The following is a 72,089-nucleotide window of genomic DNA, read 5'->3' on the forward strand; positions in this document are numbered from 1 at the left end:
CTCCTCAGAGTTCACATTACTTCCAAGTTTTAATGTTATGACATCCTCCTGCTACTGTTGCTTGCTTGATGTGTTAATAAAGATCATTAACCGATCGTAAGTCAGACATAAGTTCATTTTCATCAGTGACAATTAACTGCTGGCCAATTTCAAATCTGGCATTTTAGTATATTTGGCTGCTACCATTTGAAATTACACAAACGTGTAACTAGTCTCCACAAGTGATTGCTTGCTGCAAGCTATCTTCATTCACATCTTTCTGTGCTTTCAGCACTGTAACCCCCTTCTCAGGGCTGTTCTGAAACAAATGTTGTCTATTTTCACATAGGCTGATTATCACCCTCCCTGAGTTGTTCCATTTGAATATAGAGCTTTGAAAACACAACTTAAAATATAAACTTTTATTTCATAATAGATTCGATATTGAGTCTGAATTGTATGAAATTCTAATACAGGGATTTCCTGATCTAAGTATATCTCTTCCATTCTAACATTTCTAATTCAGTTAAGTGATGCAGTTAATCCTACAAGCCTCCATGGAATAAGATGCATATAATTTGCAACACAGAAATGGATCATTCTGGCCAACAGGTCTATTTGGTGTTTGTGCTCCACACCATCCTCCTCTCATTCAGTATTGACTGTATTGGCATATATTTCATCCGTTTTCCCTCAAGTATATATCCACCTTCCCCTTCAATGCATCTATGCTATTCATAGATAGCAAGTTTCATATTCTCACCAATCTTTGAGTAAAAATCCTTTTTCCTGAATTCCATATTGGGTTAATTAGTGACTATCTAGTGACTATGGCCTCTAGTTTTGGTCACACACAAAAGTGGAAACATCTCCTCTATCCCTAACCTCTGGTGCTTCTTCATAATTTTAAAGGGCTCTATCAGACAGCCGCTCAGTCTTCTCACTAGAAAAGAGTTCCGGCCTGTTCAGGCTTTAGTCTAGTTACCCACAAAAGGATTCCATTGAATCCCTACTGTGCAGAAGGAGGTCCGTAAAGTCTGCACCGACCCACTGAAAGAACGCTCTACCTAGGTCTAATTCTGCGTCCTATCCCCGCAACCCCACCTAACCTGCACATCTTTAGATACTAAAGAGCAATTTAGCATGGCCAATCCACCTAACCTGCACATCTTTAGATACTAAGGAGCAATTTAGCATGGCCAATCCACCTAACCTGCACATCTTTGGACTTTGGACCTCAACCAGGCAATCGCATCCGTGTCCCTGGTGGTGTAACTGCTGTGCCACAAAACCACCACTCCCAGTTCTGGGATGACTTTGTAATTTTTGTTTTGCACTTTCTATACCATTTCCCACTGCTTCTATTTGTTTTTTTTACATGAAGTGTGTGGTGTGTGTTGTGTAATATGAAGTGTGTTGTGGGTGTTGTGTAATATGAAGTGTGTGGTGTGTGTTGTGTAATACTGTATGAAGTGTGTGTTGTGTAATATGAAGTGTGTGGTGCATTGTGTAATATGAAGTGTGTGGTGCGCTGTGTAATATGAAGTGTGTGGTGCGCTGTGTAATATGAAGTGTGTGGTGCGCTGTGTAATATGTGGCAGGACAAGCAAGGCAAGGGAACACATGACAAAAGGCAGGACACTGGGACGCACTGAGGATCAGAGAGAGGAACCTTGGTGTGCATGTATACCACTCCCTAAGGTAACAGAGCAAGTGGATAAAGTGATTAAGAAGGTATTTGGTATACTTGCCTTTAGTAGCCGAGGCAAAGAGTTTAAGAGCAGGAAGGTTTTCCCCTTGGTGGAGGGATCAATGACCAGGGGCCTAGAGTTAAGATAAGGGGCAGGAGGTTTAGAGGTGATGTGAGGAAAAACCTTTTCACCGGGGAGTGGGGGGGGGGGGGGGGGGGGGGGGGGGGGGAGAACTCGCTGCCTGAAAGGGTGGAGGAGGCAGAGACCCTCATAACATTTAAGGAGTATACAAAGCTGTGGGCCAAGTGCTGGAAAATGTGATTAAAATAGTTTGGTGGCTGTTCTTGTCCGGTGCTGATGCAATGGACTGAATGGCCTTTTCTGTGCTGTAGACATTTATGACTATTGCATTCACCAACACTTCCCTGCATATTTGCTTTGACCACAACACGATTTCTAAACAATCAGTCCAGAATAAAAGCAGAGTACTCCTGATGCTGGAAGCCCGGAATAAAAAGAAGTGCTGGAAAAACTTAGCAGGCCTATTAGCATCTGTGGAGAGGGAAATTGTGTTAATGTTTTGAGTCAAACATGACTCTCCATCAGAAGAAAGTGAAGAGGCAGGGTCATGCTGGACACAAAACGTTAGCTGTTTCTCTCTCCACAGATGCTACCAGAGCTGCTGAGTTTTTCCAGCACTTTTTGCTTTTACAATCAGTCTCAAATGTTCCTCGCATAGAAGTTCAGAAAAACTGAGTTTATTTAATCTCCTTGATTTGGTGTTCACAGCTTCAGTTAGTTTTTGGCTCTATTTCCAGCCCTGGCTGTCAATGTATAGGAACCAAAAGGAAGCAGAATATATTTGCCCCCAGCTGCATATAGGAATGCTGAATCTAATGTAGCTCCAGGTAAAAACCCAGTCCAAAAGGATGTTAAAACTTTTCTTCCAATCCAACCAGCATTTCAAGTTGCATATTGTTTACGTAAACTTTCAAAAATCGAGAGAAAGTAACAGAATATTCTTAAGGACGGAGTACTGTTACTTTTTGCTCTTCATTGTTGAGCATGAACCCTCTCCTGTTGGACATATCAGCATGAGGAGGACATCAAATGAAGTCCAAAACATTCTTCAGCTGACCTGAGGTCAATAGTACATTGATTTGTTTGCTCTCCAGGTTGGTGCTTTGGCAATGGCGCATTCACAACAGTTACAGCAACGTTAATATGATGACTATGTTGCTGGAGCTAACCTCAGAGGTTGGCAGTTCAAATCCTCCCATGTTGAGTGGTGAAGTTGGATTTTCTCAACCTGACCTCCCAGCTGGTCATTTTTCCAGGTGATCTGAAGGCCAGGCACAAACAATGCCCTCATTAGCTGTTTGTTAAAATAATGTACTACTTGGTTCTAGTTACAATAAATATGGTGTCAATTGAGCCTCACATTTCCATTAGACACATTCCATTCTTGTACTACTCTCTACCTCGCCTACAGCCCCTTGTACACAAGGAAAGTAAACCATATCAACTCTCTGCCTTATTTTGATATTGACGATACTAACAGGGTGATGGAGATTAGGAAAGCCTCCTGCATTGGATGTGAACTAAAATATTGGTCCTGGAATCTATAACGGACGTTTCAGGTGCATGACGGTGTGGGGGGAACAGTCCAGATGTGTGCAACAGTAAAACAATAGAACTGAATATACCCACCTGTGTAATGTTATTGATTATCGTATTCTATACAAGGGTTAGCCTCAGTAACCCGGTTCTGGACTGGGAAATATCGGACAGGTGAATAAACCATTGCATGGATAGATACAGCTCGAAAGAACCTTGATCTAGACAGAGATACATGACTTCGCAATTAGTTCACCCGTGCAGGCTGATACTGTATGGGGTTGACAGGGAGTGGGGGCGGAGTGTGTGTGTGTGTGGGGGGGGGGGGGGGGGGTGTAAAAGCTATCTTATCAATTAACGCCGTAAAATATGCAAAGTTATTTGCCTTAAATGTATAATCAGGATGGATGGTTGATTCTGCGTCACGTTCTGAACGACCTGCTTGTAATATTTGCGTTGAGTTGGTGCCTTGTCAACTAACAGCTTGCCAAACATGCTAACTCCTTCTCCCTCGCTTTCTCTCCTGACACAGAAATGACAAATGTGCCGCTTTATCCATACAATTTATTTCATTATTGTTTCCAGCACCAAGAATTATAATCAATCACAAGCAAGTCCACTTGGCAGGTGTCAATCTTGGTATATATATATATATATTTTTGGGTCTCCGTCTATATTTAATCCAATTACAAGGGTCAAGGAGTAAGTGCAAATCCCCTTGTTACAGCTCAGTTGTTATTCCCGATTTCTGGTAAAAGTTAAAAATGATCAGATGTGAGTTCGGGAGCAACAATTTGTGATGTGAACGTACAGGGAGCGGTGCCATTCATTAAACAGGTGCCCGTTACTTGTTAATGGAATATTTATGAGTGTTTATGTGTAAATGAATCATCTTGTTATTTCCTAGAGGAGAGGGAGGCTTTAATGATGGAGGCTGTGTCTCGGCTCACTGCGCTTTCCACTACAATTGTAGATCGAACTCAGCCCTTGTCACGTCGAGAAACAGTGAATCTATAACATACAGGACGTGCCTGTCGACATACAGCAAATTGCATTCAATCAGCCCCGGGGAATTCAGCTAATGCTTCAGCCCAAAAAAGCGGCATGGGGAGGGCAGGGGGAACAGATCAGAGACTGTGGGCTGGTTGAGTTTTTAAAAAAATGTGCAGACAAATAACCAGACTGCCACGTGAAACGAAGTTTGGAGATGTTAACCTTCAGAAACAACTCCCCTCCAAACAAAAAACATCTGAAGGAAAAATATAGGCATGCAGATAGTATGTGGGAATGAATCATGCGATTTCCCATATTTAAATGTGAGCGTGGGAACCTGAATGAATGTCTCAACACAAATGAACAGGACATCCTGGACATGGATGTGATTCTATTTCGCCACTTGATGTTTGTTTAGAGCGCCCTTGTCGATTGGATTGACAGATGTCAGTCATTTGGCAATAGCCTGTCAGTGTCTGGTTACTAAAGGGAATCAACTAACTCTGCAAGAGCTCATGCAGAACGGCATCAGACTGTTAGCCAGACCAGCAGCATTACGATATCGGAGGGCCGACACTTCACATCTGAACTTAGATTTGACTGAGATTGTCTAAGTGACGCAAAACAACCTTGCCTTTTGCAAATACATGTCCGAACAACGTGCACTTGATTTACGCACACGAACAGCTAGCTCAAGCGTCGGTACCTGGCGCTTGTTGTTTATTAAATGGAGAGGACACGATAAACGGCAACATTTAAATCTCACTCCAGCGCTGGTCTACTTCCATGTCCCAACTTCAAACATTTCAACAGATAATGCAAAGAGGTGGGAACTCTGCGGGGCAATTGAGAGCAGTGTTTTGTAACCGGGCACCGGGTTTTAACACCTATTAAATCTCTGCTCCTCTTCCACAGCACGTTAACTCACACACATGTCTTCAAAATCACAAGTTGCTATCAAACCAAGTATTCCCCGATTTCTGCCCCATATGCTGAAGTGGCAATAAACAAGTGTTTTATTTTGTGAAGCCACGGGAATAAATTCCAATATTCAGAATCTTTGCAAAATGACGGGGTGGGGGGGGGGGGGGGTTAGTGAGAGTGGAGAGCGGCGGTCACAAGGCGATTAACGGTGAATGCAGATCGAGCTCTTTACGGTGAAGCTTGTCCCAATTAAGCCGATATCACAAATTGGAGTGAATGGGGGGGCAGGGTCATTTCAGGATTGATTCATTCGATTCTCCCCATTTTTGCTTTCGTTACTTTTCACTGGAGGAGCGACGCGACACAGTGAGTGCAGTGATTCTCACTGTTGCTTTCTGTGGCTCTGCTGTCACTGATCAAGCCTGGCATCGCCCCTCTGTTTAAAATGCTCCACGGACAGGCAAAAGAAAGCAGGTGGACTTAAACAAACAGTTACTTTTTTTGCAGTTTCGCTTTGCAAAATCAATAAATGCGCAAAACAAAACGAGTCAGGCCCCTGTAACCACAAAATCAACTTAAACAGAGGTCCGCCCCGATCTCTTTCTCCGTTAGGTGAAGCGGGATCTTTGGGCTTTCCAGGTCCACGGAGAAATCGTGATCTTGCTCGGACACCTATTACTGTTGCTCAGGATCTACATCGAGTTAACATCACTGACTAATGCACTATCTGTGTAGCACCAAAGGGGGTTCAAGAATGCTCAAGGCAGTGTGGGAGAGTGGAGTCAAACTTAGGGACCGGGATGCCGGTCGCTTGATGTGTGTGTGTGTGTGGGGGGGGGGGGGGGGGGGGTGGCAGATACACAACACAGATCACTGTGCTGATACAGTGAAATATTATTCGCAGATTAACGGTTCTTTTATTTCGTTCCGTGTTGGCATCGATGCTGCAGTTTGCCAAGGTGCAATAACACTATATCTTAAAATGGATTTAGTCTACTTTACCTCATCCGGCGACCACTTGCTTCCAAATTTCGTTGCTCCCCAAGTCATATCTTTTGGCACAATTCCACGTTTTTTTCCCCCAGTCAATCCCAGAAAATTGAATAAAGGAACAACAATAACAAAAAAACACCTTCTGTATCTGTGTCCAACCCACTCAACACGGTTTAGCCTTTTTGTTTTTGCAATGAATTTTAGTGTGCGTGGGCCAGGTTCATGATGTTATTTAAACTGCGTGAATAGGCAGGTTAATTATTTAAATTTCTAAGGGGAGTCCTGCACCTCATGTTCAGAATGCCATCATTAAAAGAGACAGCGGTTCTTTTATTCCCCCTGACCTGAACGCAGGAATCAAGTAGATGGTCACATTCAGAAAGGGGCATATTGCAAAAGTCATTTTTCATTTTCTCGAAGTCACCCAATGAATCAGAACATTGATGACTTACTAGAGGTATTTTGCCATGTTCATTGTTTTTAACAGCAAGTGGAAATTTGCGATATTTGAATGCATAGGCTTTTTAAAATGCACTTTAAAAGAGCAACATTGAGCCACCTTGCAGACTGCAAATATAATAAAGAATCAGTTTACTTGTCAGTACAGTAGCACCAGGTAAAGGCACTTAAAACATGGAAAAGGCATCTTAAACTCGATGCCTATTTACTGCAGTATTGGGCATGTTTTGCCAGCTAAGGTGCTAACTTCTACATAATTATGTGAACCTCCACAACAAGCCCAGCGGTTACATACATAACGAACATCTTTCAAGAGATGCTATAGAATCAATGACATTTAATTGTGTCGAAATACTCCACACTTGTAATACAGTTTTGATGCTGCCATGTAAATTTCCACCCGACATAGCACACTGTTCATTGTGCCCACCGGGACTGTGAAGTGTACAATGGGGTTCTGACTTGACAAATTTTATTCCCACCGTAAAGCGACGTACAAGAATTGCATCGTTTATGGACCAAATATGTCAGAATATAATTGTTTATTTTACCGGGTAAAAGCGTTTTGTTTACTTTGTGACTCAGTATACTGTAAGGAACTTATTAAAACAATCACAGCAGCCACCAATAGCTGGGCGGTTATTTGCTATAAAGAACTTTTAATATATAAAGTAACAACAGAATTGACGCTGCAAATTCCACAGTCACAATATTTCTGCCATTTCGGTTTGGATAAAGGTCCTAATAGCATCTGAGGCAGCTAAAGATCAGGTCAGGCACGTAACTGCAGTCTCTCACTACTGTCATCTTAACTAAAAACTGACCCCGGCTGTATCTACTGCTTTCTTTCCAAGTGCAATCACATTGCAGGACTTTTGGCACACGTACATACAAAAAAACCCAGATGTAACAGCCTCATGTTTGGAACACTGCATTAGCAATCAGTTAGCATCCGCTCCCTCTGACACCTATCCACTGTTACAACAAAAAATAAACTCATCAAATGCTCATGATGCAGGCCGTTTAAACAATCTTTGCGCTCTGGCGACGGGTCTGGCGGCACAGATTGGTTCACGGATGATCTCCTTTTGGAGAGTTGCGCGGCTGGAAGAGAGCAAAGTAACACCTGGCTCTGTTTTAGCTGCGCTCGCCTTTGCTGAGAGACAGATGAGGGGCCGCGGCGACCTTTCCAGCACTTCCTTGGAGAACCCTGGCCGGTTGCACGGTTTCAGAGCGCTCAACCTATAATAGCAACGGCTTGAATCATTAGCGAAACACCTTTTCCTGACAGTTCTATTTTTTTTAAACATCCGCTCACTTCCTGCCCATACCTGCCAACATATTGTTCCACAAAACCCCACAGTGGGTGCAAACACCATTGCTCCTGTTTCCTATCTAATATTATCAACACACATTTATTTCAAACAACCATTGCCTCAGTTATGCCGAATGAAAAAATGACAAGTGTATATCCTACCTTTAATTAAAAAACGTGGGCATGCGTGGACTTCTTACAGTTGAATTTAGAACAATGAACATTCTCGCCTCACTATAGCAGAACACTGCAATTGGTTATTTGACACATATATATGTGTATTTTAAAAATCAGGAACCGAATATGCTTTCACAATAAGTTGCCAAATGGATCAGATTTGTGTTTTAGTCCTTCAACTTCCACAGTGAACCCCCGACTCGCTGGGACAGTGCAACATGCGTGAAGATCTTTTCCCTGGATTGTTTCACTATAAACTGTAAACGTGTGGCTCAGAATGGGTTGTGTGAGGGAAGATCCTACTAAATTATTTACTCTGCAAAATGTGTGTAAATAATGGTCCATCGGAAATCCAGCAACACTGTAGCTGGCACTGTTCAAACGAGCAAGCTAGTGTGCTAAATGTCCAAACAGGAATAATGATCAAACTGCACGCGTACAAAAACCTATGACTATATAGCCACCGATAGATCTCCGTGTATATATGCAATTGTGTGCAGACACACTCTGGGCACATGGGACCCGAGTATACACACAAATATCTGCCTATACTGGTATACGTTCAAACTGAGAGACCTCAGATGCTCCTTACACAATTAATAAGGTCCAAATGCACACGTTTAACTGCAGTGAAGATATAGGATGAGAAAAGTGCAGCCGTTCCCATAGCTCGCTTTCCCGGCTTCCCCAGGAATAAAGAGGGGGGGAAAACATGTCTTTATTCCCGCGCGTTACATTAGACGGGGAAATGTAGACCTTGATTTTATTTTTCTTGACAAGCATTTAAGGCAATTTTCACAGACTGTGTGTATTGCAGCGCGCGGTGTTCTTTTGAAAGATGAAGGGTCAGGTAGGACGGTTGGAGGGGTTGCACTTTCGATCTGTTTTCGCTGTGCTGAGGTTAGTTACCGTTTTAATTAAGGTATCCAGCCATAAGCAGAAAGTTGATTTTTCTACCTGACTGAACCCATTCAATAAACAGAACCGAGAACCAATGGATCAATGTTTACTTTATTGGTGACTTCGGACTAAATCACGGAGAGCCGGGGCCGCTTACTTGAGGTGAATGATAAATTATATCAAGCAATTATTAGTCCTGGCGAATGTTTTCCCACTTAATGTCAAGGCAGTGGGATTTAATTGCGTGAATAATTGTTATATGAGGTCTGGTGTCTAATACTTCACACCAGATGAACATCACTTTGCCCTGTTCTACTTGTGTATCACAGAACACCCTCAGAAATATCAAGTGGGACCAGATACTGAGAAAAGAGTCGGCTGTTGGAGAATTGCAGTAAAATGTAGAACTCTTACAGAATACAGGCAACATTCAATGCATGCTGCAATATCAGCACTGTATCATTTTGCAGAATTAGCTGTTCTCATCTCTATGATATATCAGATATAGACTTTGGAGCATATTTGCATATTCATATATTTATATAATGACGACTAAATCCATTATGCTGCCATCAACACCAATCTGAGTCAGAACTATGAAAACTTTATGGACTCATTACTTGCGATGTTGCTTTAGGATAAATGGCCATATAAGGCAAACAGGCGAGGGTCGCTCTTATTCTTAAAGGGGCATTGTAAGGTTGGCATCAAAGCAGATTCAACATTCACTGAGTGCTTCCGGCCTTTCTATATTTCACAACACGGCGTTTCTTTAACGCGAGGTGGCTGGGGGGTTTTGGGGGGAGGGACAGTTCTAAACATAAGGAAATGTTCACTGGAGAGGAGAGCGGCGCTAGGCCCGGCGTTAAGTGCAGCCCTTGTGTTTGCACAGGGTGGCGTTGCGTCACGCAGGCTGCTGGTCCAATCAGCGGCGAGCTGACATTGCTATTAAGGGGGAAAGTTTGTGTTTGAAGGAAAAGCCGTCCCATCGTCCCGGTGACATTTAAACTCTGAGCGGAGAGCCCCAATGTGAAAAATAAGGCGAGCATAAACCTCCCACCGTTCTTTGAGCCACCGGACTGGGAGAGCACAATAAAGGCGGTGCGGCTTGATTCAGGTACTGTGGTCCCTGCTTGGTCTTCACCGCTGTTGTGGCTTCTTTAGCAGCACCTTCTCTATCTGTTTACTTGGTGTGTGCATCACTTACCCGCTGACGTTCTGTCAGCTTTGATAGCCAGGCTGTGTATTTTTCTCCTCGTATCTGTATTTTCCTTTCCTCCCCCCCCCCCCCAACATTGTTTTTTGTTTGTTTTTGTTTTCTTTTACAGTTTCGATGGCTTCTCTATGTGTCTGACATAACTTCCCTTTTCAGAGAATCTACCTTCTTGCGGGTCGCTTCTTCCAATTCTTCTAACTCTCACTTGCTGCTTCTACCCCGACGGGCAGCTTGCCAATTGGAACTATATAGAAATAAGGCGCATTTAATTTCAAATGGACTGCTGCAGGAAGTCGCGACTGTTGATTTTTGTTGTGTGGTGGCTTGGGTGGGGGGGGGGGGGGGGCGGTCCGTGGGATTTCAGTAAAGTTGCTCTCAATATCTGGGTAACAGGTGGTGCGGGAAAAGACCAAACCTTCCAGTTGTCAGCTGTCTATCTGGGGGTAGGGGGAATATCTGTTGATAATTTTGCATTCGCCCTCAACCCCGTCACATTCCCCTGTGAGGTGTTTCTGAGGGTGAGAGGGAGGTGTGTGGGGCGGGTATCTCTTGTCTTTGGAAGTTTCCTTGCATTCAAGCTGACCTCTTTACAAAAAAAAAATACGTGTCAAGCCTCAAGAATGCGCTCCACGCAGTCTTGCAGCAGTTTTGAAGCAGGAACTTGTTTGATTCCTGTCGCCGTTTGAACGGGGTCTAATTAATGCTATTCATCGAGGTAACGTTTCATATTACACCCAATCCCTTGTCGCACCCTTGTGCATGTCAGGGGGCTGCATAAATCGGGGCGATTTTAGGGGAAGCTTAATCACTAAATGTACTCCTGGATAGGATTGAGCCACGCCATGAAGGCAAAACAAAAAGTGAAATTCACAAGAAACTTGTACGAAGGTGAAATTTCTACAGAAATGCTCATTGAGGATAGCTCCATTTTCACTAATCGGGATGAATTGCACCCTAGACTTCAACCCAGAGCTACCTGTTTAGGGATCAAGGTTAGAATTTAGCAACCTTTTTTAAGAATCTTGTTGAAAATATGTTTTTTTTTCGATTTGAGTAAAAACACAGCCCAACTCACCTGAAGTGGCTCCAGTCTGTTTGTGGTGTGAATTCCATTTTCCCCCTCCCCGTCTAAGCATCAGGAATCATTCAGTGGGATTGTTCTGGTTACGGTTGGAGCTGGGGGATTAGGTGAAGGTGCTACTGTACACGGCTCTCGCCGGTAGTGGACCATACCTCGGTAATAAATCAAGCGCCTTGCAATACAGACCCTCCTCCCTAATTAGAGATGTTTATCAGAGATACTGTTTATCCAGCTGTCATGTCGAAATAGGCCTATAACACAATTGTCCTCACTAGAAACCCTTTGCCCAACGCAGGGCAGTATACATTTAAACCCACTTTAGGTTACCTTAAAAATGTTTTTAAACCGATTCTCTAATTGACCTTTTGAGTCAACTCCTGATCCAGCAGCATCCTTGAGGGGTTACCAAAACCCACCTATCCTCCACGTGTGCTAAGATTAAAAGATTGATTAAACGGTGGACGGTTTTCCGCTCAGAGGTGCGTTATCTAGTTTCTGCTCTTAATGTTTCTGTCGGCGAGTATGAGTGACACTAGAATATTAACCAGTAAGGAGATACAGCAAAGACTCTCCCAGAGTGCAGACGGGGAATGAGAGATATTTATCTCAGTTTGCGTTGGTGTGATAGCTCAAAATGCATTTTGTGTTCAGTACACAGAGAGGCAGAAAGTATCCGCAAGGCACGGACGCTGGGATAAGTTGTCAGAAATCGTGCATCTCCACACTCTATCGACTGGACTAGACAAGAGGACTTTAAGTATTCTGTGGATTGTGAAAGGTACTTGGTAGTTTGGTTTGTTAATACAAGGAGACGAGGTCCGTTTCTGCACGAATAAGTGATTTAGACTTCTAGAGTAGAGGAGAATGTGCCTGTATGAGTGTGTGGGTTTTTGTTTGGGGGGGGGGGAGGTTTAAAACATTAATTTTCCAACTTATTAGCTCTTCTGAACCCGAATATCTTCGCCACGGCCTTGAGAGAGCAAGTACTCTAAAGCAAGCGACTTTACAATGTCCACCAATGATACAGAATCCGAGAGAGACGTAAACTGTGATTGTAATAAGACCTGTTCAAACGGATTGCACAGATGGTTTAATATGCTTTTCGACAAGGTAATTTTCGGGGTTTTGTATAGCATCTATGAGCTGACACAACCTCTGCCATTATGCCTGTACAAATAAACGAAGCATGTTTTATAATAATTGCTTTAATTGGGTGGTTTTTGCACATTATTTTCCAGACAGCAAGTGTTTTAATCGTACTGTACTGCACCAACCTGTGTTAACGGTAACGATTAATTTCATTAAACCTCAGGCAAGAGGTTCCTGGAGTAAAGCCATTGGTTCCTATCATCTAATTTACTTATTGATTTTTTTTAAAAATCAAAAACTAATCTCAGCTGCCACAGTTAAACAAAGTTTAGTGGATTAAATGTATAGAAAGAACGGGGACCAGTGATTTGAATCGGGACACGCACATTATTTTAGACATTATTTTATGTTACTCATGGACAATGTAAATGCAAATGTGTGCGATCGAATTTTGGGGGTTATTCTCCCGCTTGGGGAAGGGCAGGATTTTAAGACACGGTCTCATTCTTGGCAGCGGTCGAAGCAACGTTTTATTTTGCTTCTGATTAAAGAATGGAAAAAAGTTTCAAAACCCAGTATGGCCCCCCGCAATAAAAAATGCAACGCTCAGATTATTTCATTGTATGCCCATATCATCACCGTAATATTAATCATTGCACCAAGCATATTTCCATCAGACTGTTGTATTTTTTATTTGCGGGCTTGTGATCAATTACTTTTAATTTTGGGAATTGTGGATGAAGTTTTATTTATCTCTGCTTCCGGGTTTCCGTGATAGGTTTTACCGTTTTGTGCAGGGCACGATCACCTCCCTTCATTTCCCCCCTTTACCCTCTTCACTTTGTATTCTAGGAGATGGAGGTTTGAACCCCTCCGCTCACAACAACATGAGAAACTTTTGACAAGTTCATTGACCTTTTCGTCCTCCGAATTTATTTATTTCGCAAATTTAAAAGTGTAATTCGACCCTCCTACTTAAATGCAAAATCATTCCAGCAATCGCCCTTCCTCCCTTCTGTGAGTGTATGGCCGTGAAAGTTAACAGAAAACTTGGGCACCACATTCCCATTTTAATTTTTCTTTGAACCCCCCCCCCCCCCCCCCCCCCGCCACCCACCCTGTGCTTTGCACATTATTCAATCCACACTCGAATCACACTGGTACCCATCCGCTCCATGTTTTATGCCATTTTGCAAAACGCAACCCGGCCGCAGCAGAAGCCCTGTGAAGTGCAAATTGAAAGACTCTCGTTAGAACTGATTTTTTTTCTCTCTCTATGAAAAGCTGGGGAAGAGTATGTTCCAATAAAAATGGCGTCACTCCGTTCCTCTTACCAAACTCAAAGGGGGAGGGAGCTTTATGTTCCCTCATGCGGAGTGACCCCCCCCCCCCCCCCCCACCACACCTCCCCACACCCCCACAACCAACCCCCTTCTCCACCCCCCCCCCCACACACACACACACCACCACCACATCCTCCCTCTCCAAACCTCCACCACCACCATCCCCTCACCCCTGCCTCTCTTACACCCCACCCCCCAGAGGAAAAGCTGACGATAAAGTTGAGCCTTTGATAACTTTTTCCTGTAAAGTGCTTCAGAGGGTGAAAGTATTGAGAGACAGCAACATAACTATCCAGCGGACCAGGCTGCTTTGTGCGTGTATATAGAAATATACATGGACAAAGTAGGTGTGCAATCGAGTCTTAAAGTTCGATGAGGAATTCTACACCCCGAACGATTATTGTAATCATAAATCTTGGCTGCTGTGCCTCCCCATTGGCTGCTGGTTTGTATTCCTAACCGCTTGGTAAATCAATGATAGCCAATGTGTCCCGGGCTCTATCTGGCGATGGTCTTTAATAAAACCCCTTTCTCTCCGAGCATGACGTCAGTTGAATTCAGTATTTCGCTTCTATCGCATGATTGTGTGTGTGTGTGTGTGTGTGTGTGTTTAAAACTTTTTTTTTTGCGCGCGGGGCCCACAAAGAACACTTTGCCCCGGGGAGAAATAGCGACAAGATTAAGGTCTTCTGGCCCGTATTAGTGGGTGCTAATCCGAAATGCGCTAATTGAGCTTGCAACGAAAGAGAGAGAGAGAGAGAGAAAACCCATCATCGCCGCCTGCGGATTTATGAAGGCACCGATTTTACTTCTTCAAAAACTTTGTTTGTTGTGAAGAGGCGCTTTATTTTCCAACCCCCCCCCCCCAAAAAAAAACTACAGTTCAACCAGTTGCAGGAAGAATTAATCAGAAGAACCGAATATAATCGAGAACGCCCACACACACACACACACGCAGAAAAAAAGGTGGAGATTAATTTTAAATTGCCTTCTTTTTTTATATAAAAAGAAAGAGCGGCGGGGCGGATTCTCTCACCAATAATCAGGCTCTGGGAATGCACAATTGTTTCCAGTTAATTTGAAAAGCTTTCTCGCAGCCGCACCTTCCGCCTGCCAAAGAACAAGGAAACGGGTTTGTACATTTCTTTTTCAAAAATCGTGTAACGTTAATGTTGTCGCGGCTGTGGAGCTTCTGCTTGAACTGCGGTGCGAAACGTACAAGAGTTTTTGTGTGTTTCTCTCCTGGCTCGGAATAAATTAGCCACTCCACAACTTTCTGTGCGCTGCAGTGGAGGCCTGCTAACTCCAGCCCTATTCCGTGTTCACGGTTAGCGAAGGCATAGTTACTGTTTGGAATTGGGAACGTTCATTTTAATGCAAAGCCAGGCTTTGAAAAAAAAACTACTGCAGGCCCCCAATCTAGTTGCAAACATTAATATATTCCCCCGCACCTATACTTTCCATCATGTGCTTTCGTTGCTGTTGGTGGTTTAAAACCGCACTTTAGAAGGCAGTCTGCTGCAGGATGTGTAACCCAAGTGGTGATTTAAAGCAAAAATAAGTACTTCACCTGTGAGTGTGTGTGTGTTAATGTGTGTGTGAGTGTGCGTGTGATGCGTGTGAGTTTGACTGTGTGTGCAAGTGTGCGTGAGTGCATGTATGAGTGTGTGTGAGTGAATGTATATGTTTGAGTGAGTGTGAGAACCTGTATGTATGAATGTGTGTAAGTGTGAGAATGTGGCGTATGTGTGTGAGTGTGAGAATGTGTGTATAAGAGTGTGTGTGAGTGTGAGAATGCGTATGTGAGTGTGAGAATGTGTATGTATGAGTAAGCGTGTGTGTGAAAATGCGAATGTGTATGTATGTGTGTGAGGTGAGTGTGAGAATATGTATGAATGAGTGAGTGTGAGTATGTGAGTGTGAGAATGTGTGTGTATGAATGTGTGTGAGTGTGAGAATGTGTGTGTGAGAATGAGAATAAGCTTGGATGAGTGTGTGAGAATAAGTGTGTATGAGTGTGTGAGAATGTTTGTATGAGTGAATGTGTGTGAGTGTGAGAATGTGTGTGTGTGTGTGTGTGCGAGAGTGTGTGAATGTGTATGTATGAGTGTGTGAGAGAGAGAATGTGAGAATGTGTGTATGAGTGAATGTGTGTGTGAGGGTGTGAGAATGTGTGTGCATGAGTGTGTGTGAGAGAGAGTGAGAATGTGTGTATGAGTTTGTGTGTGAGAGTGTGAGAATGAGTGTGTATGAGTGTGTGTGAGAGAGAGAGAATGTGGGAATGTGTATGCATGTGTGTGCGAGAGAATGTGTATGTGACAGAGTGTGATAATGTGTGTGTATGAGTGTGTGAGAGCGAGTGTGAGAATGTGTGTGTATGAGTGAGTGTGTGAGAGCGAGTGTGAGAATGTGCGTGTATGAGTGTGTGTGAGAGCGAGTGTGACAATGTATGTGTATGAGTGAGTGTGTGAGAGCGAGTGTGAGAATGTGTGTGTGTGTGTGTGTATGAACGAGAGTGTGAGAATGTGCGTATATGAGTAAGTGTGAGAGCGAGTATGAGAATGTGTGTGTGAGTGTGTATGAGCGAGTGTGAGAATGTGCGTGTATGAGTGAGTGTGTGTGAGAGAGAGTGTGAGAAAGTGTGTCTAAGGCGAGCCATCTCTCTTCGCCATAAAAGAACGGGCGACATTCTCGATTTTAAGCAGTAAAGGCAACCCCCACCCACCATCATCTCCCTCTTTAGACTTCTGCTGTAACAGGGCCACGTTCCCAGGCAAACTCTGTACTCGGTCACAGCGTGACCTGTAACACCCCTTAAAAAAACATGCAATTCCTTTTTCATAATTCGACCGTCTCCCCCCTGCCGAATTAACCACCTCCCCAAATATATAAAGATAGAGGTTCGGGGGAAGGGGGGGTGTAATACCAGAGAAATCCGGGAATATTGACGTTGTAGATGAAGGGAAAAGAGAGAAGTGAGTTGGATCGGTATGAAGAGAGTGGCAGCTCTCGCCAGGACTCGGGATGACAGTGCATGGCGGTCTGGCCAGCTCATTATCCAGCTCCTATTGAGGCGTCCTTTTCACTCTGATGCAAAGTATTTGGCAGAGTCGTTTGTCTCCGCATTGTACTTTAGTTAGGAATGCAATGGTTGTCAGTGCTCTTATTCACTTTCAAGATACTTTATTGATGAGCTCTGACTTTTAGCACTTTTCACATGTCAAGTGAAGTCAAGTGTATGCATCCACGACTTCATTTTATGCTTTGCGCGTTTCTGTGAACACCCCCCCCCCCCCCGCCTCCCCAACCCGCCCCACCCCCGCCGCCTTTTCTTCCCTTCTGGTTCTGTTCTCTCTCTCTCTCTCTCTCTCACACACACACACATACGTTCTATTCCAATGGGATAAATAATGGAGACACCCTGAGTCGAGAATGGTGCTACCTATGTAGCTTCAAACCAGGCGCTGAGGGGTTGCTTTGGAGTTTACTGAGGTGTGCATTAATAGTTGTGCAATCAACAAATGTAGCTCTAGTGTGTGGTCAGCTGCGAGTTCATTTTCCTACTTTCCGTGTGATTTGCTGGCATCCAGTGCAATGGCACAGTCTATTGGAAATTATCAATTAAAATGAATGGAGCTCGCACTAAGCTGCTGTAAATCAGACGCACAGGCTGTTTGTGTGTGTGTGCAGGATGTGAAATGTGCTTTCCCTGCTCTCTCTCCCCCTCTCTCTCCAAAACGCCTGAGCATCTCCTTCAAAAAAAAAGTTGAGGTTTAACTTATTACTTCCACCAGGGAAAAAAAAAGCTAATAACAGACATCGGGGCAAACAAAGGGCGCGTGGGAGAGGTTTGTGAATGTTTTCTGTGCAGACACTTCAGACCGATTTACCAGAGCCTCGAATCCACAAAGTAAATGTGTATTTAATCGGCGCTGTCAATGGGAAGGGAGCTCTCCTCTTTATTTGGAACAACATTACCAGAGATAGGTCATTTGTGTTAATTCATCACCGGGCCGAATGTGTGCCCTTTTCTTTCCCCATGGAAGTTTTAAAAATGGAATATATATTCCCACTTGTCATAGCGTATTTAAAATGACTACAAAAGTCGTCTTAATGTGGAGATGAAAAAACATTTTAACTTAGGCTCATCTATCTAATATCTGTGATAATCAAAGCATGTGTTTCCTCACACTTTTAATCATTTCGTTATCTTCCAGCTCTTACAGAACCTTCTGAAAGTACTTTAAAAAGGTTCAATTCGTATACAATTGCCTTTCGAAATTTGGAAACCCTTTAGTATATGTGCATATACCCCACATGGTCACGCACATTACACTGGTGTTGTTTGACCAAATCCTGTGATAAAGTTTATTTTTTGTGTGTACACTAAGTGTGTCTATCAAACCTTCTCAAGCCGGCACGGGAGGGCGAATGAAGCAGCGAGGACTCTTCCTTGTGTGCCCGGTTGCCCGGCATGCTCGCTAACCCCTTACTTTGCATAAGGAAATATTTATTTGTGTGCATTTGCATGCGATGCCTAAAACCGTGTGGAGTGATTAGTGGGTTTGAAAGAGTGCATTTCCCGCTCTGGCGAGGCGCAGGGAGGAAGTGTTTTGCTTGCGGATGATGACAAAGGTCACCCTCTGCTAATGGGCCAGTGAAGTGAAGTGGAGGCGAGGCGAACGCACCTCCTGAATTCAGACATACATTAATACAACTAGCACCATCAGCAATCAGCTAGGTGTGCTCTCTCTCTCTCCCTCTCTCTCCCTCTCTCTCTGTCTCTCCTCTGTATTTCTCCCCCTTTCTCTTGTCTCCCCATCTCCGCGTGCTTCAACAACTCCCTCTCTTTAGTGACAGCAGATTTTATTGTCAATCTCTGTCTCCTTCGCAGGAATTTGCCCTGTCTCTCTCTCTCTGTGTGGAGAAACTATAATTCACTGACAAGTCTAAAAAGTCGCCCATCATATCCCACCCTAACTGTTTGCTGGACGTGTTGACACAGAATGCCCCATAAAGGTGAGTTTATTTGCTTTCCTTACATTTAATTTAGTGCATTTTGGGACATCTTATTTAACATTTCTTAATCGCAAGGGAAATATAAGTTTCCTTTAGCTTCCATCTATGATTTATTATCCAACTCAGATTTAGTGGAACATGATTACAGATTTTAATGAGTTTTTAAAAATCATTTGAGGGTTATTTTGCAATACTGCATTGAGCAGACGGAAAATCGAAAAGGGGCACATATATAGATGGACAGTCCTTGGGAAACGCGGTGGAAATTCAGCCAATTGTCCGTCGCTGTATTAAAAGCCATTCGCTCGTCCTAACTTGTGGATTGTTTTTTTTTGTTCCCATCAAGCGATTTAGTCTCTGTTTGACTTCTATTAATGACCACAGATTAATTTTAATCGGATTCGGTGGCCATGCATCCCTTGACTTTAACATTCAGATAAATAATTTTCTCAACGATGCACCAGAGAATTTAGTAAAATCCCTTCATTTCCCCTCCAGGCAGATGTAACTGGCGGTCCTGGGAGGCGACGCGAAATGTGTTTGAGATGCTGCAATGTGGGCTTGTCTAATGTCATTTTTTCTGCATGTTTATAAGTAGTTGATGTTTATTAATGATAAGAAAGAGTAAAATAAGTCACTTTAGGGCAAAGCTTGCTGTTTGATGAAGATGCAATGACCCGATGATGCATAGTGTCAGTTTGAATTAAGCAATCAGCCGATTCATTAGTGCCGTTTGCACTGAGTGTTTCAAACTCATGGAACTCTGCACAAGCATTGGGCTTTTAAAAATATCTAGCTATTAAAGCGCTTTAGCTCCCCGAGAACCAATGGACTCAGCGAGTTAGCACCAAACTGCATGTGCCCATGTTAAAACATAAATTAATTGAAATGGGGGCTCCTTTCTCGGCTCGGCTTACCAGTCCTTCGGTCAATATATTCCCCTCCGCTTCAATCCAGACCCTTCTGTATTACAAACTTTGTCTGTTTTAATTTTAACCCCCCCCCCCCCCACCACCCCCCAACACACACACAGATTAATGGACATTTAAAATGAGCATGACCTGACGAGGCATCCCAGTTGATATATATTTGTTGGGGAGGGGGGGGGGGGGGCATTAATACGCCCTCGTCATTTAGAGCGAAAATGTTGCACCAAATTTCTCTTCAGCCGTAAAGGAATTAATAAGATATGTAACGTTTAAGTTGTGTAACGTTTAAGAGGAGCTCCCTCTATAAGATTGAAACTGCTCGGTATTATAATAAATTATTGAGCGCTCGGCCGCCCTGTCCAGCGTCTCACCTTTTATTATAAATACACTGCTTGTTCAAACAAAAAGAAAAATCAGAGCGGATTTCTCCCGAATTGTGGCTAGGAGTGTTTCAGTTACAGGCTGCTCGCATCTTTAACAGTTAGAAAGTAGGAAAGATCGGCGCAGGTAGGAAGGAGATGCCACGTCTGTTTAATGCACATAAGTTTGCTGCGTTTGTTTTTGTAGAAATCCCGAATGTGGAGTATAGAGGTGAAAAATTAAGTTTGAAAATGAGATATGGAAAAGCGGCGTTATTGTGAGATTCACGGGTGTGTTTATATATATAGATAGAACTCAATACTCCATAACGTGTCGTCTCGGTCGGCGTTGAGTGCAGGCTGCGCCGTGCAATAGGCTTCCAAATCGGCACTAACATAGAATAAGATTGCATCTGGTGTATTTGGCGTCTGTTGTTAGACTTACATATTAATATGTGCATATGTGTATATATATATATATACATATATCCTGAGCACATACATAAAGGGCGATACAGTATCGTCTCCTAGGCTGGGCCTTTCTGAATCAACTGCTTGTTCAGCACTTGCTTTCAACTCTAGAATGGTGGGGACAATAGTAAACAGTAGGCTTAACATTCTAGCCCTCAGATCTACCAGGACGCTATCAGCTGCTGATTTATTTGCACACACATATATATATATAAAAAATATAAATATATATTTTAATAAGGCGTGTGAATGTGAACTTTTCACAGAGTGGTACCTTGCTCTTTGCAATCCTAGTAACGAAGAAAACATTTCCGCTGCCGCCGAAAAGCCCACAGACAAAACAAAAACATTTTTTAAAAATGTTTTTTTTGTTAATTGCAAACGTTGCCCTTTCTTAAAGCGAGAAAGCCCTTTGTGAAAGTGTGGCGGGCAGGAGTGGTTGGCGCTGGCTGCATTTAGGAGAAGTTAAAACGCCCGTGCTTCTCCTGCTCGCTCATTTCTGTGGTAATCAGGTAGTCACCCTTGGCTGTTGTAAATATTTACGCAGGGAAGTCCGCATGCTGGGAGAAAGTGTTTGTTTGAAGTTTATTTTTTGTGCGCGCAGGAATAGATAACAAAGCTAGTCTATAAATTATTTTCCGGTGGTGTGTGATGAATAGAAAGAAGAGGGGAGGGGAGGGTTGGAAAAGCGAGCGTCCAGGAATTTCGGCTGAGATGTAATAGTGAGACTGGGGGTGGGGTGGGGGAGAGGTGGGGGGCAATATGCGTTATAGTTTTGGTGGTAGAAGGAAGCAGAATGAAGTATTTCGAGAAGGAGGTAAAAAGAAAATGAAAGCTGGTCCATTTCGTTATTGTACCCCCTTTTTTTTCCAGAAACCCCCATGAATAGACCCTTTATTGTAATTGTCTCTTGGCAATTGAGCGTCCCGCAGAGCTGTTGTGTCTTTTTACAACCCTTAACAACCCAATACCAGCAACATAATTACCTCCAGATACTCATCATAGAAATTACTTGTTTTATTTCACTGGTGGGGAGGGGGGGGGGGGATAGCAAAACAAACCCCCCCCCCCAAAAAAAAAATTTCTACACGTATTCGATGATTCAGAAAGTGCCCCCCCCCCCCCCCCCCCCCCCCCATCTTGAGTGAGTGCGAGTTGAAGAGTGCGCTACGTTTAGCTGGACGCTGTGTTGCTGGTTGGGGAGCCGAGGAAGGCGGGGGGGGGGGGGGGGGAGGGGGGATGCTGCCCTCTGGGTTTGGGCTGTAAGTAGAATAGAAAGCATTGTTCACTTTCTGTAGCCTTTGTCGATCAGTGCTGACCCCCTCACGCTACTACTTTTTAAAGCACTGAGGCGAGGTAGACAGCGTGTGTCAGAATACCTAAGTGTAAAAGAGGATCTAAAGACCAGGAAGAAAGTTAATCAAGAGTAACTAAGTTCAAAAGTGCGTTTATAGAGTACAGTGCGAGAAGGAGTGCTGTTGCAGAAAACTTCGTCTGCGGATGAGCACCCAACCCCACTCCCACCCCCACCCCCCACTCCCACTCCGGCAGACCCACTGTGCTATTGAGCTATCCCAAGTAAACAATGCAGCATAACATATACAGTATACTGGACGGTGCAACATCGCATGTTTGCAATAAGGCGCGCCCCCTAAACCAGACACCAAAGTGCCGCATTTAAACATATTTATAAAGTATGGAAAAAATGGAGACAATTTTCCGCGCATGCTCCTGGCGTTATGAGACAGTAACACTGGACACATTAGGAATCCAGAATGATGAGACCAGTGTGCATGTTACAATGCAAGAAGGAAGAGCCCCGTGCAAGTAGGCAAAACACTCCCGGACGGGCATCTGTCAAAGTCCCTGAGTTGAATCAAGCGGGTGTTTTCACCGTGACCGACGTGAGATATGGGGGAGGGGGGGGGGGGGGGCATGTTGCCCAAGATGGGTGCAGCAGCTTAATAGGAGCCCTCCCCGTCGTAATACTTGGGCAGCCTTTCGGCGACCCGTCAGCCCAAACACCTTTAAACGGTCAGGTGGTTACCGAACCCATCTAATATTAATTTTGGTTTAAAGAGGGACTTTCAGGAAACTACACCAATAATATACTTAAAACGCCCGTCAGGTTGCCATAATAAACTTTTTTTTTGTTTTCTTTTTCCATAGAGGGAAGACTTTAACTATTATCAAACAGATGCCCGTGGTCACAGACTGTCAACACAGGGTTCAGGCAAGTTTCAAATATTATTACATCTGGGCAGCAGTTAAATATCGAACATTCAAAACAGCGCATTAGTTCCAAACATGTTTAAAAAGCCATGGTTTTGTATTTAAGGTTTATATCATTTGGCCGCCCGCGGCTCCTGCGAAACGTAAATGTTTTTGTTTATTAATCCGTTCTTTAAAATTGTTCCCTTTGAAGAATATTTTGGAGTCAGATTTCTCAGAGATTGTAGATGTTTCCTCGACTGCCTGTGACTTTGCCCTGATTAACGCAGAGTTTTATTACTATCAGAATACAATAAACAAGCCACGTGGGACTCTGGTGTAACAATTCAACATGCAAAACAGTAAGTGATGCTTCGTGTACTTCTATGAATCACCAAATTAATGCCAAATACTCACATGTGTGAGGAATAGGTCGCGCCCCCCCCCCCCCCCCCCCAAACCAGGCCAGCACTTCAAGTGTTAAGGCCGAATAATGCAGGTTCCATAATTAATAATAAAATACACGCCTGCTTTAGCTGAGCAGCCAGACGTTTGCTGGCAATTTTCAGCGTTAGTATGTAACATTAGCATTGCTGGGGTGGAACCGTCGTGTCAGACATGGAGTTACCAGTTATTTATTGCCAATAAACGTGGTGCTAAACGCCAAGTGAAATGACCACCTGAATTTACCAGCTGCTTAGATTAAACGGAAGATGTGGTCACCTCGAAGGACCTATTCTGGAGGAACCACTTCATTTCTGCATCTCCTCTGTCCCCGAACCGCACTGCAAACCCGAATGTGGTTCTTGAAAAACGCGCGCTGACTGTGCTCATTTCCACAATTGCTTTCTATCTGATTGTTAATCGCAGACATTTAATCCAAATTTCATACTCCCAAAGTTAATAAAAACTGATTGGCTGTATTTTTTTGGAAAATGCATTTAGTTGCTAAAATAAATTAAAACCTCCCACAATAGCATTACCGAGAGCGAATATGTCAATAAAAGTTCGGATAATTGTGCTCAGTCTAATGGTTGCGTGTGCATGTGTGTGCATGTGTGTATGTATGTGTGCTTGTGTGTGTTTGTGTATGTGTGTGTGCGCAAGTGTGTATGCGTATGTATGTAGGCGTGTGTGCCTATGTTTGTGTGCGTGTATGTGCATCTGTGTATGTATGTGTGTTTGTGTATGTGCATGTGTCTGTATGTATATGTGTGTCTGTGCGTCTGTGTATGTATGTGTGTGTGTGTGTATGAGTGTATGCCTATGTGATGTGCACGCGTATGTGTGTATGTATGTGAGTGTGTGCCTATGTGATGTGCACGTGTATGTGTGTATGTATGTATGTGTGTGTGTGTATGTGTGTGTGTGACTGAGTAAAGCTGTTATACGAATTGCTGAGGAGATATCATTCGGGTGAAGCCTTTAGTTTGTTTAAAGGTCGCGGCGGGCTCTGCGCGCTTTGTGCTAATAACTCCTGGGTGTATATGCTGCATAACATCCAAATTGCCACCATATGTTTTTGTATTAGATGACTCGCAATAGAATCCAGGGCGCATAATCATTGCCACTGGGCGATTCCCCCACGCCTCAGTACAGAGGCTAGTGCAGTATGTACCTTTCTGGGGCGGGAAAAAGTGTTGCTTGTACATGTCCTTCTCTTTAAAAATATTAAACCCGGAAACTTACACGTGGAAGTGTGGGGGAGGGGCGGGTTGAGGTGTAGTAAAGGCCGGAGTATTTGTTAGTCTGTGTAAACTATACTGCTCAATGTACACCCTGTCTTTTGATAGGGAACTCGATACTCCCACACAGAGCTGGGCGTCAGTTCTCCAGGTATCTGGGCTGACGGTTTTGTTTTAAGAGGTTCACACCTATCGCTGTTGTTTGAGAATGTCAATCTTGTTTCAGAGTTGTTGTCCTGTTTGGAATGTGAATCATGCTTTTCTTTCAAAATTGGGGGGAAAAAATCATTACTACAACTATCGAATTTCAAATTTGTGAGAAACTAGCACCGAAATGTCCTTTTGACTTTAATTTGGGGTAAAAATGGATTATTTGTCATTAGTATGATTTCTTTTAAAGAAATGCCCAGGTGTACTCGTGATTCTAATCAACAAATGGTGCTTTAAAATGTTCAGAGGTAATGGACTATAAATATGTACTGCATGTGCTTTTTCAAATGTTGCATGGCCTCGCATTTAATTTTTTAAAAGAAAAAATATTAAATGGTTGGCTTTTCTGCATCTTTAAACAGTGTTGATTTAAGTAGGGCGCGCGTCCCCGGTATCGTGATCGCGCCTAGCCCCCAGGCAACCTTAAAATGAAGCCGTCCTTTAAGGGTAATGAGTGAACTGCAAGACACTATGAATGATATACAAATGCGGACAGAAAGGGACGTTTTATCATGCTACTATTTGTCGTGACGATCCGATTTTCAAAGTAGCACAGTGTCATAAAGTGACATGTCTGCCACAAGTGTTTGGGGCTGATCTTTTCAATTATCCTTCCGTGCACTATCCAGGGAGACTTCCGCTTATTTCTAGAAATTAAGCTCAAAGTTGACGAGCAGCTCGCTTGATTTTCGAGACAAATGTCAGCAAAGCTCATCATTTTCCCTCCTATATTCGGAGCTTATTTATGGCTAAGTGGTTGGGCTTTTTGGAGCCAATTTAGCAGGCGCTCCTAGGGAGAGGAGAACAGGTTCTCCATAAGCCGGGAGCTTCCTCCAGGGACACGGTTAACAGCCTGAGTTTCAGGTTCGGAATCTCCATAAGCTTACAATTACTGACCTTTTCCTGTCTTTAACAGGCAGAGAGAATGACTTGTTTTCTGGTGTGGCGGACAGCTGTTGTAATTTCGCCAAGATAACGTGTTATTTGTAATATTGGATTCAGTTGAGCTCGCATTGTCAGTTTAAGAGGAATGGTTTAGTTGCTCGATTGGGGAGCCCCCTCCTTCGGTTTGGCGAAGCAACAACAAAAAAAAAGCAATGTTGTTCTTTCTGTTGGCTGTTGCCACGCAAGGGTCTGGCTCGAGTGGTTTATTGCCTTTATTTCGGGCTTTGGCGATTTGTGAGCGCTCCCGACGCTCTCGCTGCTCGTAAGGTATTCCGGTTGGATTGGTGTTTCGAGCGAGAGAGCGCGTTTGTGGGTCAGGTCTTGTTTTTGCAATTGGGATCGCCGGCGGGATTAACGACTGGCATTGTGAGCAGCGGGGCTTCACTGAGCGCACCCTCTCCCCGTCTCGACCGCTGAACATGTTCGCTCTTACTTTACCCCTAGGTCACAGTGGAGTGAATCAGCTCGGCGGTGTGTTTGTTAATGGTCGACCATTGCCCGATTCGACCAGACAAAAAATAGTGGAACTTGCTCACAGTGGAGCCAGACCCTGCGATATTTCCAGGATCCTCCAGGTAACAACGATCTCAGTTAATAAGTCTATTTTATATTTCATTACAAATGGACCACACAACGAAAAGAACCATGCATGCAAGATGTCAAACTGTTACCGTTGCATATGCAATCAGCTTATTGAATCATTTTCTAGAAGGGGTTTTCTACAATCCAAAAATGCTTCCTGAAAATTGCATTCGTACCTTCAAAGTAATTTCTTTCATAATTGGCAAAAAAAAGCAAGAAATTATCTTGAAATGATTGAGAAATGGTAAGATTTCCCCCTGCCATTTAAGGGTTTATTTTTGTATTGTAGACCCAATGTTGATGCAAAAAAAAATTAAGTTTGAAACTTTAAAAAAAATAACTTTGGCACGCGCCAGAAATTCTCGATGCAATATTGGTACGTTTCCCATTGCCATTTAAGGTATATTTTTGTATTGTAGACCCATGCTGATGCAAAGGTCCAAGTAGTGGATAATCGAAAAGTAAGCTCAACATTGTTTAACTATATTTATATACCTATATAAATATATATTATCAAACAAAAAAGAGCCATTTTATTTATAAGACTTTCTTTTGTTGATGGATCTGCTTTTTTTTTTAAATTCCAGGTATCCAACGGTTGTGTCAGTAAAATCCTGGGCAGGTATTATGAAACTGGATCCATCAGACCGCGGGCAATCGGAGGCAGTAAACCGAGAGTAGCGACTCCTGAAGTTGTGTCGAAGATCGCTCAGTATAAACGCGAGTGTCCGTCGATTTTCGCCTGGGAGATCCGGGACAGGTTGCTCTCTGAGGGGGTCTGTACTAACGACAATATACCAAGTGTGAGTAAAACATTTAATTAACATTTCACGGAGGGGAAAGCTTTATTTATTGGCACTCAGCAACATTGGCTCAAGCATTTTTTTTCAACCCCCCCAAAAAAAACCCCAATGTGTGATTACATTATCAGGAGGACTGCAGTCATGGAGACAAACGCGATACTCCTCAGGCATCGATTATTCATTAAATGAACGTTTCCTGCGGAATTTTAACTCTTCGATTCTGGCCATTAAAGATGGAATTTAAATGAATGCTAAATAGCTATTTTAAAAATGCAATGCTGGGAAGCGGAATTATTTCAATCCAGCGAAAATGCGAAGACTTTGTGATCGGGATCACAGTGATTATTTTCAACATTACTCTTGAGTTTGGCGATGCAGACCCACAAACTCAATTCGTGTTGACCCATTCCAAAGGCTGTGCCAATTTAAATATGTATATGTTAATTAAACATGATTATTGACATTTGTGATCAATTTTATTTTGTTCTGCTTATTGATATGAACCCATTCTGTGCCAAATTGTTACGCATGTGCATATAGAGACTGAATTATCATGCGAAATGCATTTCATTGATTCAATTAATATCGATTAGAACCATTAGATGATTATAACTCTTGTATATGTAGTTAGATTTTATTTCAGTTAGACAACTGCATGGACTAATCGCACATATTTGTGAATTTCAACGTTGACATTGTTCACTTTAAGAGCGGAAAGATATTTAATAAGACCTCTGATTGGCTTTCAGGTGTCATCGATTAACCGAGTCCTTCGCAACCTGGCTAGCGAAAAGCAACAGATGGGCGCAGATGGGATGTATGATAAACTAAGGATGTTGAACGGTCAGACAGGTGCATGGGGTACTCGGCCAGGCTGGTATCCGGGCAGTTCGGTGCCAGGGCAACCCAACCAAGGTAAGGGATATTGCGTGGCTACACTTCCAATGGCCGGACGTCAATCTATAGCTTTCCTGGATGTGCAGGGAGATGGGCAGACCGTGATGCTCAGATATGCGTGTGGTTTGGTATAGGGGTTCAGCAAGCAGCCCACACTGGGTTAAGGTGAACACCTCAGTAAATAAAAGGGAGAAAGACCAACCAAATTGATCCAATACGCTTCTCGACATAATGGTCGGTTGTATCTTTGGTATGAGTTGGTCATCTGCTCTGCCTGGCAAACGTCAGTGGCATTCGGAGACCTCTGCTACCATAGCCTCTCTTTCCTTTGGGTTAGGAGACCAGTGGATTGCATTCGACCATTGCGTAATTCTGTTCATCATGACATCTAAAAACAGCGAGCAATTGCAATCACTGTGAGATGAGAACCATGAGGAAATCAAGCAGTAGAGATGCAATTATATAATGCTTTTCTTAAGCGAGAAGCCAATGGCGCAGTCCATTGAAGAAATGCACTTTGTCCATGCCAAGGTTTAATTAGTGTCCGCCTTCCAGCGCCTATAGCGGGAAAACCATCTACGTGCCCGCTATTAGCGGTAGGAACGGTAAGGCTGTAAAGACCAACAACACCTTACACTTCGAGAAACTCGCCCCTCAGGTGCTCGGCAGATTAACAGCCGATTCCTTTCAGGCAAATTGTTACAACCATCTCACTGATACTGCCGCGTCGCATCCTTCCAGTCCAGACAAAAACTCTGGCTGTTCATGTGCGGGATTACAACATTCCTCCGGAGAAGTCCAAAAGCCAGTGTTAGAACTTCCTTACCACTCAATTGCTCCCGCTGCCCTGACTGTTAACTATGGCGATATCATCCATTGCACATACCTCCAAGTTAATAATCATAATTCTGAAAGCTAACATGAAAGATCTAGTTAATTACAAGGGCATATTTCTCTTTTAATATATCAATGGGGAGAGAAACAACATCACCTGCAATTAAAATCAGGCTGGAACTGTGAGGCAGCGCTGAGCGTTAGTCAGAAAATCTGGAATGATTGCTGTAAAGAGCGCGGCCTTCATCCAACAGCAGAATAGTGAATGTTAAGCACAAACTGACCAGCGAAACACCCAGTTGGGAAACCCAGAGAGGCATTGTAGAAAGATATTTTTTCTTGAAAAGTACATTCTGGTCATTGGTCAATGGCTTTTACCTTGAACAATTTGGCCGAAGGTAGAGGAGGTCGCAAGCATGGCTAGAGAAGGCAAGAGAAAGGGGGGTTGGCGCAAATTAATCTACTTAAGAAGCTTTTCTGTTAACTACACAACCACTATGTCGACATCACAAGAGCCATACAACTTAGAACAAATAACGCCCGGATCAGTCACTTTGGAAATAAGCGTATATTCCTATCTAGGTTTTTTTGTAAGTGATTAGGGTAGCATAGATTTTTTAACCCATATTCCGATATTACAAGAATACAAATGGACATGATCCTGAGCCCTTACATTATTATATATAACCTCCTTCACTTTAACTCAATCGAGGAGCTGACGTCGTTCATGTTTAAGGTTAGCTCATGTTTATTATCGCGATAGCAGCGAGATAATTTGCAGTGTAATTGGATGTGATGTTACTGGCTGGGATGGGGTGGGTGGGGGGGGGGGGGGGGGAGACCGACAAGTGAATCATTTTCTGTATCCTGTGTGTCATTAGTGAGCCTGTCCGTGACAGTCATCCGCCTGGGGAGGAGGTGTCCCGTCCACAACCTGCTTTTTGTTCGCAGAATCAGCAACAGTGTGCGGAATATATTGTACAAAGGATGTTTCAGCCACACGCAAGAATTTGTTATGGGAACAATTCTGTCGCTATGTAATTGCTCATTAGAGAGCGTTTTGTTTCTCATTAAGCAACATGAATAAGCGTCTAGTTCTAGGAGACAGCTGTAGAAATGTTACACATGAGACCCCTGGACACCATATCGCACCACTTGCCAATTAGACATGTCAGCTTTCTGAGAAGCAAACAATATAAGAAGGGCACAAGAAAGATACACAGCAGCGCATTGCTTTCTGTAAGATATCCCCAGCTTGTTATAGCACTCTTAATGAAGCCATCGACACAACTAACAACCAGTGTATTGGAAAACAAGGGCGCTTTAAAAGTCCAAACTTCTAAACAACTTTAACTCTCCACTCGTCACAGTGAGAGCACAAACAAATCTGGGAATGTAACTATTGCTGGGACACAGGGTAGCAGCGTGACAGTGTAACAGTACACTCATATCTTTCTGGGTGCCTTAGAATAGTTCTGTATGTGTAAGGGGTAGAGAGGCACCGCTATTAACTCAATAGCTGACACTTATATCCAATACACTTTTAGTTCAAAAACGTGTGTTTCGTTTAACCTTCTGAGTGCATTATACTTGCCGTATTAAATGTGGGAATAGATGAGTTACTGCTCTGATGTAATTTGAATACATTGCTGGATAAGGCGATTGAAAATGACGTTTTAAGTTACCACAATGTCTTGATGCGAGAGACGAGCCAGATTGCATTTATCCTATAGGTTACTATTTAAATAGTGGACAAAATCATTTGGATTTCTCATTTCGTTCCACGCTGTGTTTTGGAGCCGGGTTTGGGTCTGTTTCGTTTGGTTCGAAGTGACGGTTAAGGCTGCCTATATATTTTCGGTGAATAGTGTAGATTGGGGTCCCGAGGGATAGCTAGGGAAATCCAAACTTGTTTACTGCAATTATACGGTAATGATGTTGGTGGAGGTGGGATTTTCTTGACAGTCGCATTGAGTGGTTAGGAGGGTGTAGGCCGCGGGCGCAATCATGTCGAGCTTTGGCTGCTCTACATTCGGACCCTTGATTGTTGTTTCATAGATGCACAGTCTCTGACAGACCTTAATGAGCCACTGCCAATTCGGGCCACACAACGCACTGTATACTGCTTGAGTTCAAAATAGGAATCAGAAGAACAAATATTCTCAGACACGATACAGTTAGAGCCACAGAATCAGACAGCATAGAAATACGCCATTCAGCCCATCCTGCCTAGCCCTGTGCTCTTCGGGCGAGAAATCCCATTGGTCCCATCCTCCCACTCTTTTCGCCATAGCCCCGTAAATATTTCCTTTTGAATTGAGTTTCTTGGTAGCTCTATTTTAACCCCAGCTCTTATGTACTATTCTATTCCACCCAGCACCCGTCCAAATAGATTATCCGGTCATTGTCACGTCTCTGTCCGTGGGAGCTTGCTGTGCACAAATTGGATGCCACGTGCCAACATTGTAACGGTATTGGCACTTCAAAAAGCCCAGTGTTAGTGTGAGTCTGTGTTTAACTCGACTCGCCAAATGTAGCCGTTGACTTTGCTTGAAGCTGAGGAATAGAATTGCCTGTGTTGTATTTGGACAGTTTCCCGCAGAAAGAACAACTGTTCTGAAGTCATTTCTAAATCGGGACATTTAGGCGACAGGGCAGACAATCTAAAGACGCACTTTTACAATCTCAATGATAATCTCGGTATCAATTTTGACCATTGATTTTCCTGATGGGTTTGTGTGAGTGTAACAGCGATAGCAAACGCGCAATCGCACCTTCTTCAGGGACTCTATTAAATGGGTTGAGAAAGCTGAGGGCGCGGGTTGGAATCTGACCCACCACCTGAATCACAACGACACTGAAATACTCGAAATAGACAAACTTGCAAATACTTTATTAACCAACGAAAAATAGAAAGTCACTTCGTTCGACACCCCCTCCCCCCCCCCCCCCCCCCCCAACATAGTTACTGCATTATATATGTTCCGCACTGCCCCTCTGACCAGCCTGCATTTCCAAGTTACCCGAACGCGGTTAACACTTGGGTGGAAATAACATTTGTAATGTCTGAATAACTGAGACTTTACCAATCAGCAATAAAGAGCCCGTTAAACCCTGATAGAAAATAAAACGTATTCAAATGATTATTTTTCGCTGCAGATCTCCGCAAATAAGACGACAAAGAACTTTTAAAAGAAGCCTTAATGAGTTCAAAGGCGTTCTTTAAAACTCTAATGAGCTAAATCAATCGCGCCAGTGTGTGACTGGAAGCAGGAGAAAGTCTCATTTAATTCTAGATCTCTTTTAAAACATACGGAATAACTCGAGGAGGCAATAATTGCTTCCAAATCGAAGTGCGAACGAATGCTATCTAACTGGTCTTTAGCCTTTGTGTCTTTTGGCCAATAAAGTAGCACAGAGCAGATATAGCCCCCAAATGATTAGCGGGAACCCTTTCCCAATATCCACACAGCTTCTTAATTCTTCCCAACTCCCCCACTCCACTACCCCCAACCGCGTGCCGGGATGTTTGAACAGATTTTTAAAAGTCCATTACTCGATGCACAAGTCAGTGTTAGGTCTCATAGGGAGAATATGGTTTCAAGCTGATTCATGTCAGGCAGCTGTAGAAAAAAAAATAATACCAGTATCAAGCCTGACAATGGTCTAAGAGAGACATCTCTATCAGCCCTACCCTTCAATCAAGGGGAATGGGGCATTCTCCAGCGAATTAGGGTTTTAAGGATCGCGGTGACAGGTTTTTTCTCTCTCTATCTTTTTTCTCTCCACCCTCTTATATGGCTAAAGCCTTCTATAGGATTTAGACACTTTCCCTTTCATAAGGTTTATGGTGTAGGGGCAGAGCTCTCCTTGTCTGAGCCGGAGCGCTGCAAAGACCGCACTTCGTTTGCTATCTCCTTGCTTGTTTTCCGCGTGAATGATTAAGGCACTAAGAAACTAAGGAATGATTTTATTTCCCAGCGCCTTATTGTAGAAAACAAATCCTAACCCCAGCGTCAGTTGGTCTGGCTGCGGGATAATAGGACACACATTTATCCTTCTCTTTACGGATTAGAAGTAACAGCACCAGGGATCGGGGTATTCAATTGCTTCTTTAGGAGATTTCAAACCGCCCTCCCCTAAAATAGACATAAAAGAAAGATAACTTAATTGTCTGTCGTTTGGTTTGTGTGTGTGTGTGTGTGTGTGTTTCAAATTCCTGCACACTCTCTATCAAAGACAACCCAGGAATGATAGGTTTCCAGTTGAAGCGATTGCCAATATTGTTCGGGTTTCGTTCGCTTGTGTTCAAATCTAATATAAAACAAGACGGGTTGTTTCAGAACTGCACTGTACATTTACTTCCGGTGTTGTTCAATATCAGAGGCAATTCGTTACCGTGTTAAATTTGGACTGAAAGATTATTTCGTTTCAGGGCAGTTTGGTTCTGTTTGAGTTTTGGACCTCACTTCCCCATTGCACTTTGTCAGTGTTGGTTTGTACCGAACGGAACGGATAGCGTTAGAAATGAGATGAAAGAAGGGATTGGCAAGGTTGAGACACGGCATGGTTTAAGGGCAGCCAACGCCCCGCCGCGAACGAGTCACAGGGAATCGGCCATGTGGGGCAAGTGGTTAGAAATTCGTTGGAAGAACAGAGCCGTGTCTGACTCTCTCGTTTTCTTGGAGTCAAATCAACGGGCAAAGGGAAGAATTGGATATAAAACTAATTTAAAACGGTCTTGAGTGGGGTGCGGCCTCCACATTCCCCACCAAACGGCTCCATGGACTTGTGAGGGCAAAAAAAAAGATGGAAACAGTGCTAACTGCAGATATTAATTGGCGCAATCAAAAGCCAGAACATAGATGAGCTCTTTAACTCGATGCAGTCAAAGTGGTCATAATAATGTGGTAATGGGAACTCAGTGCCAACAGCATTGCGTGTGAAGGTTTTATTTTCTAATCTTAGCTGAGTGAGATTTTCTCCTTTTTCCCCCGTTGTATAAGCAGGTCAGTGCATACAGTCCCATTCACTCTGCCCCCGCCAAATGATTTGGCCCATTCTCCTTCTATAGAATGTTTAAGCCTAAATGGCGTTGAACAGTCCAGCTCACAGGACAGTGATTAATGATAGCGTCGTACAAAGGTTAACATACTTCACTGAGAAGTCTGTTGACTGTGGTCGTTGTGTGACAGTGTGGAGGGAGCACTGCCTGCCTGGAGAGAATCCCTTTGTCGCCTTGCCGCGATAGCCAGCGATTGTATTCTCAAAATTCTGCCCACGAAAATTTGCCAACCTTCTGGTCTGAGCCTTTTAATAGTTTCCGTCCTCTGCTGGTATTGTACGCCTGAAAGGCTATTCAAGTGTTGGCGGCCACTGCAATAGACATGAAAAAAACCGCCCATATGGTGATTAGAAAGATGGACAAAAATCTCTATTTTAAGGGAAATTCCTTAATCTTCAGAGTGGTACGGTACAGCTGACAAACAGATTTCTATCAATCCCCAACCAACCACCTTTTGAATGCACAAACTAGATAGGTTGGAGCAATTTAGAATATTCTGTGCGGGGGGGGGGGGGGGGGGTATCCTAAACCAATGCACGGAGGGACGCCTAATACAATCATTCTCATTGGGTTTCAACCCGAATCGCGCGCTTGAAAAACAATTCGACCAACCACGAATCATGTGCAAATTGTTAGGTCGGAAACCTTGCAAAAATGTCACCGAGCTGTAATACTGAGGGATGTTTACAGGATCGTGCTCGCATTGTTGCGAGAGTTTAATAATGCGGAGTGTGTGCTGCCAGTTATGTTTTCTGCAGACTTGTTTAGCTGTTTGGCCATTCCACGTCACTTCGCCCTGTTGGTAGCAAGTCCTGAATCTGGAGAATCGGCTCTGCCTCAGCTAACCAAAGTCTTAAGGCATCAGCTCTGAATTTATTACAGCACTCGTCACAAATTCTGTTCCTTTTTTTTAAGTACTTATGTATCACAAGTAGTGAACAGTGGTTTTCTTCTAAATATAAGAAAATTATAGGCTGTTATTACTGATGATATAATTGCAGCCGTGCTTAGCAACTAGAGGCCAAGATTATGAGCTTTCATTGTAACATTCTGGTTAAGGCAACGAATGGAGAAATTCTGGAGTTGGAACTTCTGGAATGCACAATCTGTAAAGTTAGCAAGTCACTTGGCTGCCAAACTTTGGTTAAGAACAGCAGAGCAATTCCTCGGAATATCTAGGAGTGAAGAGGAAATTCGAGGCTCCCGCTTCGACTATAGGGGTCACTTACTTTCAAGTCGTTACTTGCATAGTAGTTGAACAGGGACATTGTCAGGTTCCTTAGACTGGTGGTTACCCCAACCCACCCCATTGAGATTTAAGGACCTCAGCACGCTTACTGCAATGCAGGCGAGCTTCCTCCCCACATCAACGACGATGCTGTGCCAAATTTAGCAAGTTGTCAGAAAGTCTAACATGGCCTGGCTATTGTTGCAGCCCTTGCACTGGACGTGCAGGGACGCTGCACCCGGTGCCAAACAAAACCATGTGAACCTACCTGCTTCAAGTGGTTTCACACTGTCTCCAGTGATACCGCCGGTCTGTGCACCGGTGCAAGGTACAAGGTGCCCAAGACAAATGGCGCATCCCCTCATGGACGCTCAACGTTTCATTTTCCCTGTTCTAACCTTTCAACTCAGGGCCACTTTCGCTCAGGCACATTCGCCAGCCGGTTGGTTGGTTAATTGAATATGGCATGTATGCACGGAAATGTGCCATTCGGTCCAAATGGACTATGCTAGCAGAGAGGAAAGCATGTGTTGGGGATTATTATAACCACATGCAATTAAAAGTTACAACAGAATAATTTAATGGGGATGAATTATGTAAAGAAATCCAAACTTTTTGATCTCTTTGAACATTTGAACGTGGTTCCAATGATGTACAGGAGACGACATTGAACTATTAAATATCATTTTGCACAGACTACTGAGTGATAGTTTGATATACCTCACTTAAGAAACTCAAACACACTTATGAAAGAATGATCTACTCGTGCCCCGGGTCATTATTGAGACGGATATTCCCACTGACCCCTCGCTGTCGTTCCTATAAGAAGCCGAGCGCCTTGTTTTTAATGTGCTGTTCCTTCCTCTGCTATTCTCCAGATGGATGTCAGCAACAGGAAGGAGGCGCTGAAAATACAAACTCCATCAACTCAAACAGCGACGATTCAGACGAAGCACAAATGAGACTCCAGCTGAAAAGGAAACTGCAGAGAAACAGGACCTCTTTCACCCAGGAGCAGATCGAGGCCCTGGAGAAAGGTGAGGACAACATGGCGAGGGAGCGAGGTTGAATGAGTGGGAAGGCGCCAGGGGCCGAGAATGGATACACCAGCCTGAGATAGAGTGAGTGAGAGATAGGGCGTGAGAGGAATGAGTCCTTATTTTGTTACTCCCGCCAACAAAGAACTTCTTTCTTCCAGAATTCGAAAGGACTCACTACCCCGACGTGTTTGCCAGAGAACGATTAGCGGCCAAAATAGATCTCCCGGAAGCTAGGATACAGGTAAACCATCTTTCTGAATGTAACTCTGACAGCTTTGTTAAGAAATACACGCTTGTAGCTCTTTGCAATGTTTCCGACACAGTAAGGTGGATAAATGCAAAGGTTTCTCTGCTAATTTCTTCACGCCATGACTTCAATAACTTTTGACCTGCATGTCAATTTGTATCGGTGACTTGCACAAAGGGAGGGATTTTCTCTTTACCTGAACCAGAATATAAAATGCATATTTCAATCCCACACCGCTCAAGGCTGGGCTGCGTATTAAATATATTGCACGGGCAGAAATCCAACCTGAGATTTGTTAACATAGAAACATCCTGCTATTTTCCTTAGATCTTTTTCCAAGCATTTATTCACCGCCTTTCAAATCTTGTTTTGGTGCATAGGGGTAGTTGGATAGCCCTCTTGCCGCTACAGAAGCTTGCATTTCTGTATCTCACACCTTCAATGATCGCGCCAATTGCAGTACTATTGAAGTCAGTCATTGTTGTAATGTGGGAAACACAGCAGCCAATTTGCACATTACAAGTTCGGTCAGACAGCAGTGAGATAATGACCAAATCATCTGTGTTTCTCTTGTCGAGTGAGAGGTACATATTGGCCAGGGCGCCGGGGATAACTTCACTGATCTTCGAAATAGTGTCATGGAATGTTTTACGTCCACCTTGGAGAGGAGATGAGCCTCTTCAACATTTCACCCGAAAGCCTCCTCAATTGACCACTCAAGTATCGAGAGCTAGATTTCTGTGCTCAAATCTCTGTAACGGTACTTAGAATCTCTACAGTACCGCAGGAGGCCATTCGGTCCATTGAGTCTGCATCTACCCTCTGAAAGAGCACCCTACCTAGGCCCACTCCCCCACCCTATCCCTATAAACCCTAACACCACCTAACCAGCACATCTTTGGGCTATGGGAGGAAACTGGTGCACCCAGAGGAAACCCATTTGAATCTGTAACCTCAAGTGCCTCAAATGCCACAGATAACACTGAGTTGAGTCACTCAGAGACTATGGATTCGAATCCTCCACAAGTTACCTGAGCCTAAATATTAGGCCCACACTTCAGTGCAGCACCTCATGCAGTGTCTGCCGTTCCAATTTTTGGGATGGAATAATAAATCGAGCCCCCACCTGACCTCAATAGTGGATATCAATGATTATATGATACTATTTCAAAGATAAGTAGCGGTGTTTGGCCAGGTGTCCTGATCAATAATTACCCTCAAACAACATCACAAAAATGGTCTAGTAATGATCATATTGCTGTTTGTGGGACATTTTGTGTAAATTGGTGCTTACTACGTTACAATTTAGTAGGGCAGATGGAGATGTAATGGGAATGTCACTGGGCTAGTAATTGGGCTCAGGCTAATACTCGAGAGACATGGGTTCACATCCAACCAAGACAGCGTGTGGAATTTAAAGTCAATTAATAAATCTGGAATATAAAACTAGTCTCAATAATAACCATGAAGCTGTCTGTTGATGATACAGTACAATCTCTATAGTGCAGACAGAAGCCGTTCAGCCCATCGACTCTCTGAAAGAGTACGTAACTAGACCCGAACCCCGTTATGCCACCTAAACTGTGCATCCCTGGACACTAAAGGGCAAAGGGCAATTTGTCACAGCCAATATACCTAACCTGTACATCCCTGGACACATCCCGGTTTTCTTCTGCACTGTAGAGATTTAGCATGGCCAATCCACCTAACCTGCACATCTTTGGACTGTGGGAGGAAACCAGAGCACCTGGAGGAAACCCACACAGATATGGGGCAAAAGTGAAAACACCACACAGTCACAAGGCTAGAATAGAACCTGGGTTCCTGGAGCTGTGAGGCAGCAGTGCACTGTGCCAATGTGCCGCCATGTTGTTTATGAAACTATCATTGTTCCTGCAAAAAAAAAACACCTGGTTCACTAATTCCCCTTTTGGGAAGGAAATCTGTCACCTTTACCTGGTCTGGCCTACATTTGACTCCAGGCCCACAGCAATGCCAATTCACTTGTAACTGCCTTTTGAAATGGTCCAGCAAGTCAGTCAGTTCAAGGGAATTGGGGTGGGCAACAAATGCAGCAACACTCAAGACTGGTGAAAGAATAAAGAAACAATAGCAAAGTGATTAACTCCAACAGTATTACATTGGTTTTAGCTGCTGAGGTTCAGTTGGCAATACTCTGACCAGAGGGAAGTTGTTCCAGTCCAGCTCCAGGATTTGAGCACAACTGTCCAGTGCAGTGCTGCACTGTCGGAAGCGCTGTCTTGGATGAGACCTTAAACATAAACGCCTGCCCTTTCATGAAAATGCGCTATTTCAAAGACGAGCAGGGACCGCTTTCCAGAATGTTCTGGCCAATATTTATACCCAAGCCAACAGCAAAAAACCGAGTATCTGGTCATCATCACCTTGATGTGTGGGGTTTCCGATATTACAACAGCGCCTACACTACACAAAGATAGAGGTTGAATCCCTACAGTACAGAGGGAGGCCTTTCAGCCCATCGAGTCTGCACGGACCCTCCGAAAGAGCACCTTTCCTAGGCCCATTCCCCTGTCCTATCCCTGTAACCCCAACTAACCTGCCCAGCTTGGGAAGGAAGCCCACACAGACAAGGAGAGACAGTGCAAACTCCACACAGCCACCCAAGGCTGGAATCCAACCCGGCTCCCTGGCGCTGTGGGGCTGCAGTGCTAACCACTGTGTCGCCGTGCACTTTATTGGCTACAAAGGCCTTGGGGCGCCAAGAGGTGGTGAAAGGTGCTATAAGTAGCAAATCTCTTCTTTCCTTGGGTTTGACACGAACTCACCTCTCTCTCTTTCTCTCTCTCTCTCCCATTCCACTTTTCCTTTCCCAGGTTTGGTTTTCCAACAGAAGAGCGAAATGGAGACGAGAGGAAAAGCTGAGGAATCAAAGACGACAAGCCAGTAACACCCCGAGCCATATCCCCATCAGTAGCAGCTTCAGCACCAGTGTTTACCAACCAATCCCACAGCCCACTACTCCCGGTGAGGGCAATGCTATATCCGTGGGTTATTCCAGAAATATGGTGAAAAGTGCGGAGCGGCGTGAGGGTTAACTGAAACCAGCACATGATCAATCACTGAATCTTACACACACAAAAAAATACCCGGAAAGAATGATGCAAAGTCATTAAAAGAGGGAATGAGTTAAAAGAACAAGAAACTTCAACACCACTGGCATTTCCCCCCAGATACATTGTCGCTACTGTTTTATTAATTGGCAAATCAACGCACGTTTCATACGAAGGTTGAATGCCCGTCATTAATATAATGACAAGTACACATTTGTAATCCAGTGACTATGCAGACTTGGTAATGATGATTTCCAGAGAACCTGGAAGTGCAGTGATTACAATAAGAGAGCATGTTAAAATGTTATCTGCTTTTGCGGCCCATTTGTCCCCAGACCCCCGAGGGCATCATAAGAATAGAAATATGTTCTACGCGGAATTGAAGGTCTTAATTGGGTCAGAGCTAATAGGATACATTCCTTTGCAGCAGGAATTTTCCCAGTGCGTTTTAACAGTGATTTAATATGAGGACTATTTCATAAAAGAGGTAGTTCCTTTTCATTCTTTAAAAACATCAAAGTAATTGGCGTCAGTTGCATTTGGATGACAACTTGACCGTGCATCAGGTCTTGTAATGAGGACAGGGCGGATTATTAATACATATTCAATCATGTGAGCCCCCTGAAATTGTTTGCTGTCGATTATGTGAAAAATGTTGCTTAAATCCACAGTGTCCGTGTCAATGCGTCAGAGAATTCCCCAGCTTCCCCGCCCCCCTACACACACACACACACACAGCGTAGTTTAATAGCTAAAACAGCTGGGTATTATAACGCTGAATTGCACGGGTCAAATAAGGACCTCGTTGCAGTATGTTGAACCGGGTAATGCCCAATCCAGCTGGTCAGGAGGTGGCAAGCATCAGTCAAGTTTCCTCCAACCGCACCACTGTCCAGCTGCAGTGGTTGGCAGTGCATATGGGTGGATATCAAGCGAGATTGGGCTGACTAAACTGTGACAGGCCCCACGTTAAAGGGCGGTCACGTGGGCACGTACTGAAGGAAGGAAAACGGTGGGTTCAAATCTCACCATGTCGGTGATGAAAGCAGTTGGTACGGTAGACTGAGAGAAACTGGGTGTTGAGAACAAGCCTTAATGTGCCAGCAAGGGTATTCCAGGGAGCTTTGACAAAGCGTCAGCCAGACTCGGAATCTTAGCTCCCCTTTATCTCCACAGATGCTATCAGATCTGCTGAGATTGTCCAGCATGTTCTGTTTTTGTGTGAAGGTATCGGGGGTGGTAAAACTCCCCCCCCCCCCCCCAAAAAGCCGGTCATGCTTGTGTGTGTGAGGGGGGGGGGGGGGGGGGTTAAACGTGTTAAAATGAAATTGATAAATGGTTACATCTCTGCTAAGTAAGTGGAACAAAGAGGTCATTAACAGGCCAGTCACGATTGAACTGAATGGAAGAACATGCTCGAGGGGCTGAATGGCCTTTCTGCGATTGGCCATATTGAACAGGGGAGATGTGCAGACCCTATAACAGGGACAACTGATAGGCCGGGCTGGAGGGAATAACCAAACCACCTGTCCTCTGTTGGATTAAACTTGATTAAATGTGTGAAATTGCATTGAATTCGGGCACTGGTTTGTCAGTGACACACTGTCCCAAATCATTGCCTCTAATATAGTTTCATTTCCTCTATTTTCAGTTTCCTCTTTTGCCACTGGTGCAATGCTGGGTCGGGCAGACACATCCCTTACAAACACTTACAGCGCACTGCCACCGATGCCCAGTTTCAGCATGGCAAACAACCTGTCTATGCAAGTAAGTATGGAGCAGAGCAAACACAATCAACAGCCATTAAATGCTTTCTCTCCGGCATGCACAAACGGATCTTGTGTTTTCCATTTGTTTTTCGATAAGTCGCCGGTGTCCAGCCAAACGCCGTCTTACTCCTGTATGCTGCCTAACAGCCCGTCAGTTAATGGACGCAGTTATGACACGTACACGCCGCCTCATATGCAGCCACATATGAACCCCCAGTCCATGGGCACCTCGGGGGCCACATCCACAGGTAAGACCATTGAGAAAACCCACTGAAAATACTGTAGCCCCTTATGTACCGGCACCAACCACATTTGAGTGGACCACTAGTGTAAACCAACATCTTGCTCACCCCAGTTCTAACTGAGCCAATCTCTGTTAAGAAGATTATTCGTATTAATCATTTATTTTACCCTTTTAAAAGAGGTAATGCCTTTTCCCTAATGCCTTTTCCGGGTAGGGACCTATCCCTAAATGAACATTTATTTTGAAAAACACAGGTATTAATATGTAATTATTAATATATCGTTTGTGAACGCATTAAGCGACTATTTGAAATTTGGAGATTGCAAAATATTTCGTTTTATGAGCAAACTGTGACAATCCGATCACCGGTTGTCAAAATGCTCTTGATCCCACTCCAGGTGAAAGTGAGGGGGTAGGAGCGCTGCGTTCCTTAGACAAAAATAAACTGCAATCGGCCGAGTCAATTATGAGTCTGCTGCTTAAAATAGCAACAAAATGTTAACACAAGGGTGGCAAACATTATTCAAGATCCCAAAGCCTCCGAGGACCAGAGCGCTCAAGTCATACAATAAACAAGTTTTCTTTTTGGAATTGTTCGGGGAATTAGCACTCACCGGCAATAAATAAATACTTCTGTTTTTCTTCTAGTTTTGTTTTGTAGGATTTCATATTTATCTCGTTCAACAACATCATTGTTATTGATGTAAAATTAGATTTTTTTTTAAATAACACAATCATCGCGTGCAAAATAAAAAGCAGTAGATACAGAAGATTGTGTGTGTGTGTATGTGTTTTTTCATGGTGGTTTTGGTTTGATTTCCCAGGACTTATTTCGCCTGGAGTGTCGGTACCTGTTCAAGTGCCAGGAAGCGAACCGGACATGTCTCAGTACTGGCCCAGATTGCAGTAAAAACAAAGGGAGAGCGGATAGAGACTTTTGGAGAGTCGGTTGCCCAGCAGTATTTGTTTCTGAGAGGAGACTCTGAAGGTATCTTTGTTCTGGGACTGCGCCGTTTACGCTCACTCTGAGAAGACCCACGTGGACTTGTGTGGTGCCCCGGCGTGTGAAGTCAACTGAACAAAAACGTTCTTTTCCCCTCCCCCACTGAAATCCTTCACTCGGTGTATTCTTTGTAAATGGGCATTTTCTGTATGTTTAAAACAAGAACAACTAGACTCGATGGATATTTGACACACGTTGGTCATGGGATTCGACACAGGACGTCATGGTCAACAGAGCAACCATCAGTTAAGGCCAATATCGAGCGCTACATTTCTAGATTCATGGACTTTGATGTTACCGACTCGTACCATTACATGACACTAAATTTTATTTTGGGGGTGGGAGGGGTGGGTGAGGGGTGGGCTTGGGGAAGGGAAGCCAACTTTAGTTGTGTATAAGCGAGCTGTATCTGTTTGGGTTCGCCCGAAGTCGTTGACAGATAAGTTTATGTACAAAGATAACAGGACTTCAAGGAAGTGGACAATTTGGTAGATAAAGGTAGATTGTGTCATCGATATAATCCAATTTGTTATGTCCGAAATGTAAGTATTTGTCTTCCCTAGAAATCTCCCAGAATGATTTCTATAATAAAGTTAATTTCATTTATATTCACCCCGAATACGCTAGAGATGATTTATATCCACCCAATGCATCATTATAGCCAACAACGTTCTATTTTTCTTTGTTAACTCCGTGCAAGCTAATTGTTCTGATATCTGTATATAGGTAGCTGTCACGTTCAAACTTTTCTTTCTCGTGAAAGTAAAACGATGTTTCATACAAAATTAAACTGGTTCTCAAGAGTTTTAAAACATTAAGTGTTTCAGTTATGTTCGATTGCATATCAAAGCTTCAGTCAAGATATACCAAAGCATACTTTCAGTTACTACCTGCCTGTTTTAAAACACAATATCGTGTTGATTTCTTTTTGTCAATAAATTCAGAGGGAGTTAGTCTTTGGATTTATGGTGAACCAATCGCTTACTTTTTTTAAAAAAACTACCTTTACCTGTTTAATTTCTAAGTGGAAAAGTAAAATAAATGCTATGTTAATGGACGTATCATAGAGTTCCTAAAATGATCTTACATGTCAACATTAGAATTTAAATCATTCTTGGATGGATGGGTGAGTTGATAAATGTAACTGGTGATATTCACGTCATAGATGCAGTAAGCATTTTTTTAAGTTCTGGCTTAAACACTGTAATTTTTGTTGTTTACACAGAATACAGCTACTAGCAGAAACAAAAAAAACTTGTAAAAATGTACATATTTTGTACAAGTATTAAAATGTCGATGAAGGGTGACACCCCTAAATTATCATTTACGAATAATGTCGTTCTTTACGCATTAGCTAAAGTCATCCATTCTTCTAGTTTGAGGTCAAGTTTTTTGCTGTTGCTTCAAGACCCCACATAACTTTGGATAGAAACAGCCACGTTATTTAAAGGAAGGTAAATAGGCGGAACATGTATGAAATCATTAAATTTTAAAATAAAAGGTTCCCCCTTCGCATTCTTTATTTACCTGTAAATAATGCACCATAACTCCAAAGAAGAGATCAGGGAAACATTAATGGTCACGTTTGCGATAAAGTAAACCCAAGTATTATATCGAAGGTTTTAATGATATCTGATACCCTCTTCCGCCAAAAAGCCCTTGGACCTAAGCCAGCTGAAATCTTCACAACCGAGATCGATAGAATTTTGTCAGGTAAGGGCACTAAGGGTTATTAAACGAAGATTTTATCAATATACAGGTAAGCCATGATCTAATTGAATGGAGGAACAGGTCCAGGGGCTGAATGGTTTAGTCCTGTTCCAGAACAGGAAGGCACCAATGAAAATTGGTGCCGTGTACATTTAAATTAATTATCAGGGAAAACTTCGCTTAGAAGAATTGGTACATATTGATCGTAACATACTCAGCAAAATCATGGAGGCAAATTGCTGGGGTTATTACAAGTTGAGGTACAATTCGACCACTGTGTTTTTACGCATGCAAAATAGTTTGGAAATTGTGTGTGGCGGAACCAGTATAGTTCAGGAGTCCGGTGGTGTTACTATTCTGAGGTGTGCTGAAACCAAGTGATATAAACGCCCATCCAAGGGAGCATCCACGCGCCGGTTTGAGAGTGCACCGGGCGCAGTATAACTCCAATCAGTGCAAATGATGTTCCAAAAGTGCTCAAGGTTGGACACCCTGAGCACTTTGTCCACATTTTGCAAAACAGTCTATTTAATGTTAGGACAAATCGGATGCTCCCCTCTCCACTTAGCTTGCTTCGCCAAAGCCTCTCCAGACATTCTGTACTTTAGCTCCAAATTCGTAAAGTCCAACCAAGGCACATTCATTTACTCAGTTTCTATTTCATAATGGAGCTCGTTTTAATTGGATCAAATCGCACAGAAGAAAAACAATCCTGAAGTATTCACAAATCTAACATGTCCTGTCTTACTGGCTGTGTTAGGTTTGAACAAGTCTCGATATTTAACTAAAAAAAAACCAAAATAGTGCGGAAAATGGAAACATGAAATAAAAAAAACAGATGTTGAAAGCACTCAGCTGGCCAGACAGTGTGTGTGGAGGAACAGCGTTAACCTTACCGAAAGATCAGCCACAGGACCATTAACTTAGGGGCTGGTTTAGCTCACCAGGCTAAATCGCTGGCTTTTAAAGCAGACCAAGCAGGCCAGCTTTGTTCGATTCCCGTACCAGCCTCCCCGGACAGGCGCTGGAATGTGGCGACTAGGGGCTTTTCACTGTAACTTCATTGAAGCCTACTCGTGACAATAAGCGATTTTCATTTTCATTTCACTTTTTTCTCTTGCTACAGATGCTGTCCAAACTGACCGTCTCCAGCATCTTCAGCTTTCATGTAGACCTTTCTAAGTTTGATTCTTGAAATGCCTTTACATTGGAATGTGGAGCAGTTTAAAGATGTAGGGCGAAGACTTGGTTCGATTCAAACGGAATAGGGTTCTTGGAGGAGGAGGAGGAGGGGGGGGGGGGGGGTCTAGTTGTGATGCTGGACCTTGCATCTACAAGTCACAGAATGCGAGGCCATTTAGTTTTCTATCCTGCTGCTTTGAACTGTCGCGAGCATGCTCTTCATTTATTGATACCACATCCTATATTGAAAGTACGGGTGGTAGATGTCAGGGAAATTAGGGTGCAGAAATGCTACCAGTTTCACACTAAGCAATTCAGAGCGTACACAGGGCAACTTGCCAATGTACCGAAAACCAAACCCTCTTCCACTTCACTTTCACCCCAATTAAGAATGAAATTTGAACAAGTGCAAATTGCATTGCAAAAACGCCAGTATTGGCAGATGGAACTCCTGGTACCTTTTAACGCGACGTTTGAAATTCAGAAAAGGGTAGATACTCCTCTCGCCCACCTTTTAAAATAAAAATCTCCGAAATAGCAGTGCGCTGCTCCAGTTTTTGGATTGGAATAATCGCTGAATGTTCCGTACAAGCAGTCCGATGCTGCCTTCGATATAAAAAAAAACTTGAATTTACGAAGCACACAAAGTGCTTTAATATCCACGAAGTACTGTTGGAATATCGCCCCCCAGCAGTAAGATAAAGGACAGGAACCCTCAAACAGAGACACTATTTGGGGAATACATATTACCCAAGACACTTGGAGAGAATTTGTGGGTAACTATCTTCTTTGAAACACTCTTATATTTTAAGATAAACGAAAAAATGGCACTCTCACCCATTAGATCAGAGTAATCGAAATATTAGGGTCACCTTGAAGTTAAAGCAAGGGAACACACGCACAGGTAGACTTTGGAGAGAGATAGACAAACAGAAAGGAAGTACACTTCAAATATTCCAGACAATTTAGTGGTCTCAGCATCAGATTCTTCGATCAGGCAGTACTTGAACCTATTAGATACTACCTGAAAGCTGAAAGGCAGAGGGACAACTAAATATAATACGTACTATAGGGATCAATATTCAGACAAAGGGAGATTAAATTAGTCCCCTACTCACCAACAGCCCATTTCGTCTCAGTACAAGACGTTAAAATATTTAATAAGCAATGTTTATCCTTTAAATTCATAGCACAGTTCCGTGCAGCGTAGCTCATTTGTGAATTATGATTCTAAGTGGATTCTACTAAAATGATATAAATAACATTTTGAACAAAGGATTTCAAACAAAATGTGAGATTTATATTCACTGTACGATGTAAAAACTTGGCAAATATGCTCCACAACTAGAATAAAGGAAGAACTACCCTTTAACTTGGATATTTGGTTGAAGACTATTTTCCCTGCTGTTGGCTATATTTATTATGCAGAAAGTATCCAACAATATGCTAATATTGTATCACTCTAAGGATTGACGTGTGGGCACCAGAGGTGAATTATGCTTTAGGATAAACCCTTTATGTCGCACAAGGGCACAGTTTAAACAGTATTCAACTTAAGTTTTGATGACTATTCTACATCATGCTACGATTAGGCCTTGATTGGTAGAAATGTGCAACAATGATCAGAATTGGATGATGTTGAAGCTTAATTCATTTGAAATCCATAATAACAGGCTTTATCCAGCTGTTCCCTGTATTGCATTGCCCCAAACACATTACAGAACATATACAATATGCATGGGGAGAAGGTGCAAGAAAGGCTTAATAGCAGACAACATAAGATGACCCATGGAATTGTTCATGGGAGCTAAGACCAAAGGTAGTCTTCAGGCAAAGTAGGGTTAAAGTCCCTATTTTAAAATCTTTACGGTGGAACAGGGTAACAAAGTATGATAAGGTATGTGCAAATGTAAGATTTTTGAAAAATTATACATTTGTGTGGCTAAAACACAACAATTCCTTTTTTCCACCAGAACCATTTTGTTACTGTTTTCCTCGATACCTCTGAGAAGTTCCTTTATCCATATTGATGGCTGTACCCTTAGCTGTCCTGTTCCAAAGCTCTGGAGATTCTTCCCTACACCTCTCCCCATCTCTACCTCCTCCTTTAAAATGTTTCTTAACAGCTATGACTTTGGCTAAGTTCTCGGTCAAAATGCTAATATCTCTTTATGTGGCTCAGTTTCAAATTCTAGCTGACTACGCTCCTCTGTTGTACGCCAGGACATTCATAGCATGTTAAAAGTGCTTTATGAATGTACATTTTTATTATTGTACATTAAAGTTTCTATAAATGCAAATTACTGCTGAGATGTTTTTGGTTTTTGTCTGAAATTTCTTGATTAAAAGAAAATAGCACATCCCTATTTGGAGATGGATTTGCAATTATGAATGAGTATGACATGTTAGCAACAATATCTGTAACATTAAAATGGATGTCGAAGAACAGGTGAGTTAGATAATCATGTAAAATTACGGGAATAAAACCCAAACTCTGGTAACAATCTCTAGATCTTTTTCAGACTCATATTTCAAAATATCATTGATGTGTGAAAACACATCTGGAAAAAGATCTTTACACTGAATGTTTGCACGATATGGAATGCACTCTGTCCCATAACACCATAAATGTAGAGTCCATCAGTGTTCTTAAAATTGAGGAAGATGCTTAGCTCGCAATTAAGTGCTATAAAGAATGAAAGTGTTGGAATTTAAAATATTCCAAGGAAGCATTGGTTCAATGACCAATGTGGTTTATTCCTGTTCTTCGGTCCAAAATTAATTAAATGTTCTCACGATAACCTGGATTCCACTGAAACTAGTATTAAAATTCAATTTGCAAGGTGACAGCAGGCACTTGTTAGAGTTCACGGTAGCAGTGATATACCTTGAGATGATGCATGTGACCTTGATTCTTGATAGCAAGTGGTTTACGTTTCATGTAGCAGGTTAACCGGAGTGTCAAAGTTTAAATCAATTTCAAATGATGCAAAATAATACACAAATGTCAGTGATCATTTCTTGGTATGCTTCATCAAGCCATCTTTTTCTTTTCTTTGGTAAACAATTTTGTTCTTCTTCATCTTCTCAAAAGATTCTATAATTCAGGTGAATGATATTCAAACTTAAGCACCTTAACCTTTTTCAAATTAATTTCAGGCAATTTCATTCATAGCAAGTAAACCCATTGCCAACCAATTATGAAAAATATACTTTATCTGGAAAGAAGTCTGCAAAATTTAAAATGGCAAATTAATTACACTATTTGATCAATGTTAGTTGTTATTTTAATTGAAAGGTGTGAGTTTAGAGCAGCAGGATGAATTTCGGATTTCACTAGCCCAGAGCCAGGACAAATACAATTGGCCAAATGTCCTCAGTTAATACTGTAAAGTGTAACAGTCACATGATTTTATTATACATTGTTATGAGCTTCAAGATCAGGTGTTAGGATTCTGTTAGAGATCGTGAACGTTTAAAGGGCAATGTGTACAGCCAGTAATTAATTGAAAGAACTACACCATAAAATTACACTTTTTAAACAGGAAAATAAAGCTTTACTGTATATGACAAATGATCAAAGCAAGTACTATTGACAGAACACTATAGTTGATAACTACTTATCCTATGAACTCGGTTCTATCTTTTCCTTCCACCCAAGAGATCTCATATACAGTTCAAGAATCTAGACACATTTCTTTCGGGACTATTGCACAAGATAGGCCACAGCCCTCCAGAATTCACTTTAATTCACCTCAATGTTTCAGCTATTCTCTGAGCTTATATTTTTTGGGGATCCTTCTATTAGCTTGGGCGAAGTGACCCTTCAACTTTTACTTAATACCTCATGGCTGTGGATGGCTCAGCCCCTTGTTCTGGGTGCCAGAAGATACCCAACTGCCTTCTTATAGTTTCCAAAATAATTCTGCTGACTGCTTTCTGCCACACTGTGAGGATCACTGTAGATTTCTTCCTCCAGCTGAAAACTAAGAAAGTCTCCCAGCTGCATTTTACCTCTGGAAATCAAAACTGAGTTTCAACTCCAACTGCATTCCCCGCGGTGTATAATGTTAGGAATTCCTCTACTTATAGTGTAGACCTGACTAACAATCATCTTCAGTTGGCTCTCACAATCCAGTAAGTTGCAGTCTGCGGCAAAGACAAAATGCTGTGATCTTCTTTCTGAGCAAACACCCAGATAACTTCAACAAAATAACCTTCTATCCCTGTGGCCTAGCTCTAAGACAATGCAGGATGCTTTGGGATGATCCCAAACAGAAATATAAATCGATTATTTTACTTTCAACCCAATTCTGATTCTGCAACCCATATAAATAATTTGTACTTCTTGTAAATCTAATTTGCCTTTCTCCAGACTCCCTGGTCCACAAAGAAAGCCCCATGTTTACAAATCTGCTTCCAATTTCTTTTATTGAGATAACGATAAACACGCTGGCTCTACCAAGAGGTCCAAAGATAAGTCATTTATGGTTCAAATCCTCTCCCTTCAAAACCTGACCGCATTAAACAAACACTTTGAATTGTAATTACCCAGGTCTATCCAAATTGCACTTACTTCAGGGTTGCTTATCAATTTCTCAATAACGCACACTTACCATTCAAACCTTCAGCCTGCAAGTTATATTCTCAAATGTTATACTCTGAAACATGTAAATTATGAGCTAGATTTTCACAATATACGGAGAAAACCTTCTGTCAGTTTTCTTGAATTAAACTAGACAGATGCTTCAAATATGTTATCTATCATATCAATATTTAGTGTGGTAAACATAAATTCTATTGGTTAAATGACCAATGAAAATAAATCTCTATCTTTTACTGAAGCACACACACATAACTGAGGAAATAATGGCATCATATTAATTCTGTTTACACATTACAAAAAAACTTTTACAAAGTCTGTTTTGCGTCTTCATTCCACACTATCACGCACAATGCCACTAAAATTAGTGTGGGATAATAGAACCCAAAATTTAACCTCTAGTTTCAATGATACATTTGGTTATTTTTAGTGTCGGATCAAAAAATAAGTTATGACAAAAGGTAATAAAATTTCCTCGATGCAGTTATCAAGAAACATAATCTTACAACATTAGGTAAGGTGCTTGATTAGATTTTCTAAGTTATGAGTAGTGAGTGCAGCACCTTTCGTAGGAAGGTAAACCTTGCAGGAAGATAGCTTTAAACCACAGGAGCTGGATGATGAAGTGACCCAGTGGCATTCTCCAGACAATCACTATTCAATTTTAACTTCATAATATCTAAGGAATGGGTGAAGGGATTTGTTATTGGCATTCTTGGGAAATTACGAAGGCAGAATGTTAAATCAGGAAATGTTAATGTTTTAAATGTTGACAAATATTGAAGTATGGACAGACTGCTGTTGAAAAGTAAGAGAAGAGTTACTTTGTCATGGGGAAGATCATTGCCATTTCTTTTCAATTCAATGATAATTATTCCTACAAATAGAAATAGAAAACGGTTAAAATGCATAACATTCTGAGGCTGGGGGTCAATTGAAATTTTCAAAGCTGAGGTTGATAGATTCTTGTTAGACAAGGTTTTTAAGGGGTTACAGCACTAAATGGGTCGGTGGAGTTAAGACACAGATCAGCCACAATCTAATTGAGGGATGGAGCTGGTTTAAAGGGTTACTACTGTTCCTATTCCTAAGCACCTTAACCTAATGTATCTGAAAAAAACCCCACGCAGGTAATATTTCAAGTGGAGCTTTTTCATGATTCAAGTTTTTTCTTTTAGAGTACCCAGTCAATTTTTTCCAATTAAGGGACAATTTAGCATGTCCAATCCACCTGCCCTGCACATCTTTGTGTTGTGGGGTGAAACCCATGCAAACATGGGGAGAATGTCCACACGGATAGTGACCCCAGAGCCGGGATCGAACCTGGGACCGCGGCGTCATGAGACTGCAGTGCTAACCACTGCGCCACCATGCTGCCCCCTTGATTCAACTTTTTAAGATGACATTATCGCAGATGCCTTATGTGACTGATAAATGTATTCCACAATAGTTTCAAAACATCAATTTTGGTCTCAGTTAATTAATTTAAGAGCAGATTGAAGCGCAGAGTGCAGTTCGTTCATGCACCCTCGCTTAGACTATTTTAAAGGTACTGATATTAATTTGCTGTTTTTTGCGTCCAAAACATCCCTACCGGCAGATAATTTTACACTTCTGTATACATGATAGGTTTCATTTGAAACGGCCTGACTAATCTTTTGTTGAAACAGTTTGAATGCCAAGCATAGTGGTTGCTAACTGTTCGAGTGTAGTTTGGTTATACAGAATCTGTTATTTGGCACAGACAACTAGAAATATCTGATTGAAATATTAGTAGGGAAATAAAGAAAGACTTGCATTATTATAGCACTTTTCATGACTACTGGAAGTATAAAAGTCCTTTTCTGATTAAGTACTTTTTGAAGTGCAGCTACTGTTGTAATGAATGAACTGTGACAGCCAATTTACATTCAGCAAGCCCCCACAAACAACAATGTGAAAATGACCAGGAATCTGTTTTTTGTGACGTTGTTTGAGGGCTAAACAATGACCTGGACACCAGGATAACTGCCCTGCTTTCTTTTAAGCGTGCCATGAGAGCTTTTAAGTCCACCATTGGTTTTACATCTCATCAGAAATACAGCACCTGCAACAAAACAGGGCCGGAATTCTCTGGCTGTTGCAACTCATTTTCCCCACTGTCAGCGCACCCCCGCCTGTGGGTTTCCCGGTGTCATGGGGCAGCAGAGAAACACGCGACTCAGGAACTGGAGAATCCATCCACAGAACTCCCTCTGTTTTTCACTGGAGCATTGATTTCTGCAATATCTGTTATAACTGGATGGGAAGATCCCAGACTGGAACCCTGGCTCCAAATACCATAACTATGACTTTTTGTTTGATCAAACATGGAGGAGCAGAGTCACAAGACCACTAATTAGTTTTAACAACGAGAAAAATATATTTATTAAACATGGAAAAGAAAATGGATTATAAAACAATACTCCTTTACAGTTTAACAATTACAAACAGATTTTAAGATTAACATTAATTACAATGTACCCCTTTAGCTACAATGGTCTCATTAATATACAAAGTCCCTTTGATACACACAAGACAACTGTGGTCAAATACACACTTCTTTCTGAAATCCCAAGTGAACTTTTGTGGATGCCTGCTCCGGAACCCCCAAATGATTGCCACACAAGAATTTACAAACTCCAATCCTCAAAATACACTTTAAAATCTTCTCTCATAATCATGCTTTCGAATAACGGTTTGCATGCTAAAATCCAGTCAACATTTTCCAAAAGACTCTTGTGAACAGAGCTCCCGCTCCACTTTTACCAATCCAGGCCAGGAGTTTACACCAACACCTTTCAGGATTTCTTGATCTTCAAGCTTCTACACAAACTCAGGTCCAGCCACTGATTTACTTGATTATTTCAAGTAATGTCTCAAACTGCAGTAATGTCTCAAAATCCTTAACATGTTTACAGATATCATTCTGGCCTCCCATGATTGAATGCCTTTTCAACTGTCTATGACTTTATTGAACAGTAATCTGCCTCGTTCCCAGCTTCCTCTGTTCTGTTTCACTTCAAACTTTGTAAGATTCGTTCTACCTCAATTCCATTGTTATCTGGACTATAACTTGTTCCTTACAAAACTTGCATCATTGCAATTCCCCTTGCCCTTTCCAGCTTTTCCTGGCAGTGGTAAAAGCTGTTTACTCGTCAGTGATTAAGCTCCAATTACTGTGACTTTCAGTTCAAACTAAGAACAAAATAAAGCTTTTTCTCTCTGGGAAGTTGCCTCCTGTTGCTAAGCAACAGTTTTTGATGTATTTATTTTTCTCATCTTCATCCTCTCTAAGCACAATAGAAAACCAGTTGGAATTGAAACCAAGCCCAACACATAAAATCACCTTTGTCCAGCATGAATTGGTCCCTTCTGGGCACAGGCACATTAAATTAAACCCACTTAAAAGTATACCTTATTTCTACTGTTTACCAATACAAATATAAATCCCTTACAATTACCTTTGTTTTCCTAACGTGCTCAAGCCCAGAACTTTATGAGTTAAAGGCACAACCAATAGAGTCACAGCTAAAACACATCAACTCCCATTGATCGACATCCCATTTGACGTCTTCAGACTAGACGCAAAGATAAATTTATCATTCAACATTCATCATTATTAGGGAAAGGCAATAAATGGTGGCCTAGTCAGCGATGCCCACATCCTGTAAATTAATAAAAACAAAATTCAACAGTAATGAGTAAGCAAGGATTCTGTCACTTTGAAGGGTTGAAAGAACAGTCAGAACTTGTTGAAAAGTGACCAAACCTATCACCCTGCGGCAAGATAGCTAGATTGCAATTGAGTGCTACAAGCACAGAAAACAATGATGTTGTTCTTACAATACCCAATATCCTCTTTCGTCCTAATTAGCAAGATTCTGAAATGCGATAAATGTAAAACCAATGCAACAAATTTAAACTGTGGAAAATGGGAGATATAAATTTCTGTCCAGACTACATCCAATAAATAGAATGGTTATAAAATTCAATGGAGAGTTTTAAAAATGATCAAAACCTAAAACTCCTATTTGCCTGCATGGATGCTAAGTGCCAACTTGAGCAGAATTTGACGACCATTGTCATTAAATAAAAGAAATGTGCACTTTATCTATCTGGTGAGCTGGTTGCTAGGGAGCAGTGTAAAATGTATTAAATACACATTGGAGCAGCAATAAATTTTACTATGTCCCCAAGACAGGTGGTTAGGTTTGCTATAGCAAAGCTTTTGCTGCACTAACTTTTCTTTACAAAAGGTCAGATGACAAACTGCATTTGTGTTTCCCTCAATAAAAAATGTGGCACCTCAAGTGTTGGTTGTGTTTTTTCTCGGCTCATTTCCCTGAAATAGCATCTGTGTTATATAATTACAACATTGTCATTTTCACTTTAAAAGGATGGCAAATAATATGGCACTTAAACCTTTTTTTCTAACCTTATTATCCATATTGAAAGCTAATGACTTGAGGAAAGCCAAACATGGTAGGAATGTTAATGCGAGTGTCAGAACGTCACTTAACACTTCTGAAACAACTTTTCACCTCATCTCACAAGACGAAGAAGCCTTTCAGCCCACTTGATCTTATCCCTCCTGAATACACCAACCAATGGCATTTTCTTTAAGGTTGATTTTGGAGGGGTGTTTTTAAAGCAGGGCAGAATGGCAGAGGCTTTTAGGGAGGGAATCCCAGAGCTTGGGGCTCAGTCAGTTGAAGGCACAGCCATCAATGGTGAGGTGAAGAAAATTGACAAGAATACCAATCACTTTCCCTTTATGGACTAGTATTCAATTGTTTCCTAAACGAGTTCAGTGTTATGGCTGTAATCTCCCTGCCCATCAATCCTTGCCAACTGTTGATTAGCCTGTAAAAAATATACTTCCTGAAGTTTGTCCTCAACTTAGCCGTCTGTACAGTCAAGGTATCACATTACTAGCACAATCCCTGGTTCCGTTGCCTATTATAAAACATTAATGTTTTCAACAAGGTTTCCATTTGTGAAATCTAAAATTGGTTTATGCCTTTATACTCATAGTTGTTCAGTATAAACATGTTATCAAATTTTATGACATCCCCATTAATGCATAATTTGCATGTAAAAACAATGATAATCCTAATTGTTTTTCCTGATGTTTTCCTTCTCTGTACTAGTGAAAAATACAGTTTTTGTCCTGTGTCATACCTATGAAATAAATAGCTGGAAGATAACAGGATGTTCATGTGTATTACGTGCTATAGTCATTTTATTTTTAAACCGACCTAGCCTCGATAGTGTACAAATTCTGAACTCCTCTATGACAAAACTACTTAGAATCATTCTCACTCCTTTTTTTGTAAGGGGCAATTTAGCGTGCCCAATCCACCTACCCTGCATATATTTGGATTGTGGGGGTGAGGCTCACGCAGACATGGGGAGAATGTGGAAAATCCACACGGACAGTGCCCCGGGGCTGGGACTGAACCTGGGTCCTCGGCGCCATGAGGCAGCAGCGCTAAGTACTGCGCCACCAAGCCACCCCATAATCATTATCACTCCTGATGTTTTGAAATGGGGCCTTGAAATGAATTTTTTACATATATAGTATGGGCAGGAGAATTCCATTAACTTAGAAAGACCCTATCTGAATACTGATGATTTAATTAATTACAGAAATGATTAGAATCTGCTTTTCTAACTTTGTATTTCAGGTCATCTTTTTGGTCATCCTGTCAGCTGGAAGCAATCTGAAGCTGATCTTTAAATATAGAAATATCAATGTTACAATGTGTTTGAAGATATAAATATATGCAAAATTTGCTATCGGGGCTGTTGTGTGTAAAAACAATTCTGTAAATCAGGAAAAGTGTTGTATGTGGGTGGACAAAGTAAATTAGACTGGGGAGTTACAGGCACAGATTGCAACTTGGAAATATGATGTTGTTTCGATAACAGAGACCTGGCTCAAGGAAAGGCAGGAATGGATGTTAAATATTCTTGAGTAAAAGGTGTTCAGAAAAGATAGGAAAGAAAGGAAAGTGAGTGGGGTGGCAGTATTGGTTAGGGACAGCATTGCAGTGCTGGATAAAGGGGAGGTCCCAGAAGGGCAGAATCAATTTGGCTAGAGCCATGGAACAAGAAAGGATGCAATTACATTGCTCGGTGTAATCTATAGACCGCCAATTTAGTGACAAGGATGTAGAAGAATAAATCTGCAGGAAAATTACACAGAGATGCAAACATTATATAGTAGTTTTAATGGGGGGCTTTAATTACCCGAATGTAGATTGGGACAGTGGCAGTGTAAAGAGTGGAGAGGTGGAACAGTTCCTAGATTGTGTCCAGGTAAATGTTCTACAGCAGTATGTGTCCAATCCAACAAGAAATTATGTGCTGTTAGACCTGGTCCTTAGAAATTAGGTGGGCCAAGTAGGTCAAGTATCAGTGGGGAAACATTTAGGAGACAATGACCATTGTATTGTAAATAGAAAAGGAAAATTTGCAATCCAGAGTAAAAATAATTAACTGGGGTGAGCTGATTTCAATGGGGCAAGAACAAAGCTGGGCTGGTTTGACTGGAATGAAAGGTTGGTTGAAAAATTGTAGCTGAACAATGGGCTACCTTCAAAACGGAAATGGTCCGAGTACAGTCAAGGGATACGCCCTTAAAAGGGAAAAGTAGGGCTAATAAATCCAGAGCTCCCTGGATGAAAAAGGAGATAGAAATGAAGATAAGGAAGAAAAAGTGTCCTTATGACAGGTGCCAGGTAACAAGTACAATGGAGAACCAAGAAGAGTACAGAAGGTTCAGAGGGGAGATGAAGAAGTACATTAGAGAAGCAAAACAAGATTATGAGAAAAGGCTGGAAGCTAATATAAAGCAAAATCCCAAAGTCTTCTCTCTGCATATAAATAGTAAAAGGGTGGTAAAAGCAGTAGGGCTGATTAGGGACCTAAAATCCAATTTACGCATTGAGTCAGGGGGATTGGCTGAGGTGTTAAATGAATACATTTAATCTGTCTTTACCAAGGAAGCAGATACTACCCACGCAATGGCGACAGAGGAGGAAACTGTCACTAGAAGGATTCAAAATTGATAAGGAGGAAGTGTTGGATGAACTGTTGGTACTTAAAATTCTCCCAGTGAGCCAGAGAAGACACAGCCAGAGTGAGGCACAGTGAAGAGTGAGTTTGGGAATTTGAAGCTAGGTGGGAATTGAATCAGTGAGACTGTTCCTTTTTAAATTTCAGGAATTTAAATTAATCTAGAATTGTGCAGTGAAGGTTAACAAGGGGGTGCCCAGGGGCAGCACGGTGGCACTGTGGTTAGCATTGCTGCTTAAGGCGCTGAGGACCTGGGGGGAGTCAACTCAGGCCAATTTAAAAAGAGCAGAGTGAGTTCTCCCAGTGAGCCAGAGAAGACACAGCCAGGAGTGAGGCACAGCGAAGAGTGAGTTTGGGAATTTGAAGCTTGGTGGGAATTCAAAGCTGGGTGGGGAGGAGGTACTTTTTATCCCTGGTAAGTGACTGGTAAGTAGTTTTTCTTTTCATTTGTCGAATCCATAGCAAACATTACGCCCTTGTTCAAAAAAACCTTGTAAAGTAAAATGCAGCAATTACAGACCAGTCAATTTAACTTCAGTGATGGGGAAATTTTGAGAAAAAACTATTCAGGATAGAATTAGTAGTCCAAGGGGAAAATCATGTTTAACTCACTTGTTGGAGTTTTTTGTAGAGGTAACAGAAAGGGTTGATGAGGGTAATGCTGTTGATGTGGTGTATATGGACTTTCAAAAGGCATTCAATACAATGCCATATACAGACTTATGAGGAAACCGATCACTCATGAAATAAAAAGGACAGTAGCAACGTGGATACAAAATTGGCTAAATAATAAGAAACAGAGAGTAATGGTCAATGGATATTTTTCAGGCTGGAGGAAGGCTTGTAGTTGTGTTCGGTATTGGGACCCTTCCTTTTCCTGATATATATATATATATATATTAAAATATTTTTATTGGTTTTCACATTTTTATGTTTCAAATTACGTGTCATAACCGTGCATAATATGAAACCAAAGTGTCCACGGTGAAATTAAAATTACAAAAGAGAGATAGACCAAAGGACGAGAATAACAAAACACAAACAAATGAGGATCACTAAAAATATTCACATGTACATGGTTCCCCCCCTACCCCACCTCACCCCATGGCTGTGGGTCCCACTTGGCCGATCTGCCTCAGTTGCCCTGCCTGGTGATGGCCCCAGCGTGCATCCTCCGTGTATTGCTGCTCCCTGTGGTTCTCCGTTTGTCCTTGGGCCTGTCCCCTGTGGTGATACCCCTCGTGTCCCCCCTCTCCCCCGTTCCCCCCTTCCCTTTAAGCTCTGTGGCTCATCTGTGCCCCCCCACCCCCGTTTCTCCTCCGTTCTGCTGGTTGCTGGCATGAACAGGTCATAGATCATAGAATTTACAGTGTAGAAGGAGGCCATTTGGCCCATCGAGTCTGTACCGGCTCTTGGAACAAGCACCCTACTTAGCCCAAGCCTCCACCCTATCCCAGTAACCTAGGAACCCCACCTAACCTTGCTGGACACTAAGGGCAATTTATCATGGCTGATCCACCTAGCTTGCACATCTTTGGACTTTGGGAGGAAACCGGAGTGCCCGTAGGAAACCCATGCACACACGGGGAGGATGTGCAGACTCCACACAGACAGTGACCCAAGCCAGGAATCGAACTTGGGGCCCTGGAGCTGTGAAGCAACAGTGCTAACCACTGTGCTACTCCCAGGTCATGGAACAAGTTGGTGAACAGCATCCACATCCTGTGGAAACCCTCTTCTGACCCATGGATGGCAAATTTAGTCTTCTCCAGTTGGAGGAATTCTGATAGATCGCCAGCCTGTCTGCAGCTTTGGGTGGTGCTGCCGATCGCCAGCCAAGTAGGATTCGTAGGCGGGCGATTAGGGAGGCAAAGGCTAGAGCTTTGGCCCCTCTCTCCATAAAGAGTTCTGGCTGATCTGAAACCCCGTGGACTCTCACTTTCGGCCGTGGCTCCACCCTCACCCCCACAAACTTGGACATTGCCTCAAAGGTGGTCATCCAGAGCCTGACCAGTCTGGGTCAGACCCAGAACATGTGGGTGTGGTTGGCCAGCCCTCTTGGACACCATTCCCATTTGTCCTCCACCACTGAGAAGAACCTATTCATTTGGGTTCTGATTAGGTGCGCTCTGTGCACCACCTTTACCTGCGTTAGGCTCAGCCCTGCACATGTGGAGGTGGAATTTGCCCGGTGCTTCGATCCGAAGTCCCCCCTACCTCTGTTCCCAGTTCTTCCTCCCATTTTCCGCTGATCTCCCCAGGGGATAGCATCCCTCATCCAACAGTCGTTCATACAGGTCCCCACAGTTCCCCTTCCTTCGCCAGCATCCAGCAGTTCCTCAACTAGCGAGTGTCCTGGTGTCTGGGGGTACGTTGTTGTTTTCCCACGGAGGAAGCTTTTGACCTGTATATACTTCATTTCATTCTCTTTGGGTAGTTGGAGCCTCTCCGTGAGTGCTTCCCGAGTAGCTAATCTGCGATCTGTGTACATGTCACTAACCGTCAGTGTTCCCTAGTCCAGTCTTCACCTTTTGAAGGTGGTGTCCATTGTTGTGGGCGTGAACCTGTGGTTGTTCCAGATGGGGGCCATAGTGTATATTTTGGTTAGGCCAAAGTGTCGTCTCATTTGATACCATGTTGGGAACGTAGCTACAACCACGGGGCTTCTTGAATGGCTGGTTGGAGGGGAGGGGAATGCTGTTGTGACTCGGGCTCGAATGGACGCCCGTATGCAGAAACTCTCCTCCATCCTCACCCATTCCACTCCTGGTTCCTTCACCTGGCCCCTCACTCTTTCTGCCGTAGCCAGCCAGGTTTGGGAGGGCCAGCCCTCCCATACTTCTCTTCCTTTTTGAACCCTTTTTTGAATCCTCGGGTTCTTCGGCTTCCGTCCCCCCACCCCCACAAGCGCCGTGAGAAGTTTACCGTGTTGAAGAAGGCTTGAGGATGTCGATCGCTAGGGATCTGAACAGAAAGATCATCCTGGGCAGTATGTTCATTTTGATCGTCTGTACTTCCCTTGCCAGCGAGAGTGGGAGTGAGCCCCACCTCTGCAGGTCCTTTTTTACTTCCTCCACAAGACTTGTCAGGTTCCATTCATGGATCCCTTTCCTGTTGTGGGCTATTTGGAACCCCAAGTAGCAAAATTTGTTTTGGGTTGTTCCAACATTAATCCCTCCAGCTCTGTCCCTCTCACTTCCGGGTTGACTGGGGAGAATCCACTTTTGCTCAGGTTGAGTTTGTAGCCTGAAAAGGCTCCAGACTCCTTTAAGAGCTTCATGATCCCTTCCATGCTCTCTTAGGGGTCCGAGGTGTAGAGGAACAGATCACCCACGTATAAAGAGACTCCATGCTCTCTGCTCCCCTCTGGATACCTCTCCAGCTTTTCGCCATTCTGAGGGCGATCGCTAGTGGCTTGATTGCCTGGGCAAACAGCAGCGTGATAGCGGGCATCCCTGCCTCGTGTTTAGAGCTGGTGGAGTTTGTCCGTACGCTCACCATGGGTGCACTGTATAGCAGTTACACCCAGGCGGTGAACCCTGATCCAAGCCCAAACTGCTCCAGTACCTCTGTGAGGTACTTCACTCGACTCGGTTAAAGGCATTTCTGCATCCAAGGAGATGATCACTTATGGCATTCTCTCCCCGGATGATCACTTTCAGCAGGCATTTAATGTTCGATGTTAGCTGCCTGCCCTTAACAAAGCCCATCTTGCCCGTGACAATGCCCACCTGGTCTTCCACAATTACCTCTGGTATGCAACTCTCCAGCTTCCTAGCCAGGGTTTCTGCCAGGATTTTCACATCAACATTGAGCAGTGAGATGGGTCTGTAGAACCCGCACTCAGTTGGGTCTTTGCCCTTTTTGGATATAAGCGATATTGAGGCTTGTGCCAGCGTTGGTGGACGTCGCCCCTCACCAGTGAGTCTGCGAACATCTCCCACAAGTGCGTGGCCAATGCTGGCGCAAATCCTTTGTGGAAGTCTGCTGGGAATACACCTGGCCCAGGCACCTTCCCCACCTGCATTGAGTTGATATATCTATAAATTCTCCCAGTTCCAATGGCGCTTCCAGACCCAGTCTTCTATCTTCCCCCATCACTGGCATATCCAGTCTGAGGAGAAGCTGCTTCATCCCAGAGTCCCTCTTGAGGGGGTGGGCGGTGTACAGTCCCCGGTAGAAGGCCTCAAAGGCCTCATTGACCCTTTCCATCATGGTGACCAGCATGCCCTGCTGTCCATAACCTGGGCTTTGTCCCTCATGGCTGCCTGCTTTGGCTGTGAGCCAATAGGCAGCTGGCTTTGTCTCCAAGCTCGTGGAAGGCCCCCAGTCTCTGGCGGAGTTGGTGCACTGCTTTCCATGTAGAGAGTAAGTCAAAGTCCATTTGTAGTTTTTTCCTCTCTGGCAGTAATTCTATGGTCAGAGTCGCAAAGTACTGCTAGTCCACCTCCAATATGGAGTTGGCCAGCTGTTGCCTCAAATCACTGCCTCTAATCACTGCCTTCAGCACCTCCCAGAACGTGGAGAGTGTGGCTTCCCTATTCTGGTTGTTGGCAACGGACCCGTCTATGGCCTGTGATATTGTTTCGCAAAATGCCTTCTCGGCCAGGAGGGCAGTGTTCAACCTCCATGGGTGGCATTGGGCCGGCTCGCCTCCAACCTCACATCCATGTAGTGTGGAGTGTGGTCGGAGATTACGATTGCTGAGTATACTAACCCCTGGAAGCTCCGATTTGGCCATTACGAAGAAGTCGATCCTGGTGTAAACCCTGTGTACCAGGGAGAAGGAGAATTCCTTTTCCCCTGGGTGTGTGAACCTCCACGGGTCCACATTCCATGGATGTGCCTAGTTCCTTCGCCATGTTAGGTTTGTTTCCCGATTTGGGGTTTGATCTGTCTGTTCGTGGGTCCTATACACAGTTAAAGGCCCCCCCCCCTCCCCCTCACCCCAATGGTGAGTCGGTGTGTGCCCATGTCTGGGATTTCCGCCATGGTCTTTTTCATGGATTCGGCATCGTCCAAGTTTGGAGCATACACATTAATAAGGACCACTGGTGCCCCTTCCGAGACACCACTGACCATGATGTACTGTCCCCCTGGGTCTGTAACCATCCCCATCATTGTGAAGACTGTCCTCTTATTATGGCTACCCCACCAGCCCTCACCCCATAGCAAGAATGGTACATATGTCCCACCCAGCGCTTTGTTACCCACAGTCAGTCCTCCCTCTGGTGTGTCTCTTGGAGGAAGACTGTCAGCTTTCATATTTTCATTTGGGCAAAGGTTCTGTATCTTTTCACTGGGCCGTTAAGTCCCCTGACGTTCCAGATGACTATTTTGATGGGGGTTTTTGTCCCCGCATTTCGTGGGGTCATCCTATGGATGTGCCCCTGCCCTCCGGGGTTTCTCTTTGTTAGAGGGCCAACCAAAATGGCCACGATCATCATCTTCACCATGAGGCTGGGCCCCTGTGCTCTGGAATTTCCCTTTGTCCAAGGGCCACCCAAGATGGCTGCCAACTATGTGTACGCCACATGGGTGACCCCAGCACTCTGGGGTTCCCCTTTGTTTGGGAATTCTCCAAAATGGTTGTTTGTGGTGCCTTTGTGTTCCGTGTTGCTGTGCGATCTGTTGTAGCCAGCCTAGAACCGTAACTCTGCTAGCCCCCTGAGCAGTTCTCCCCCTCTTCCCCCGTTGCCCATGCAAGTGTTCGCCCCCACCCCCCATTTACCCAGCCCATACTTGTGGACGAACTCATCCGCGTCTGCCGGTGCAGGAAAGTAATATTCCCTGCCCTGGAAGGTCACCCAGAGCTTGGCTGGGTACAGCATTCAAACTTCACATTGTTCTTATAAAGGGCTGCCTTGGCTCTGTTGAATTTTGCCTGGTGCTTGGCCAGGTCTGCCCCAATGTCCTGACACACCTGGATCGGGTGACCCTCTAAGTTGCAGGATCTTGCCTATCTGGCCCAGTTCAACGTCCTTTCCCAGTTCTGGTACCGGTGCAGCTTCGTGATGATGGCCCTCGGTTGTTCCCCGGTTTAGGTTTTGGCTGGAGTGACCTGTGGGCTCTGTCTACTTCTAGTGACTTGGGGAAGCTGTCTCTTCTCACCAGGTTATCTAGCATTTGGGCCACATATTCCATGGGGTTCCTGCCAGCGGTTCCCTCTGGTAGGCCCACAATGCGGAGGTTCTGGTGTTGCAACTAATTTTCCTGATTCTCAATCTTCCCCCTTAGTGTCCCCTGAGTCACCGCAAACCTTGCTATTTCTGTCTCTAGTGCCGCAATTCGATCGCTTTGGTGTGTTGAGGCCTTCTCTAGATCCCTCATCGTTGCATCCTGAATCTCCAGTCATCTTTCCACCATTTCGAGAGCCGCCTGCATGGTAATCAGTGCATCCGCCACCTTCAATTGCCCTGGCAATTGAAATCCTGACGATCACCCTGCAGACGCAAGAGGCTGGAAGGGTATCCGAAGATGTGGCAGAGAGCACAGAATCTCATTCTATGTGGATGATCTGTTCCTCTACATCTCGGACCCGCAGAACGGCATGAAAGAAATCATGAAGGTCCTGGAACAGTTCGGGGCCTTCCCGGGCTAGAAACTCAACATGGGCAAAAGTGAAGTTTTCCCAGTGAACTGGAGAGGGGGAGGGACAGAGCTGGAGGGTCTCCTATTTAAAATATGCCAAAACAAATTCCGCTATCTGGAGATACAGATAGCCCATGACTGGACACAGATCTAAAGTGGCACTTGGCAAGTCTGGCGGAGGAAATTAGAAAAGGGCATACAGAGATGGGATGCACTCCCACTTTCCCTGGTGGGGAGGGTGCAGATGATCAAGATGAACGTACTACCAAGGTTCCTCTTACTGTTTAGATCTTCATCCCCAAGGCCTTTTTCAAAGCATAGATAAACTAATTACGCTTTTGTATAAGGGGGTGGGTGCGAGTGAGGGAAAATCCAAGAAATCCTAAGGCAACACTGCAGAAGGGAAGAGACATGGACGGCCTAGCCTTCCTGAATTTGCAATACTACCACTGGCCAGCCATGGCTGTGAGAGTGAGGGAATTGGTAAGAGAACTTAAATGGAATGGATGAGGATGGAGGAGTCCTCCTGCACAGGAACAACCCTCCGAGCCCTCGCCATGATAGTGCTCCCACCCCCACTGGCAAAACACACATCCAGCCCAGTGGTAGGAGCAACACTAAGAAGCTGGAGCCATTTGAGACAACACTTTGGTTTAACCGAGGTGTCCACTAAGGCTCCCATCTGTGGCAACCACGGATTCCCAGGGGCCTCACGGTAGCATGGTGGTTAGCATCAATGCTTCACAGCTCCAGGGTCCCAGGTTCGATTCCCGGCTGGGTCACTGTCTGTGTGGAGTCTGCACGTCCTCCCCGTGTGTGCGTGGGTTTCCTCCGGGTGCTCCGGTTTCCTCCCACAGTCCAAAGATGTGCGGGTTAGGTGGATTGGCCATGCTAAATTGCCCGTAGTGTAAGGTTAATGGGGGGATTGTTGGGTTACGTGGGTTTAATTAGGGTGATCATTGCTCGGCACAACATCGAGGGCCGAAGGGCCTGTTCTGTGCTGTACTGTTCTATGTTCTATGTTCTATGCTAGACACTACCTTTAAGAGGTGGAGACAGGATGGGGGGACGCTAGCGATCAGTGACTTTTACATGGGGGAAGCGACTCACGACCTTGGAAGAGCTAACGGCGAGACTGGAACTATCAAACGGACAGGAACTCCGACATTTACAAGTCAAAAACTTTCTCTGTAAGGCGACGACCAGGTATCCTAGAGCCCTGAGAGACACAGTGTTGGAGGAGCTACTAGATGTGGATAGTATGAAAAAAGTGAACTGCGGAGACATATATGGACGACTTTTAGAAAAGGCAGGAGCACCACTGGACGGAGCAAGACAGGAGTGGGAGGAAGAAGTAAGGATGGCAATAGGGTGGGGACTCGGGAGCGAAGCACTGAGCAGGGCCAACTCCACCTCCTCCTGAGCAAGGCTAAGCTTCATGCAGTTTGAAGTGGTGCACAGAAAACACCTGAGAAGAACCCAAATGTGCAGGTTCTTCCCGGAGGTGGAGGACAAATGCGAACGGTGTCAGGCACGCCTGGCCAACCACACCTACATGTTCGGGGAATGCCCCAGGCTTCTCAAGTTCTGGGCAGCCTTCTTTGAGGTGATGTCCAAGGTTGTGGGGGTGAGGATGGAGCCATGCCCGAGAGTGGCAATCTTCGGGTTAGCAGACCAGCCAGAACTTCATATGGGGAAGAGGGCCGACACCATTTCCTTTGCTTCGCTAATCGCATGCCGGAGAATACTGCTCGACTGGCGATCAGCAGCAACACCCACAGCCGCAGACTGGCTGGCAGACCTATCGGAATTTCTCTATCTGGGGAAGATCGAACATACCACCCGAAGGTCGGACGATGGCTTCTACAAAGCATGGGGGCAATTCATCAACCTGTTCCAGGACCTGTTTGAAGCCAACAACAGACAAAAAGGGCGGGGGTACGCATGGGAACTACCAGGGCCACAGAAATCAGACAGGATGTGGGGAGGGGGGGGGGGGGGGGGGGGGGGGAGGGGGAGAGGGGAGGGGCAACGGGTGAGACACCCAAGGAACCGGCAGGAAAGAACTCAGGGAGAGACCGACCGGGGGCCCTCCCACAAAGCTATAAGAGCAAAACAAGTGACAAATAGCCATCTATGGCGGAGGAAAAGGCCTAAGATTGGGCCTGCAAATAGTAGAAAAGGGAGGGGTGAACAAGGGGGTGGAACAAAGGGGGGTGTAAGAGAGGGCATGCCAAAATAGAACAGCCTGTAAATTGTAAATAATAATTGTTTGTCATCTCCTGTAGAGTGTAAAAATGTAAACTTCAATGACAATATTTAAAAAAAGTATGGCTGGGCTCTCACCTTCTTGCCATCTTCTCGTTTCTTCTTTCCAGGCTTTTGTTGCCTTGGTGCCCCCTGGAATTGTTGCCACTTGGCATGTCTTGTCCTGATGGTGTTGGAGGAGGGTGAGGGATGCTTTCTCCCGGTTTTGAGAAGGCTATTTTGGGATTAAAGTGCCTAATTCCAAGTTTTCAGGAAGAGATCTATCTTTTGTGCGTCCTGTCAGCACATATTTTATATATCTGTATGGATCATTGAAGGTGTCAGGACAGGCGGAGAGAGCAGTTAACTCTTATTAGGGGCATAGAGTACAAGAGCAAGGTTATGCTGAACCTATACAAGACACTAGTTAGACCTCAGCTAGAGTATTGTGTACAGGCCTGGGTGCCACACTATAGGAAGATGTGAACGAATTGGAGAGAGTGCAGAATTTTACCAAGAATGGTTCCAGGGATGAGAAACTTCAATTATTAGGATAGATTGGAGAGGTTGGGCCTGTTCTCCTTGGAGAGAAAGATAAGAGGAGATTTGATAGAGACATTGAAAGTCATGAGTTAGTTGGACATGGTAGATAGGGAGAAACTATTCCTACTTGTAAAGGGATTGAGAATGGAAGGGGACAGATTTAAGATGATTTGCAAATGAAGCAAATATAATGGAAGAAAAAGCTTTTCCACACAGTGAGTGGTTCGAATCTGGAATGTACTGCCTGGAAGTGTGGTGGAGAAAGGTTCAATAGAGGCATTCAAGAGGGCATGAGATGATTATTTGAATAGAAACAATGTGCATGGGTATGGGGAAAAGGCGGGAGAATGGCACAAAGCCATAATGCTAATTTGGAGAGCCATGAAGACACCAAACGACTGTTCTGCAGAACAATTCTGTGATTCTTTCAATTTTTACCAACTAAAACACAATGGAGAATTCGCATAATCCTTGAAATATTATCTGTCCCCTTCCATTCTCAATCCCTTTACAAGTAGGAATAGTTTCTCCCTATCTACCTTGTCCAACTAACTCATGACTTTCAATGTCTCTATCAAATATTGAAATATTTTCATTTCATTTTCATTTCATTATTCCTCACCTAAAACACATAAGCATGGAACCAGTTTCTTCAATTAATGTCTCAGTGGCTGGTGCAAACAATTTTGCAATCTTTAAGTTACATTATTTTCTGATTTTAATTTTTCTTATAGTGTTCAAAAATTTTCTTTAATTGTGCACTCATACATTTTAAGAATATTTACACATGGTTTGTGCACTGCATTTTACTTTAAAAAAAATTACATTCTTGAGACATAACATGCTTGAGACATAACATTTTAAGAGCTTATGGGACAGGGCAAGGGGATGGCACTCTTTGGATAGCTCTTTCAAAGATTCGCAACGGTTGAATCATCTCCTTCTATGCTGTATTTTCTATGATTCTATGAACTTATCATTCCTGAAGAGTTGTAATAATATAGTCTCGATCATTTACTGCTGAATTAAAACAAAAAGCAATTCTTAAAATAGCACGTAGATACAACAGCTGCATTAGGTTATTACAGCATCATCTCTAGTTAAATAAAGAATGATGCTGTACTGTTAGGCATATAGAAACAGCTAATGGCAGGCAATGATGGACAGTTTTGACTTCGATTGCTAGCAAAAATGACAGTTATATCTAGCACACTAATCTGAAGAGGACTCTGAATGACAGTGATGCCCATCCCGCCACAGAGCACGGCTAATAACTAATATGGTGATTTACAATAAAAGGATGTTGGCATAACATTTAGCATTTTATTGTTAGGAAATGATGCCATCTGCATTCGAAGATAGCTAAGATTCAATAAAGTATTGAATTCATAAACTTGCAATGAATAAGTCATAACATTTAGCACAGCGCAGCCTAGCACGGACACACTGAAGCCCAAACTTTGATGTAGATTTTAAAAATATAATTCTGAGTTCACAAGCTGTTCACTCCAAATTGTTTTTTTGCTAATGCTCCTGTTATGCATGTTGGAATAGTTATAAAAGTATCATATGCTGGTATATACAAGTTGTAGTGATTCAACGCTGCTTGGCTGGTTAGACCCTGCCAAATTTATGAATATTTCATCAATCAATTTGGTTGCAAATGAGAAGGTGCATGAGAACTGTTGTAAAGATACTGATCTGCATAAGATTTGGCATAGATTTCTTATTCCTGTAACTAAGATCTGATTGAATTCCATGAACATCAGCAAAATATTAGAATTGATATCTGGCAAATTGTAATGAGTTCCTTTCTCCTGTCCCCTCTAACTTCACCTCGAATGTTAAGTGCGAGGAGCTCATGAACCTCTTTGTCACTAAGAGATCTTCCCATCTGGTTCATTTGCCAAGCTGTCCTATTGATCCAACAGGCCAAAACTTCTCAAAGGTTCACTGCTACACTCGCCCTGAACTCAGATCTTTCTGGAGTTTTTTTTGCTACCTCTCCATATGCCATCTTCACGCTCATCTTGCCCATGAAACCCATGTCCCGCTTGCTTGACCCTATTTGCACCAAACTCAGCACCCAGTTTTCCCACTCGGTCCCCGTGTAAACTGATATTGTTAATGGTTCTCTCTCTTCAGGTCTTGTCCCTCTTTTCTTTAAATCTGCCGTCACCATCCCGCTCCTCAAAACTCTTGACCTCAATATCCTTGCAAACGACCACAGCATCGCCAACCCCTCTTTCCTCTCCAAAGCCATGAATCTGTTGTTGCTTCTCAAATCAATGCCCATCTTTCTGGAAATCTGTGTGAAGCCCTCCAATTTGGTTTCTGCTCTTACCACAGTACCAAATTAACTCTCATCAAAGTTACAAATGGCATCCTATGTAATTGTGACAAAATGTATACCACCCGTCCTCATTCTTCTTGGTCTGGTTGCAGCATTTGACTCAACTGTCCACACCATCCTCCTCAAAGCTTCACCATCATCCAGCTGGGTGGGACTGGTCTCACATAGTCCATTCTATTAAATGTAGCAAGAGAATCACAACTCCATTACCTCTGATCCCTCTTATTTCACATCTACATGATGGCCCTCAGCGGCATCATCTAAAAATGGTGCAAGCTCTCGTATGTATGCTGACGAGACCCGACTCTACCTCACATCTCTCGACCCTCCATTGTTGCTAAATGATCAGGCTGCTTAGGCGCTAGTATTTGATGAACCAAAATTTCCTTCAATTAAGTACTGAGGACGCTCAAGTGGAGTACTTTGACCTGGATGTCAAGCTTCGAGTTGTTGGAGCTCCACTCATTCAGGAAAATGGAGAGTATTCCATCATCCACCTTACTTAGAAAATAGTGGCAGACTTTGGAAAGTTTGGTGAGTTACTCACCACAGAATACCCAGGTTCTGAGTTGATCTTGCTGCAAAAGTATTTACATGTACCTGGGTTCAGTTAAGTTTCTGATCAATGGTGACCCCCTAGATGCCGATATTTGGGATTCAACAATGTTGAAAGCCAAGGGAAGAGTCCCTTTGGGCGGCACGGTGGCAAGCATTGCTGCTTCACAGCGCCAGGGTCCCAGGTTCGATTCCTGGCTTGTGCCACTGTCTGTGCGGATTCTGCACGTTCTCTCCGTGTCTGCATGGGTTACCTCCGGATGCTCCGGTTTCCTCCCACAAATCCCGAAAGACGTGCTGTTAGGTGAATTGGGCATTCTGAATTAACCCTCAGTGACCCGAACAGGCGCTAGAATGTGGCGACGAGAGGATTTTCACAGAAGCCTTAATGCAGTGTTAATGTAAGCCTACTTGTGACAATAAAGTTATTATATTGTATTATTACTTAGCATTTGTGGAGCATAATTATTACATGTCACTTAACAGCCTATGCCTGAATGTTGTCTAGGTTTTGCTTCATGAGTGGCATGGATTGTTTCATTATTTGAGATTGAAAATGGAACTGAATACTGATCATCAGCAAACATCTCCACTCGGACTTAATGGTGGAGGGAAGGTCACTGTTTAAAAAAAAATTTAGAGTACCCAATTCAATTTTTCCAATTAAGGGGCAATTTAGAGTGGCCAATCCACCCAGCCTGCACATTTTTTGGGTTATGGAGGCGAAACCCACGCAAACACGGGGAGAACGTGCAAACTCCATACGGACAGTGACCCAGAGCCAGGATCAAACCTGGGACCTTGGCGCCGTGAGGCAGCAGGGCTAACCCACTGCGCCACTGTGCTGCCCTGGAAGGTCATTGTTGAATCAGCTGAATATCATTTGGGTCAAAAATTCTATACTGAGGAACTCCAGCAGAGATATCGTGGGGCTGAAATTATTAATCTCTGACAACCACAATCATTCGTCTTGCGAGACATTACCCCAGCTAGTGGAAAGTTCTCCCTGTTTCCCGTTGACTTCCATTTTGCTAGGGCTCCTTGATGCACACTCGGTCAAATGCTGCCTTGATGTCATGGGTGTCACTCTCACCTTACCAGGGCTGGGGGCAAGGAAGTCTGTATTCGTGGTGGAACCTAAACTGAGCATTTGGTAAAAGGTTATTTGTGAGCTTAGTACACTTAATAGAACTGCCGACAACTTCCACCACTTTAATGATGATCAAGAGTAGGATGGTGGGGAGGTGCCTGGATTTGGCTTGATCTTTGTAGACAGGCTAGTGTTTCTTGTCCATCCCTAGCTACCCTGAGAAGGTAGTTATACAACTGTGAGACTTTCTAGGCCACTTCAGATGACAGGTAAAAGTGAAAAACCTTTGTGTCATCGAGAATTATACATAATGCAGACTGTATAAGGACAACTGGTTTCCTTCCATGAAAGTACATGAGGTAATCAGTTGGGTTTTAAAATAATACATTTCTTTATGGGGAGGTAGTCTGTGCCAAGAGACCAGCAGAGTATTCAATGATCTGATTAAAGCATGCACACAAAAGAGACATGGAAGAACTCAACATCAATCATGACAAGTGGGACACTGACAACCAATGCAAATGGCAACATCAGTTGCAGGCAGGAGTTTGCCACCATGCTGATGTGTGTACTCAGAAGGTCCACAGCAGATGTCAGCCCTGCAATGAAGGTGTCAGCAGAGATTATCTCAGCACATTTTATTCCTTTCTGTCCTGATCTGCCTCTCTCAGATCCGGGACACTGTCATTCCTCATTTCATTTTCTTGTCTGCTGTCTTCGTCTTGGAAGTTAATTTACACAAGGGTTTTATACTATTTGCTTTCTCATTAACTGAATATTTGAGGATTATTTTTTTAAAATGTGTTCTTGCCATTAGTGTGCTTGAAAGGACAGCTTACACTTCCGATGCGGCTATGCAGAGCTAAGCCGCACGTTCGGCAGCTCCTGCCAAGAACGGACTTTTGGGCTCTTTTTAGGGCCCCCAGCGGTACTTGATCGATGGTTCCCGACGTGGGAAGGTGTCAGCAGCAGATCCCCAGTGTTCTATGGTCTGGACCAGGAGTGGGGCGAGCAAAATAGCGGTGGCAGCGCCTAGGAAAAAGCGGGGGAAGAAAAACAAGATGGCGGCCGGCGGAGGCCTCGAGGAATGGAGGCAGTGGGCGCAGGAGCAGCAGGAGACTCTCCAGCGCTGTTTTCGGGAGCTAAAAATGGAGCTGCTAGACTCACTGAAGGCAAATACGGACAAGCTGCTGGCGACGCAGACAGCCCAGGGGGTGGCAATCCGGGAGCTCCGACAACAAGCCTCCGAAAGAGAGGATGAGGCCGCGGCCCTCGCGGTAAAGGTGGAGATGCATGAGGCGCTCCATAAGAAGTGGCAGGAGCGGTTCGAGGAGATGGAGAACCGGTCGAGGCGGAAAAAGTTGCGGATCCTGGGCCTCACGGAGGGGCTGGAGGGGTCAGACCTGGGGGCTTTTGCGGTCATCTTGCTGAACTCGCTGATGGGAGCTGGGTTCTTCCAGGGTCCCCTGGAGCTGGAGGGGGCGCACAGAATACTGGCCAGGAGGCCCAAGCCGAATGAGCCGCCACGGGCGGTGCTGGTGCGGTTCCCCCGGTTCGTTGACCGAGAGTGCGTGCTTAGGTGGGCCAAGAAGGAGCAGAGTAGCAAGTGGGAGAACACGGTAGTGCAGATCTACCAGGACTGGAGTGCGGAGGTGGCTAAGTGGAAGGCCGGGTACAATCGGACGAAGGCGGTGCTCCACAGAG

At 43.6% G+C, this 72,089-nt stretch overlaps 1 protein-coding gene across 13 annotated transcripts; it reads left to right on the forward strand.

The window, feature by feature from the left end:
* The first annotated feature begins 10,008 nt into the window (after positions 1-10,008).
* LOC119971769 (paired box protein Pax-6) lies at positions 10,009-43,733 on the forward strand. 13 transcript variants are annotated; one of them, XM_038807857.1, is made up of 14 exons: positions 10,012-10,165; positions 11,997-12,123; positions 18,672-18,796; positions 22,725-22,788; positions 23,074-23,128; positions 26,051-26,181; positions 26,608-26,649; positions 26,776-26,991; positions 27,741-27,906; positions 35,894-36,052; positions 36,214-36,296; positions 39,158-39,308; positions 41,046-41,411; positions 42,232-43,733. In XM_038807857.1, the coding sequence occupies exons 5-14, from the start codon at positions 23,119-23,121 to the stop codon at positions 42,315-42,317; spliced, it is 1,410 nt and encodes a 469-aa protein (XP_038663785.1). In that variant the 5' UTR covers positions 10,012-10,165; positions 11,997-12,123; positions 18,672-18,796; positions 22,725-22,788; positions 23,074-23,118; the 3' UTR covers positions 42,318-43,733. The 13 variants fall into 13 exon arrangements, with proteins under 13 accessions (XP_038663787.1, XP_038663785.1, XP_038663792.1 ...); XM_038807859.1 differs by lacking the exon at positions 11,997-12,123 and having other exon boundaries at positions 10,009-10,165; XM_038807864.1 differs by lacking the exon at positions 22,725-22,788.
* The last annotated feature ends 28,356 nt before the right edge of the window (positions 43,734-72,089 follow it).

This window comes from Scyliorhinus canicula, chromosome 9 (assembly GCF_902713615.1).
Source record: "Scyliorhinus canicula chromosome 9, sScyCan1.1, whole genome shotgun sequence".
In the NCBI taxonomy this organism is placed as follows: domain Eukaryota; kingdom Metazoa; phylum Chordata; class Chondrichthyes; order Carcharhiniformes; family Scyliorhinidae; genus Scyliorhinus; species Scyliorhinus canicula.

Bases quoted from the DNA above. Each gene is read 5' to 3' on its own strand.
- LOC119971769 (XM_038807859.1), top strand. The intron at 26,182-26,607 runs GTAACAACGATC...TTTGTATTGTAG, and splicing joins ATATTTCCAGGATCCTCCAG to ACCCATGCTGATGCAAAGGT. The intron at 36,297-39,157 runs GTAAACCATCTT...TTCCTTTCCCAG, and splicing joins TCCCGGAAGCTAGGATACAG to GTTTGGTTTTCCAACAGAAG.